This window comes from Manis javanica, chromosome 2 (assembly GCF_040802235.1).
Source record: "Manis javanica isolate MJ-LG chromosome 2, MJ_LKY, whole genome shotgun sequence".
Classification (NCBI taxonomy): domain Eukaryota; kingdom Metazoa; phylum Chordata; class Mammalia; order Pholidota; family Manidae; genus Manis; species Manis javanica.
Window position 1 is genome coordinate 109,825,317 of NC_133157.1, and position 72,089 is coordinate 109,897,405.

The window sequence follows — 72,089 nt, forward strand, 5'->3', positions numbered from 1 at the left end:
ATATATAGTGATTTAATATTTGCCAAATTATTAGATGACATGAAAATCTTTTGGTAGTTGTGTGTGTGTGTGTATTTTAGATTACAGGTTTATCAAGTGCAACATCTTCCTTCTCTCAAAAAGTCAGTATTATTTATGTTCACTGCTGGTTTTCAAAGGCCAGTGTAGAATTGCAAAAATATATTTGGATCTAATTCATAATGGGGTAGCTGGCTTCTGGTATAGAAATTCAACCTGTTACAAAAACATTGGAACAATAATTTTGTTCTTAACCACTGATCTTAACCACTCATGTAAATTCTTTATAATTATACCCATATTTGGGTACTGACACCAAATTATACAGGCTTATCTCAAGTCCTACTTTCTCATGAAACTTTTCTCCAACCTCTCAGTCCACTCTCTCCCTCCCTTTCTTGGTTATATGGCACTGTGGGGTACTGTTTTGAAAGTATACTTCACCATTATTATAAGAATTAGAGTATTATAAATCAATTGTATTTGCATTTATTGAGGAAATAACATTGAAGAAGAGAAGAAAGGAAACTAGTTCTCTGTTTGAAAGAAAGAAAGATCTTAAAGTTGAAAAGGATGACACAATAGTCTGTGGGTTAGTAGACTTCCATTTCCTGAAAGAAATGATACTGTATTTGTGAGGATTGCTAACTTTGTGCATTCAGATTGATGGGGACAGTGTGAAAATCACAAACTCTGAGAAAGGCTAAGAATGTAGGAACTAAAAATGGCCACCCAGTGTAAATTGCTACCTACATGCATTTAAAGTCTGTCTCTGTGGGGATGTTCTGGGAGCTCAGAGAGCTCTCAGTAAAATTCCCTTCTATAGGCTTGAATCTCTCCAACTCTCCTGAGATGATTTATTTCTCTTTCTCAGTGTAAACAAATAGGATTAGCAAATTGTGACTCTGGCCTATCACCTCAACCAAGGTGCAATTTCCTAGAATGCAGTTATATTATGTTTTGCAACTAGTGAAACATGTTGACAAATTTAGAAAATTTTAGCAAGCAATCCTTCTGGCCAGGGTTGTCTGTGTTCCTGTTAGGGAATACAGGGGTTTGGCCCATAGAAAAAATATAGCAGTGATTGAATATCACCCATACCCAACATTCCTGTCTCAGGGAAATTATAAAAGAGGCCTGTTTTTTTGGTAATTTCCTGGCTCTATGCCCACCTTTTGCCTTAGGGATGCAAACAACCCCCAATGGATTTGCTCCCAAGATAACCCAGCTCAAAAATTCTAGTGCCAAGACTTTTGGAATGAAGACACCTTTGACCTTGCCCTGCAAAGCCCTCTGTGTAACATTTATGTGTTTTGTCACATTGCCTTGGGTAAAAGTTGAAGGGAAATGTGGAGTGCCACTTCAACTCTCTGTGTCTTGTAGCTGAAATGACCATCTTAAAACCATACCTAGCTCGGATGAGAGAGTCACCCCTGACTTGGGCAGGAGCTAGAATGTTGGTCTTCTTGGGTAACAAGTGAGTTAGGTAATTCCCTTCCCATTTTCCTTTTTATCATAAGTGTAATAGTAACACACTGGTGAAGTCAACATGTGTGCACACGACACAGCTCTGCCTAGCTCCAAATCTGAGGAAGCTTGTCCAGGAGGCTGTGTTCCCATCCAACAGGCATAGGGATGCCCCAAAACCCCATGGGAGGAAATCACAAATTTTTCTAAGACGCGCCATGAAATCTTAACCTCTTTAACAAGTATCGCCATCACCAATTTAATACTTTAAATATTATTTTGCATTTCTCCTTTTTTTGTTTCAAATGTATTAGGGTGCTTCCTCCCAATCGTTTTTAAGATGATGGGATTATAAAACATTATAACAATTTTTCTAACTGAAACATGTAACAGATTAGTTTTTGGCCCCTTGAACTGTCACCTTGGGAAGTTGTATCCCTATTTTGGTTTTAGCAGCTACAAAAGTTTGAAGATAGCAGAAGAGATGTGACCCAGGCAGGCAGGGTTTGACAGTGGTCATCATGTTATAAGGCTTGTTCCTGAGAGATCTGATTTTATTTTGTATGAAAACATACAAGTTTCTGGTTTTTGTTCAGGCATAAAAGTGAAAGATGGTCCCTATGGAAAATTTGGAAAATCTGAAGATTTTGAAAAGGATAAAAAAAACAAACTTTTATAAAATCAAGCATGGATGCGCTGCCCAGAAACAATCTTCTTACCTCTTCCTGACTCCAGGGTGACTTAATGGAGTGGGTTTCCATGCCATCCACTAGTAGGTAGTATGTGTTATTAAGATGTAGAGGGAGTGGGGGAGCTAAATACCCGTGTGTCCAATTAATAATCAGAAATGACACATTCCAGAGTATTCATTCAACACTAACTGAGTGCTTCCTGTTCCCTAGACACAGTGCTAGCATGGAGGTGCCATGGGAAAAGGGCCAGCCTATATCTCAATGTGCTCATGGTCTGACTGGGGGGTTTGCCACTTACCCCTATAAACCGGTTCCAACAAAGTAGGTGTGACTCAATAGAATATGCAAAATGTTCTAGGAGTTAAAAGACAGCATTTCATAGATGGAGTGACATTTGGGCTGGATCTTGAGAGATCAAAGCAATAAATTATCCCCCTGTCTATCAGCAGTACAAATACCAACTTTAACATAGGGATAAAGATAATGAGATCCTCCCCAATGTCAGAGCCTGAATTATACATATATCCATAAGGGGCCAAACACAGCCTTGTAATGACAGCAATAAAAATTTATGGTCACTCAATTAAAAAAATTAAGTAATAAAGCAAAAGCTCTGGGTCTCATCAAAGACTTCAGTTGGGTGACATTTCTTCGGTAGTAAAACAGCCTAAGATTTCTATAACAGATTCTGCCGAATAGTTCCCTGAATCAATTTACCTAGCATACAGAGGAAAATGAGTTTATAAGAACTGTGAGCACCTCCAACACAGGCACAACTTTGTAGATAAAACCACAAGACTTCTGAATTCTATAATGAGTTATGTGGCTGGCAGGCAGTCAGGAAACAAGATGTACTGCCCCTGTCACTTGCTGCCTGGAGCCGAAGGGAATGGGTATTTCCATTGCACGTCCGGCTCTTCTAGTATATAGAGACCTGGACTCAATTACGGAACTGACATGCCCAGTTTGCCTGAAATCCTTTGAGAACATAAAGAGGAATGAAGGCTGGGTTACCTCTCACTTTTCCCCACTGGAATTCTCCTGCATTCTCGGCTTTCTTCTACACGCTAGCAGTGGGACTTGGGATGATGTTGGAAGAGCATCTGGCATTACTGACTACTCCCAGATTGAAGCCATTACCCTGTATTCTGAATTCTTCTGATCACTCTCTGGGTGACTCATTTAGTTCATGTAATCCTGTGTATGTCTCATTTTTTTTTTTGGTTATTTTAACTCCTAGATTCTAATACTTTAGATTCCTTATATTTATGTCTCATGTAGTTGACGAAATGATGGTCACCTTGACGTCCAAGATCTCAGTCTTCCATTTGTAAAAAATGCTCCCTGCTTGTGGCCTTGCAGTTTTAAACAGATTTGGTGCTATTTTTTTCTACTGGGAGAGTTCTACCTCAGAGGCTTTTAAAAATCATGTTAACAGAAGTCCGAATGCCCTGTACTGTTTGGCCTGCTGGCCTGTGTAGGTTTAAAGGGAGGGAACCCCAGATAGTATGAAAGCAGTAAGCATCTTGGGTGCTATCACTGAAAATAAAGTGGAGGGGCACACATTTCACCCCCTTATTACTGCATCTATGACAAGCGGTGCCCCCTGACTAGGGGTGGGAAACTCTGACGCTACACAGAGGAATTCTCCTGGGGTGAGGGTGGGTGAGCAGAATGCAGGTGCCTTCTGCCATTCTGCGGTGGCAGCACCCCAGGCTGACTGTGACTGGGGTGGGGGTGGTGAGAGCAGGCAGCACCCAGCTGAGATGTGCTGAGGCAGGCTGAGCAGAGCAGGTTTTCAGGTCAGCAGGGTTTGCCAAGCCTATATTGACTCCCAGCTTCATCTCTGACAGGTAAAAAGCTTTCAAATCCTCATTCCCATGATTGCAAGAAATATGCTGGGCAATCTGAAAATCAATGACTTTTCTTGGATTCATTAGAGAACTGAGATTGTAGGGCAAATTACCAACCTGAAATCCAGAGAAACGGCTCACATTTGTAAATCGATGACTTGGAGGTATGCTCTGTTTCCCCTTTCTTTTTCTTTTGTGAGTCCGCTGTATGGTTTTGCTTTGTGGTTACCATGAGGCTTATATAAAGCATCTTACAAACATAGCAGTCTATTTTAAACTGATGATAACTTTACTTCGATGGGATATAAAAACTCTGCCCTTTTTCTCTCCCCACTACTGATTTTATATTTTTGATGTCACAATGTACTTCTTTTACACTGTGTATTGATGACCAAATTATAGTAGCCATAGTTATTTTTAGTATTGTTTCCCTTAACCCTTATGCTATAATTAAGTGGTTGATACACCACCCTATTACAGAATTAGAATTTTTAAAATCTGACTGTATATTTACCTTTGCCAGTGTGTTGTGTGTTTTCATGTCACTGACTAATGTCTTCATATCAGCTTGAAGAATTCCTTTCAGCATTTCTTGCAAGGCAAGTCTAGTGATGATGAACTTCCTCAGCTTTTTTTCTGTCTAGGAAAGTATTTCTCCTTCATATCTGAAGGATAGCTTTGCTGGATAAAGTATTTTTAGATGGCAACTTTTATTCTTTGAACACTTTGAATGTCATCCCACTTTCTTCTGTCCTGGAGAGTTTCTGCTGAGAAATCCACTGGTAGCCTAAAGAAGGTTCCTTTGTAGATTACAGTCCTTTTTCCTTTGGCTGCTTTTAGGATTCTTTCTTTATCTTTGGTTTTTGACAGTTTCATTATAAGGTGTCTTGGAGAAGGTCTTTTTTGCATTGAGATAATAGGGTGGTCTACTAGTTTTATGAACTAGGCTGTCCAAGTGTCTCCCCAGGTTTGGGAAGTTTTCAGCTATTATTTCTTTAAATAAATTTTCTGCTGCCTTCTGTCTCTCTTTTACTTTTGGAATCTCAGTTATTCTAATATTTGTATGTTTAATGGACTCCACAGATCACATAGGTTTTCTTTACTCTTTGTCATTCATTTTTCTTTTTTCTATGATTTGATTATTTCAAAGTTCTGTTCTCTAGATCACTTATTCTACCTTCCATTTGCTCTACTCTGCTGTAGATGCTTTCTCTTGCATTTAAAAATATTTCATTTGCTGGATCCTTCAGCTCTTGAATTTCTGTTTTTATTTTTTTATAATTTCAATCTTGTTTTCAAAATTTCTCATTTTGTTGATGTGTTTTTACCTGATTTATTGATTGTCTCCGTTTTCTTATAGCTCATTGAATTTCCTCAAAACAGCTACTTTGAATTCTTTATCAGCTAGATCATAAAATTTTGTGCTTTTGAGCCCAGCTACTGGACGATGTTTGCTATCTTTAGTTGCTGATGTGTTTCCTTGATTCTTCCTGTTCCTTGAAATATTGCACTGCCACTTTCACATTTCAAGCAGCAGACACCTCCTCAAATCCTTACGAATTGCCTTTAGCTAGGGAATACTGTTAGTTGGTTCTAATGTATCTGGCATTTTGTTTGACCTTGTACGGATACACCTTGTATGCTCCACATCTCTTCCCCTTTTTGGCAGAATTCTTTTTAAGCTTTTATGTCTTCTCTGGTTCCCTACAACTCAACAGGCTGGCTGCCGGTAACCTCTGTTTCTTTCCAGAAGGTGGCGCTATAGCTCAAGCTTGTGTTTTCTCCCTTGCCGATGTATTCTTTTTTTTGATAGCATAGCACTGTGTTTACTGGACTGGGTCTCATTGCTGCACTCCTGAGTGCACAAAGAACCGACTGCAGAGTGGGAGGAGGTATAGGTTTAGCGCTTGAGACTTTGGAGGTGCCTGTCGACTTACTGGGGGTGGGGGAGGGATCTTTGGGTGAGGCTTCCAGAAGTTCATGGGCAAACGGCCTGCTGTTGTTCTGGTCAGTCACCATGAACTGCATTCCTTTAATCCGCTTTACATTCTTACCTGCCTTTTCCTTGATTTCCTCTTTCCCCCTGGTCATGGAGGGCCCACCTTAGTACTATGGGCACTGCTAGAGACAAATGGGTTTCTCTAGCGCGTCCTCACAGATGGTGTACTTGGACACTCACCACTCTCCTTTCCCTCGTAGGAGAGGTCATCTCCAGAGAGTTTGGCCACTCTCTGTGTCATCTTAAGGGAGGGACGCACTGGCAAAGTTCCTTTAACCTTCTCCACCGCTTCAAAATTCGTACATATATTTGCTCCAGTGTCATGCTGGGATCTCCTCTGGGGAGGATGGACTTCAACAAATCCTCTCTCATATCCCAGGGTACCTGCCTATGTCAACACTTCCCAGTTTTCCATCCTACCATGACCTGCAGCAATGGGATCAGGTTCACTGGTTTAAGTTGCTCTGCAGCCTGCCCTGTGGTCTGTCAATTACAGGAAGTACAGGTGGGTGAAATTTCTGCTGGGTCCCTTAGTGTACGGTGCTCTGTGGGAATTCCACAGTTCCCACAGAGGCACGTTAGTTCATGGATGGATGCCTAGTTGGTGCTACAAAAGGGAAACCAAAAGGAGAATATCTTACACCTCCTTGATGCTGGTGTCACTTCTCTGGAGCGCTTTAATTCTTCAGAAACAGTTCATTCTGTAGCTAAATTGTGTTTGTTGAAAAGAGGCACTTAAATACATGTCTTAAAATAGACTTCCAGATATTTCCCTCACTTCACTAATTTTTGGGGAGTCACTGGCTCTTTGAAAATCATATTAAAGCCCAGTAAAACACATAAATATACAGCCTCATAAAATGGTTTATGTGATTTCAAGGGGCTCACACACTTCCTGAATTACATTCATGGATTCTCCAGGGACCCATGAACTCCATGTTAAGAAAACTTGCAACATTTTTGTGCTTTTTAAGTAAAAATGTAAGATATATTTTTTCATTAGAAAAAATCTACATTAGTATCCACAGGAGAAATGAGTGAAAGTATCATGGAAAATGTTTCATTTAATTTCCAAAGAAAGTAGACTGTTATTACAGATTTATTCATGTATTTACTTACATAATTTAGCGAACACATTTGCACTTAGTACATACTAGGCACTATTTTCAGCACTTTACAAGTATTGGCTCATTTTATGCCTTTAATAACCCTATAAAGTAAATAGTAAATACTATTATTATCTTAATAACATATTGGCAATTTAAAATCATGTTCTCAAGTTCACTGAGGTCTTGTTTCTTGGGGCTTGAATATTTGCCTGGTGAAGTAGACATAGAAGTCTAATAGCTGCAGGTTAGTGCACACAGCTCCTGCACAGAGGGGCCATACAGAAACCCGCCACAGGGAAGCCGACCTGCCTGGGGGCTGGCTTATTGCCTACCGGGCTATTTTTACTCTCGCTTCATGGCATGCGATTGGGCACTACAGCCTAGGGACCAAGTCTCATGGAGATCAATGACCTTTGGAGTTGTTTTTTGACAAATATTAAGGCATCAATGGTTATGCCTTCCTGGGAAGGATCTATGCTAATCTTGTTCTTCATTTTGAAGTGTTAAACATTTGTCTTAAAACAAGGAGCACCAACGAGGCTTGACTGTAACTTAACCTTGTTTTGCTTTTATGCAAGAGTCACTGGAAAATCATTTTTTTCTTTCCCCTTTTTTTTTCTTTTGTTCAGAAGGCTTTTCTTTAAAGTAAAAAGATGTCAAAGGAAGAGAAGAGTTATGAAACACAGGTGAACAATTCTCATTTCAAAAACTCCCCCACTGTCGCCTCACTCTTCCTTTATTTACAAAATGCTTCAAAACCTTCATTCTAACTTCAGTTAATAGAATCAGTGGCACTAGAACCCTGGATGTCAGTGGCAGGAGTTTTGCTTCTTTCTGTATCCTGGGAACATTTTTTTTTCCTTTGGCCTCTACTTATTTAGCAAAACCTGCTCTGTTTGTACATTCTAAGTTTTTAACATCACATTTTAAATGGTATGCTGACAGAATTAGCCAACATATCAGAAATCTTTTGTGTTCTTCAGAGGGAATAAATAACTGTCTATTTTCCTTATTTTGTTTTGCTTTCTTTTAAATAGCACATACTTCTTCCTGATACTATATATATATATATGTATATGTATATGTATATATGTATATATATATGTGTATATATGTGTGTGTGTGTATATATATATATATATATATATATATATATATACATGTCTGTCCAAGAGAGCAAGGAGTTTGTCTTGCTCACTGCTGTATCCCTAAAGCCTAAAATGGTGCCTGACACATAACTGCCTTCCATATACAAGAGTGGATGGATTAATAGATTTAGTAACTAGGAAGTGTGTGGATTGCAGACAACATTGTCTTCCCAGATGTACTGTGGAAAGGCAGACCCTTGTCCCCCAGAGGACTTGGCCAAGGTTATACAAGGAAAATGCTTTTGCCTTCGCTGTGATGGATGTGATGGGGACAGGAAATACAAAGAATGGTTATGGTGATTTGTTTTCACTGCAAAAAAAAAAGGTCCACTGAAAAATCTCTCAGGAGAACTTAAGAAAAGGCATAAATAAGCAGTTATTCTGGCCTCTATTAAGCAGCAGTATCAAGATGCTGAGGAGTAAGAACTGAAGAATGAAGCAGCCTAGCTTGATTCAATTTTCAGAAATGAATTTAAAGAAATCACTTGACTGGTTTACATCTAACTGTTTATTAACATTATATATATTTTTAGTCTTTTGTAAAAAGCTGTTGTTTTCAATTTGTATCAAAGTTTCAACTTACAGAGATATTTTCTCTCTGGTATCTTTCAAATAGATCTTTGATTTCTTAAGTGCTTCTTTTGAGCTGTTAATTACATTGATAGAAGACAGGTTGCCTTCATACATTTGCTACATAAATCTCTTTTCTTGAAAGAAGAAAATCTATTCTTTAAAATTTTACAATGAGCCACTGATAAAAAGCCACACTACCATGAGCCGCTGTGTGTTAGGAGGCTGAAGAGAAAGTATTAGTAGCTATGGGACCTCATGAGAAATCAGTACTTCTAATGTTCATTAACACAATTACAAATATAATCCCCTCTTCCATCATATGGAGGCCCTTTCCTTCAGTAGTTCAGCATCTTCAAATTTCTCCCTGATTCTTCTGTCTCCCTCTTCATTTTTAAGAACCTTTGTGCATACACTGAACCCACCAGGATAATCTCCCTATCTCAAGGTCAGCCGATTAACAATCTTAATTCCATCTGCAAACTTGATTCCCCTTTCCCCCTATAACCTATTTACAACCTCAGGGCATTAGGACACAGACTTCTTTGTGGGGGTTGAGGGGAGGGCACAGGTGCGGGGAGGATTGCTTCACCAACCAGATTGTCCAAGCTCCATGTTTTAAGAGTTTTCAACCTGGACTGGGTAGCTGATTTTTTTTTTCCATTTGACTATAAGCTGTGTAAAAGTACCCAAATGGCATATAATTATTTTGAGAATGAGGGCCTAAATGTATAAATGCATCCCATTCAACTTTCTTTCAGGCAAATCACTTCCATCTGCTTTATATCTGTGTGAATCATAAGGACTGCTGGAAGGGCTCAGGAATCTGGTGCAAATGAGAAAACCCCATCCGAGGCAAGTGTGAGCTTTGAAAATAAACCACCATTGTGTTTGGATAATAGCCCATTAACAAGGTTAATTTTACTTAAATCTCAGCACATTTTGATTTTCTAAAATGAACTGAAGCAACTAGAGTCTGTTAGGTAAACTTTCAAAACAAAATCTGAATCTATTGTTCTGAGTAGTGTTAAAAATACTTTTACAAAATTAACATTCATTTTTAAAATTAAAAAAATAAGAAACCCATTTAAGCAAATAAGAAGCAAACTGATGAACTTACACATTTGCCAGAGCAACTCAGAACAGTCATTTTTATCTTATAAACTATTGAATACTAAATGGAGGCCTTTCTAAGCAGAAAGAACTTTCTTTTCCTTCTGTGGGAAATGGAAAGGGTGCTCATTAGGAATATGAAACATGATGGCAGAATGAACCCAATGCATTGCTCCAGATTTGTCCTGAATTTTGTTAGCTCCAGGGCTGTGGTGGGGATTTCATTCTCTATCTTTTGTCCAAGAATCAGCTGCCATCTGCCTCAGGGTAAGTCCACCTCTTCTGGCACTTTTGCCAACGACCTAATTGTTTATTTATTTAACTAATGGAGTTAAATAATTAACTGTCCTCATTAGAGCCTGTTATTATATTAGAGTTGTACTCTGAGTCCAAAAAGGAATATACTGTATTTTAAAGATTTTAAGGCTGTTTGGCCTTTTCAGACTATTGCCGTTCTACATTTGTATAAACAAAATTCAATGAAACTGCACATTGAGAGGTAAAATCCCTGTATAAATCTATCCCATCTTATTCTGATAAGGCAGAATTTTCTGAGATTTGATCTGATGACATTTATGGCATTTTTGGGTTTTTTTTTTTGGTGTTGAGGCCACCAAGAGGTCTTTAATAGATGTGCTGAATGAATTAAAAATGAAATAATAGTGGGGTACAGTGCATCCCAGAACGAAGAGGGACAGCTCTTCCACTGAGAAAGTTCAAATTCCTTCAAGAATAATGCACATCTCCAGCCACTGCCCACTGTGACTCCCCTTGATACTCCCTCCCCGAGAACACCTCACCATTCCCAAAACATATCATGCCCTCGTGGTCTCTTTGCACAATGACCATATGGTTTTGAATATGATTGTACCTCTGTCTGAAGTGGCCTTTCACCTACCCATCCTTCAAGACTTTTCTCCAATGTCAGCTCCCTTGTGAAGCCTCTTCTCTAAGCCAGGATGCATTACTTCTCCTGAGGGCCATTACAACCTCATGTTCTTAGGTCTCGTGCGCACTTAGCAAATCCATGACATCAAAGTGGGTCTGCCTGAATTCCCTTCAGTAGTCTGGAAACAAAACTTGTACCTGCCAATACAGAGCTCTTGGATGGTGCTTGGGACACAGTATGCATCAAGGACTGATTCCTGAACCAGGAGTGAATGAACCATTGAATATTGGTTTTCAAAAGCTTGCTATCTTTTAAAGAAGGATAAAACAGCCTACTGGTTACTCTCCAGAAATAAAGAGGCATTTTTGGAGAAACTGAAATGTCACAGCCTGGAGCAATCAGAATTATGGTCATTAAAAGATTTTGGTGAGCCCTGCTAGAAAACAAACCCATTGCCAGAGGAAAGTGATAGCCCAGCAACTCTAGAAACAGAAATGTGTGACTTACATAATACACAGATTGAACAATTGGAATTTTTATACATATACTCACTAACCCAAAAGATCTGTTAATGTCACCTGGTACCAAGGCAACTTTGACTGAGATGTACTGGCTGTGATCCAAACCATGTCTGTGTGTGCTGAATTAAACACATTGACACTGAAGGCATCTCCTGATAGCTTCTCAAATTTTAGTATTTTGCTTTCACTGATGTGTCAGATACCACTGGGTGCCTATCCAATTGCCATTTCCATTCCCTCTTCCCAGCTAACTGAAAATCGGTTTTGTTTAAATGTTTGACAGTCTCTGTTTCAGAGAGCTGGGCCTCTCTTCAGCCCTAGAGCATGACATTCATCAATCACAGAAAGTCCACTATTCTTCCCAGTGGTTGGTTTATGAAGTCAGACAAAAGAATCTAGCCCATGAGACATGAGTGGAATGTGTTAGGAGCTTCTTGGAAGAGTTTTTCTCATTCTTAACAAGGGATCTGAGAAAGGGGCTTGTTTTCTTATACTCTTTGGATATGTATGAGGATATGATGCCTGGGGCTTTTGCAGCCCTGTTGTGACCAGGAGGCCACAAACCGGAAGAGAAAAGCCAATGCAGTGAGAATGGCAGAAGAGAAGGGTGGGAAAAGCAGGATCCTGGTGGAGGTGTTGAACCACTGAATTAACCAACCCTGCAAGGACCCTAGTGCTACACCTCTTTTTTAATATAATACAATAAATAAAGTTCCTGTCATTATGTAAGCCAGTTGAATTTTATCCTCTCAACCTTCAGCTGAATGCATCCTAAGAGATGCAACTAATTATGAAATTTAAGGACCAGCTTTTCCAGCATTACAGGTTACTTAACTTCATACTTGACTGTGACCTCTCAGGGCACTGCTAAAGAAGGTTCTACATCTGCTACTGGTTTTTTAAACTGAAAAAGCCCAGGCTAATTGGCAGTCATTTCAAGTGCAAATTTCTTTATACAGTATAGGTTTCTTTAAAAAAATAAACTAACTTAAGTGTTTGATCTGGTTAGTGTTATGTCTCCAAAACACCAACCAGCCTTTACAGCCTTCAGCTTCCAGACTCTACCTATACCCACGAGTGATGCAAGAGGATTTCCCTAGCATACTTGCTCTGTGTGAAAACGAGCGGAGGAGACTTCCTCACCAACTTCTGTTTTGAAATATGTTCCAGGAAGAATGTGGCAAGTTTCTTAGGTTATTCTAATTTGCATGTATCGAAGAGCAATTTTAGGAAAGTGTATTTAGTGAATCAACTGAAAACATGATGATAATGAGAATAATTATTTTGATTTTAATAAGCATTTATTGAGGTCTTCTCAGGTACAAGGGATTCTAGGGAAGCAGTATGACATGATGATTAAGAATAAGGGCTTTGATCTCAAGCAGATGTGGATTGTGGCCTTGAAAGTATTTGTGCATTAAGTAGTGACTCTACAGCTTCCTACTAGGCTGATGGACAGTGAGCTGCAATGGGGTGTGGGGGGACTTGGTAATATGATGAATGTAGTAACCACAATGTTGCTCATGTGAAACCTTCATAAGATTGTGTATCAATGATACCTTAATTTAAAAAAAGAAAAAGAAAACATTTGTGCATTTACTTGGGAGGGAAACCTAAATGGGAGTACATGGGAATGCCATTCTGATTCCAAGGTCGACATTGGAGTCCCCAGGAAGAGGGCTGACTGGGACCACCTTTCCTTTCCCTTGAGTCTCTGTGCAGAAGAACTTCTGCCGGTGAAAGCTCCTGGCCCCACAGCCTATTCCTCTTCAGTTGAGTGGTTTGTTTCCCTGACTTTGGGAAATCAGCTAGGTCATGGCTCAGTCAGCCCCTTCCACTCTGCTTTTGTTTGGGGATCTGCTCCACAAGTGTAATCTAGCCCCTGGCTGACCAGCAGGACCTGTCCCTGAGTGGGTATGTCCATAGGATTTAGGCCATCTTTTGTTAGTGGGAAGCTAGCGTTTTGATGTCTGAGTATCTGACTGCTGGGGTGCACTCTCGATTGGACCTGCAAGCTTAGGAGGAGGCTGCTGCTGTCCTCGAGGGCCTGGGAGGCACTGGATTGGGCTGTATTGGGGGCAAACTGCTTTGTTGCACACAGCACGATTTGGTGGAGGGTAGAGGCATATATCCTTGTCATTTGCAAAAATCCCCCCTTGAAACATCACCCTGTGTACAAAATCCCTTGTTTCAGTCTCTTTTAGCCAAAAGTTTCATACAGATTGCTTCCTGGAAGCCCTGCTTTTCTGCTCATAAGACAGGCTCAGAAAGCAGGAATTGCCACTGTTAACTGCAACTTTCCTGAATGGCTGCTAGGTGGGGAGCTTCTCATGGCTGTGTGAGGTGTAGGGACATGTCAGCGCCAGGCTGAGCTCTCCAAGTCCTCCCTGTGTCAGGCGCGGCCAGGCCTGACGGCTTTCCCAAAGCTGCACAGGCCTGGGGGTGTTGTTCCCGGAGCTTTGCTGTGAGTGGCAACGTCAAGACTCTGACCTCAGTAGCTTCAACAACAGGCACATGAACAAGTGGGCAAAGAGAGGGAAAAAGTGCAAAAGGACTTTTGGTGAACATGTGTGAAACACTCCAGTTCCATCCAGAAATACTTGCAGGAGAGATTTCAGGAAGTGAGCTTCTGTGTTAGGCAATTTAAGAGCTAGAATCAGTGCAACTTATATTAATATTAATGTGACCCCAATCTGATTCCTGGGTTGGTGAGGCTAGAGGAAAAATGGATTGCAGTAATGAAATTGGTCATGCTGATGTTTTAATGTCATGGTTCTGTGATTTTGGAATGTTACTAATGAGTTTTTCTGCTTAGATTTGACTGTAACTTTGATTTTCTTCCTGTCTTGTAGTTTACCTTAAATCGTAATGCTGAAGCATATGATTCAAAGTCCCTCTGGCTTGCGGCTGAGTCTTGTCAAAGGGATTGTTTGGATCTTGGCCCTTGAGAATGGCTCTTACCCAGGTCCTAGGGCTCAGACTGCTGTGCTTTTTATAGAAGATGCCTGGCTTCCCAGCTTAATAAACATAAGTGTCATCATATTCACAGCAGACACCCACCAGACCCACCATCAGACAGGCTATTATAATCGCCCTCATGCATCACCATCAGCAGAGGCATGGGGGTTATAAACTAAGACCTGAGAGATTTACGACTTGAGGAGAAGGTGGACTTATAAACCTGCCTATCCAAAAAAGTGTTGTGGCTGTGTATAGTGTTCAAAGAAGAGGGTCAGAAAGGGTAAAGATGTCTCAGAAACGAGAACATGCTGTGGTCCAGGCATAGTTGATAATAGTACCCTTATTCTATTTCAAACTGTGTATATTTGGATGATAAATTGTATGAACACAATAGTCTATGAAAGGGTGATCTTGCCTTCCTGAAATTTGAAAAAAAAAAGACCATCAAGAGCATCTTAGGGGGGAAGCTTACATCATTAATGTAAAAGTGACTATCTGTAAGTTACTGTGACTTATGGACTATATACCTTCAGCACTAAGCACTGATGTGTGTGTGTGTGTGTGTGTGTGTGTGTGTATGAGAGAGAGAAAATTAAATGATTATACAAACTGAAAGAATGTCATTCATACTGAATGAATGCTACGTAACAAAATTACTAAAATAACTAAAATTATTAAATAACTAAAGTAACTTTTCTTTTTAAAAAAGCTTTCTGAATGGCAGTAGCTTTGAGAGGAGGTTTCAGAGAAATGCTTTAAGAGAAAATGAAGTGAATTTTACAAATAACTGTAGGAGACAATTGGCCTTAGAAACATGCTCTGGGTACTCACTGTCCTCATTCACTGCACCATAATGACGGAGGATTCACTAGATGAAAACCTCCAAGAAGTTTCGGGAAAAAGATATGCATAAATATAATGTACATACTCCGGCCTTAGTGCAGAGGGAACCTGAGAAAGTGCAAGACTTATTTGCAGATTGTAGGTGGAGTTGGGAGATTGGCTTAGAGGAAAAAGGAAGCAACTATGTTGTTACATTTATGTGAGTTGATCACTAATAGAAAAAAATCCATGTTCATTGTAGTTTTCAGTTAGCAATAATGACAATTAGTTGGTTCAGACTTCTTTCTCTCTGTCTTCTGGAAGTCTTCCCAGGTAAAGCGATTGGTAACATGAGGCCGTTACCTGAAGCATAGAGTCATCCTCTAGACACATCTCATCCCTTGGGACCGGCCTTAGGCACACGCACGTGAACCATTTATTTTGTGTGGCTTTTAACAGCCCCTGGAGACCACCAGTTCTTCAACCTCCTTCCTCATACTAGGAATTATTCATCAGAGAAGATTTTCCTCTACACAGGAACAGTTGATCAACTTAAAATACAAATAGCTAGTAGGAAAGCTAACATTTTAACTCAAACAATTTCCAGCGACTGTAAGAAAGACACATCCAAACTTAAAAGTGAATAGGTTTTGACTAGTTTAAAGCAGGGGTATGCAAAGGTCCTGAAAAATCTCAGTGAGAGCTGGTTGAGGAAAGGGAAGTATAAGTGTTTTACATTATAATTTGGTTTAGAGCTAGTTCTGTTTGTTGTTTTCTTAAGTATTGCCTACTGCTATACAGGAAAAGATAATTTGGGAAAGACAATCATTCATAAAACTGTTTTACTGAGCAAAAATATTTCTAACTGAAGTATTAATGGGATACTAAAGTATTGCATCTTGAACTTTAATGGAGAGTGTGTGTGCCTTGCCTGAACTGGTATATATAATGTTTCTTTATTTGCTCTAAGGGGCCTCATTATCCTCATGTTATCCTACTACCAACTACAAGAAAGATACTTATTCTCTACTTTTTTCAAGTGCCTAACACTTTTTGATAAAAGGAAATACATGATGACAAATTTTGCATGAAGAAAGTTGCATGGATTTGGGAAAAAAAGGGAATTTTAGAAGTTAAAACCCAAATTTTGTTGAAAAGATTTCTAGCTTTATTAAGGTGCATATTTCATGTATAGAAATAAACTGTAACTAATAAAATATGAATGAATCTTTACCTAAGGAAGCAATGACAATTAAAAAAATTTATTTCGGCAGTTAATTCCTTACCCAAATTATTGTTACACACTTGGTTATAGAGGCCTTGCATTTTGATCAACAAGGATCTAGTTTTCTTCAGAGACTAGCTGACACATTGCACTGCCACAGTATCCTCCCCATGACATTCTCTCACACAAAATACTGTATATGAAAAAGCTCCAACTATCTGAAGCCTATCTGTAACTCATTTAGAATTGAAAATGGGAAGATTAACGTGTTCCTTATTCATGAAACAGGGGAAAAGGCAAACCCATAGAAGGTTCCTTTTATCACTTTTAATTCCTGTTTTTACATACAGAACATGAATAATTTCCTTGCATACGGCTTTTCAAACAATCCACTATAAATATAGGTGGTATGTTTTTCTCAGCTTCTCCTGGTAAGCCTGCACAAAAAAGGTGGGGATGATTCCATACTTGTAAGACAACATAGGGAATATAGTTGAAATGCACCCAGAGATGTTTTACTCTCACTTGCTAGCACAGATGGACCTGTCCCCAGTTGGAGCAGAGACTGGCTTGCTGGTCACCAAATTTCTTTCTTCTTCTTTGGAAAATAAGAACTGGCAATAGCCAAGATGGTGGCCACTACCCACATGTGGCTATTTAAATTTAGATCCCTTGTAATTAAGTAAAATTAAAAATTCAGTTGCTCAGTTACACTAGCCAAATTTCAGGTGCTCCAGAGCCACGTGCGGCAAATGTCTACCGTTTTTACAGTGTGGAAGCAGCATATTTGAATCATTGCGGAAACTACTGAGCAATACCAAGCTAGATTCTGTTTCTCAATCTCTTTTCCAGTTATTGAGTTCTAGCCAATGTCAGGAGTAATGTGTTCCTGGACTTAACCTCCCAATCCTGATTTTGCATGCTCTTTCCCCTTCTATGGAAAATTTGGATGTCATGTGTTGCTGATGGCAGAGGCACAAATTAAGAGCCTTAGTGAGTGACTGAAGCTGCGTAGATGCCACAGGTGAACTTGATTTGGCTTTCAGCAAACATCAGATTAAAGGTTAGACTGAAGATTAAAGGCCATTGCCTTCCCACCTATTATTTCAAGTGACCTCCAAGTAGGTGTCCTTAAGTTGATATAAGTGTGGGTCCAGGGCTCAGAGAAATAATCAGAAACATTACATCCAGGAAGAAATTTGGGAATGTTTCTACTATAAATAAAAAAAGAAAGAAAAAGAAAAAATCTAGTCAATTTTTAGAAAATGTTTGAAAAATGAGAAGTCTCAACTAAAAATTGAGTTTGAAACACCCCTGAAACCCCAAAGTTGCATGACCAGAAAGCTGTGCATTCTCTGCGGAGGAGTGGCCACAATTCATAATTTCAACTGTGGTTGGTGGATAAAGGACTAGGAGGGTCTTCCCAGTGGACAGATGATGGACAACAAGGGATGAGTGAGTTCCTTGCAGAAAAAATGAATGAGAGTCTAATTAAGAAATTTCCCCCGCTGTCCTGGCAGGATCCTCCCACAAGGCCCCCTGGCAAGAATCCCTCTTTGCTGTGGGCCAGTGACGGCTGTGCATCTCCCGTTTTTTCCTTTTGCAAATGCTAGTGTGTCATTGGCATCCTAGCAGAGATGCACTATTGAATTTTGAGCATGTGTTGGGGAACAGGAGGAGGCAGAGGCAGATAACTTGCCATTTAGGTCATATGTCACTGGATAACAGAGTCACTTCCAGAACTGATTGAAAGGGCTAACCATTACCTGGAAATCCTAGACTCTCAGCTGGTTGAGTAATTGGATGGGATTTTGAATTGTCACTTGTCAGAAACCTGGCTCCATTTAGTCTAATGTCCTCATTTGATCAAGGGGTAAAACAGGTCACTTAGAGGATAAAGGTGATGGGTCTAAAATCACATGCCAGAGTCAGAAATAGAGCCCAGGTTTCTGGACATCAGTGGTGTGTATCCACTTACTCTAACCTTACCAACAAAGGAGTCTAGTGTCCATATGACATTGGTACCAAAGAAACTAACTTACAATTTGATCTAATTTTTTCTCGAAGCACTCATTTAAAATAGTAAAATATTTCAACAGTACGATAGATAAGTTTATGACAGGTGGATATTTTAAGCATATGTAGACCATTTGTTGTCATCACAAATTACAATTATTGATCATTTTAAAACTACTTAGAAGTGATTTAAGGAATTTTTAATATCCGCCTTCTATACTCTCATGATAAATTCCTCAAATAGTCCTGTTCCAAGAAATACTTTCCATCTTTTAACTGAATAATCTTAATATTTGTGTTCTATATTTTTTCTCTTCTCTGTCAACTTTTTCTGTGTCCAGTTACGATGTTGAATTGGAGAAACTCTTGGTAAATTAATCAGACTCAATTGCTATCCTGTTTGAGATACAGAAGATAAGAAATCACTCTATCAATTCACGTTTTAGTCAAAGATTGGTAGAGCAGGAAGTCATTCAGGAATCATCCCGTCTCCTCCACTCACTTTACAGATAAAAAATTGGATGGTAGCCGACAGCACCTGCCTACCTGATAAGGGATGAATGAGTGCTGAAAAGAATGAATACAACTTTTCACTCCACATGGTATAACCTGTTAATGAAAATGGTGCAGGAGTCTGATTCCCAAATTGATACTCTTTCTACTATATCATAAACATCCATTTGCTGTATCAATCAGTTAACTATAACAATTTTAAACATATTTTTACTTGGAAAAGATACTGCTGCTGGCCATATCTCAGTTTGGATAATCTCTCTCACATTTTGTTCTGGCTCCTGAAATATATAACTGCAGTTTTGAGTTTTGTCTCCTTTCACTGGAGACTCTCCTGTCTTTTTTGTTGTATATGGGAGCAAATATAATCAAGAACTCATAGTGTAGATAATCAGGATTGGATTTGTTTCTCTCTTAAACAAGTTTTGAATATTTCATCCTCTTCTTTTGTCTTTTTGAGTATTTTCATCCCTACTCTACCCTCCATGGATGGTATCTTTGAACTCAAGCCAGTAAAGGCAGGCACCGCAGACCCTGGGCACCATCACTCTGAGAAATGGGTTTGTGTTTTATTTACTGATGAGTAGATTCTTCTCAGTATGCAGATCCATGTTTCTATTAGCATTTTTGTCATCACACTACTTTATGTCAGCTTTAATAAGTTACCCCTTGAAACCCGTTGTCTGTTTTAATTTGTTATTATGACTTCTCAAATTTCTCCCTCTGGAAGAAAACGAATCTTCCTTATGTTTTGTAATTTACCACGTGCATTTCCAACTAGCCCTTTACTTCCTATTTTCTTCTTGATTAGGGTTTATATTATTCTCTGTCATCTAACTCAATTCGTTTTATTTTATTCTTTATGTCCTGGGTCTTTAGAACCATATAATCGTGGAATTTTGGAGCTCAGAGGGGCCTTGAAGAATTCAGAATCTCAACTTCTCTGCTACTTAGGATTCCTTTTATTATTTCTCTTTCTCCTTTGAGTTCAATGTTTTGAAAGATTTTTGTCTAAAACCAATGCACTTGCTGTCATAATCTTTAAATTGTTTTCCATCTCTTACAACTGGTGACATACATATTGCTATTCAGAACTTCTCATCAGCACAAGACAACCAGCGTCGCTGCACCAAGGTGATAAAATTCTTGCCAATAGGACAAAAAAAGAGAAAACCAACTAAACAGTGGAACTTGTTTCTGTAAGCTCCCACAGTGTTATCTTGAGTGAGTGAAGGTTTTCCATTAGGTTATTTGAAATGCTGAAATAGCTCACCAAATACTCTTTAAAAAAAACCCTTCAAAATCAGGAAACAGGCTGTGGTTCACATATATACCCCAAACCTTTTGTTTCACAAATAAGCAAACTGAGACCCAAGTTGCACTTCTGGTAAGGGATGGGTCATGCCCCAGTTTAATTTGATTTTGAATTCATGTCCTTTCTATTATAATACCCTACCTTTAGGACTGTATTGAATAAATCACCACTCTGCTCAAATGCCCGCCACTATGTCCCTGAAAGTCAGGATTGATGTATGGAAGTTCTGCAAACCCGAGGGTCCCAGATTTCACAGTAGCGTGGGTTAAGAGGGTACCAAGTCAGATCACAGAACTTTTGGTTAGGCAATCTCCAAGCACCAGATGTCTTTGAGACTCTAGAGATATTTTTAGAATGTATGACTACGGCAAATCTGTAGGCTTTACTGGTTTGAAAATTTCCTCAGTCTGACCTCATTCTCACAGCACAGGATAATTCTGAACCTGGGGATTTCACAGTTTCCCCTGGGAGGTCTTTACTTTGGGCTTTGGTTTGTTTTAGTAAATACTTTTAAAGAAATCTGTCACTGTGTCTTATAAACAGTAACTCATTTAATTCTTTCAACACCACGAGGCCAATATGAGTATTATTTCTATTTTACAGATGAGGAAAGTGAATCCTAGAGCAGTTACGAGAGTTGCTGGCAGTCCCACAGCTAGTTGGTAGCAGAATTAGGAATAAACCCAGGCAGTCTGGACAAAGATCGTGCTCTCTGCCAGGACACTGTAGTATCTGGCTTCTTGCAGACTAATTAAACACATATGAGGGTGAGGCAAAAAGGGAGACCCCAGAACTGGCTTTGTCTTTGGGTTCAGGCCTTGGGACCATAAAGTGCTATTGTTTCTTGCTACCTTTTCTTGGGGCCAGTACAATGAGACTGTTATCAGGAGGGTAATTTTGGGATCCTCTACAAGGATCTGAAACCATCAGGGGCACATCAGTCTAGTACATATTCGATGATTACTATGTTATTTTATCATTTTAAGGGATTCTGACGGGTTAAGGGGCTTTGCTCACACCATTTCCCATAGACAAAGAGCACCTTATTCCAGCAAGATGTAATTGCTATTCATTCGTTTTGATCCTTGCTTGCCAATCTCTATTCGGGAAAATAACTTTTAAGTGCTGATTCATTGTTCTGATTTGACATTACGCACTGCAAAGGGTACAAGGAGATATTTTTCCTCTTTCAACAATAAATAACAGAAAAGTAACATTAACATCCAGATCATTCCAGCACCAGAGTGTGCAATCACCAAACTGTGAAAACACAGAATTCATCTTCCACGAACGAGAAGGACTGCTGTGCTCTTGGCGAAATTATCCAGGATTAAAAAGAGGCAAATTCAAGCTGGAATAACCTGCTGAAGATGGAAATGTTGACCCTCACTGTGGATTTTTATTATTTGCAGGGAATTTTTATTTGCTTTGCTTTCCCCAGGCACCTGCATGTTACAGGAAGCAAAATATATTATTGATGCTTTGGTCAAAAAAAATATATTCCTCTAAGAGTGCTCCTTTAAGTTAGAGCTTCTAACAGCCTTCTTCAGCAATCCCCAGGGGCGTAGATGCATTTGCTTGGAGCCTAGTCCAGCTGCCCAATCTTTAATAAAACAACTGGTAGACAATTATTTCATTTACCCCTGACTGCTCAGTGACATTGATTCCTGCGGCTTACAGGCTCAAATGCACTAAATTGGAGGAGATCATGGCAAGTGCATAATGTGGTCAGAAGGAAGTTCATTGTTCTGAAAAGCACGTTGCAGATGACAGCTTCCTTTCATTAGAATGTCTGTTTAGCTGTAGAACTAGTCAGGATAAAGGAGAGGCTAGTTCCCTTGGGCTTGTGTTTCAAGGAAGAAGAAAAAGAAATAATTGAAAAACATTATGTGGAAATGTTTTCTTCTCTCTCTGATGTGTGTCCTTGAGGATCTACTTGTTTGTAAATATCAGTCACCTTCCACAGTATTATGTAGGTGATTTTTTACAGCTGTCAGTTCATTTATTTAAATACCAAGTGCAATGCACTTTAAATTTAGTAACTGTTGTGGGACCTACAAGGAAAATATTCTCTGTTTTTTATCTGTTTAGGATCATCAAAATTCCATCCCAAGTTCAGTCAATTTGGAGGATAAGTTACATCCTGTAAATTCCAAAAGGGCCCAAATGAACCCAACTGGTCATTATCATCTTGCAGCATCTACAAAGAAGCATAACATGTATCTCCAGGGGGAAAACAGAATGTGCAGAGTATAAACTAAGCTACTATTAACTGCCTGAGAAAGGTTTTTCACTTTGGCAATTTGAAGGTTTTTGCATAACAAATGAATAATAATTTTCATAATCAAGTTTTGTTTCTTGGACTAATAGGTCACCAACTTAATTAGTAAAAATTTACTCTCCAGCATGCAAGTCCCTGAACATTTTCATCCATTTTATCATACACACAATTACTTAAGATTGCCTTAATCTTAGTTATTTATTGTCTTGGGAGATACTTAACTCAGAAACTGTTTCCCTGAACAGAAAATACAAGTTCTTCTCATTAAAAGGCAAAATAATTGTGTTTTTCTTTGATAGTATAATTTCATTTTGATGAATGAACACTTTGGTCATTGTCTGGGCCCAGGGTAATATAAGAAAAGATACCATAGGAAATTATATTTTCTGGAACCCTGTTTACCAAGGCTCACTGGCTATTTCCTTTGCTCTGTCTCTAATATGTCAGTTTGGATTTTAATGGAAAATAGAAAATAAAGAGAAGAAAGGAAGGGTTGCCAGATTCTGTAATACAGATTATGACAGTAGGATATGAATTTATTTTTAATTCTCATGGCTTAACAATGGGAATGAATTTATAATCCACTTTGCCAAACTGTGGGCTGAAAAAAAAATTTAGGTGGTTGTGGATTATGTGGCCAAGAAATAGTGAAAGGACAATTAGGAGAATGATTTCGAATACTGTATGTTTGAAATTGCCAGGGGAGTGATTTGAATTGGGATGCTTTCGGTTCATTTTGAGAGGCCTATCCCATAATAACTTGGGCACTTAGGGACACTCTGGTGTCTCAGGGTCCCCAAGGTGTTATGGGCCTTTAGCACATGAAATGGGCAGATCTCTGCATTTCTCTGACTTACTCTCTTTCTTCACATGGTGTCCTCTGCTTCTCAGTTCCTGGGACCCCCCTCATCCCAGATTTCTCAGATCTTTCCCAGTTTTTCCTGTGAGTACCTGATGGGGCTTGTGGCAAAAATGCCTGCAGGAGGGTGTGACTCCCCCTCTACGTGCAGTCCCTGGGGTCACACCCTCTGTTAGAGCACACCCAGCCTGGGTTTGCATGAGAAAACCCAAGGTGTACGGGTATAATCATGTAATAATTGGATTTTGTAATGAATATCAGCTATTCAGTGTTCTAGGTAAGGAAGTATCAGTCCCACATTTGTATGGCTGACAATTTGTTATACTGTGAGAGTTCAAGATAAAAGGGAAATCCATCAAGCAGTCCGAAAGCAGGGATTGCATCTGTCTCATGCATCGATGGGGGCTGCCAGATCCAGCAAATGAGAAGACAGAACACCCAGTTAGGATCACCATTGGAAAAAATTTTTTTGCATAAGTATTTCCATGCAATATTTGAATATTTAGTTGAAATTTAAGTTTAACTGGCTTTCCTGTATTTTTATTTGGCTAGACTAACACTGATGTGTCTGCAGCACAGGGCCTGGTACACAGTAGGTGCTTAAGAACTACATGTGGAAAGGTTAAATTGAAAGACATTTAACTCAAAATTCAATCAATTAGCTCTTTCAATGAAATTAAAGAATCAACATTTAGATGCAGTACCAGTTGAAAGGGCCTGGAGTTTTTAATCCTCAAATATTCTTAGCACCAGCTAGGGGCTCAGATAAACCCATGTCTTCATTCCATGGATTCTAGTGAGATCCTTGTGAATTTTTGCTTTTAGGAGCTGTGGCCTCCTGAACCAATTTTCACCAAGTCTAATGATTCTAGTAACTGCTGATCTCTATAGAATGGATGGCAGATACTGATAAAAATTATGAAAGTGGAAAGAGGTCCAGATAATGAAATAACTTCCTTATAGATAGGCCCTGCTTTCAAGGGGTCTTTAAAGTCTATGTACTTTTATTGTATGCTTCTTTCTACCTACCTCTTCCTCCCTTCCTGCTCTCCTGAAATGATGGGGGCTGACTCTTTTATCTTTGACCTACAGACAACAATAGGGGCAGTTGGTTGCATGTTATCTATTTGTGCCCATTACATGGGATAGGCTCTTAGCACAGGTCATTTCCAGGCCTCCAGTATCTGCTAATATTTAGCCTTCTAACAAAAAGTAATACTGGTGACCCTTCAACAACACAGGTTTGAACTGTAGGTCCACTTATGAGTGGATTTTTTTCAATAAACATATGGGAAAATTTTTTAGAGATTTGTGACAGATTGAAGAAACATTTTCCTTTCTATAGAATACAGCATATATTACACGTAACATACAAAATACGTGTTAATTGACTGCTTATATTATCAATAAGGCTTCTGGTCAACAGTCAGCTATTAGTAGTTATGTTCATGGGGTGTCAAAAATTATATGTGGGTTTTTGACTGCATGTGAGAGTCAGCACCTCTAACTCCTAACACAATGTGTTCGAGGGTCAACCTATAGGTCTCTCAGTCCCTTTTGATACGCTAATGACATCTAGAATGTCATCTAGGTTCTAGAAGAATCTAATGGCAGTAGGCTCTAGTAACTTAAATAGTAGTTCCTGGGTTCAATTTCAGTTTATTTTATGGTAGTACACAAGTCAAAAGTAATGAGGAGACCTAGAAGGGACCTAAATTTCTATTTTTTTAATGAATATCCAGTGTCATTTCTGGTGGCAGGCAAATCAACATAGATTGGGAAATGATTCTTTATTCCAGCAGTAACTACCTGAATGGCTATTTGTAGTTTGCAAATGAAAAATCAAGTTTTCGCTCAGTGTTTTAAGGAGAGTTTTAACTGTACATTTTGGCTGAACCAAGCCCAAGCTTTACATTGAATATAGAAGTCCTTTCAGTTTGCTCCCATACCTACTGGTATCGGCAGGTGGAGCTGCTGGTAAGGTGTTCAGGACATGTTCCGAGGAGTACGGGACCTCATGGAGTTCAGTGTCATTATACTGAAAGACATAGGACCTCATCTTCTAGTCCCAGGCAAATGTAGTATAAACACACAGGAAGTGTTTGGACACAGGTGTTTCAGCCTGCAGCCCTTGTGCCTTGCACCTGGCTGCCATTCTGCCATCAAAGCTAATTGGATAAGATGGGACAGATTTCTTGGGAATGTGGGATAGGAACAGTGAGAGACCAAAAGTGAACTGTAGTATTGAAAAGACAAAGAATTGGGAGACGTGGAATCTGCAGTGGCTGAGAATGAAAGCAATGAGTTAAAGGAGAAAATAGATCTGCCCAGAGAATAGAAGAGACAAAGAAAAAGCAGGAGTGCCTAATGTTCAAGGGCACAAGGAGAAGATATGCCTGATGGCTCAGCTGTATGCTTTTCTTTTCATTCTTTGAGGTTACATACATCTTTACAATAAATACTAATTTTACTTGCATTTGTTAATGCGAGTTTTTGTTCTTTGCAACTGATGATCCCCAATGCTATTGTTATTTTCCCTGGACTCATTTCCATTGAATTTTCCCTAATTATCCCACTTTTGGGAGGTGGGTCCTCCCAAGTTGCCCTGGCTGGACATAACTGAGAGTTAGGTAAGGCTGAAACTTGTGGGAAACTTTGGTATTCTAAGTGATTTAACCCACTCGACTCCAATTACAACCATGAAAATCCTTAAACATAGCACCTGTATTTTATTTTACGCCATTATTAGATTCATAGAAAAACCAGCTGCTCTTTTAATCGAAGAGTCTGTCTGAACAACAGATACTATGCCAGAAAGAAAGCATCAGCAAAGCACATTATTTTTGATGTTTCTATTATACCAAATATGGGGAAAGGTGCAACTATTATATCCTTTGTAAATTATTGTTTTCAAAGATTGCTGCCAGTAATTGGGGCTCACAAAATTAGAACAGACTTATCCAGCTTGTAACTGAAAGTTTCTTTCCCATTCTTTGGGCAAATAGGTACGTGCTTAATTTCAGTGAGACACCAGAGCCCACAGAAATGCATTTTGTAGTAGGATTGCCAGCTAATTCTCATCCCTGAGTGTAGGAAGGTAGGCATTGCCTCACTGGGGTGCTTCCTCTGAAGAAGAAAAAGATAACAGCTGTCCTAACAAAATACCACAGACTGGGCAGCTTAAACATCAGAAATTAATTTTCTCACAGTTCTGAAGTCTGGAGGTCTGACAGGAGGGTGCCAGCAAGACTGAGTCCTGGTAAGATCTCCCTTCCTGGTTCACAGATGCCTGCAGAGGACCCAAAACCTCTGCTAACCTCAATCCACAGGCCCACCTCCAAACACCCTCACGCTGAGGCTCTGATACTGAATTTTTGGAGGACACAGTCTAGTCTATAGTAGGCCCTATGAGAATAATTAGGACTGGGAATCCCTGACCATGATGGGAGAGTTCAAGGACCTAGATTTGTTTCCGCAAGTAGTTTGTTAGAACAATTTCTATTTAGATTTGCAAACATCTCTTCATTCTCTTTTGTCTATTCTAGTCTCTGTCCTGTTATCCTCCCCAAAGCTGGACAACATCTCCATTGGATTGTGATTATTTCTGGTTTTGCTTGGATTGCCTGGTGAGTTAGTGATTATGGCCATTAATACTTTCAGCCTGCTGAAGATAAATATTTACATTTTTTCTTTTGAGGAACAGTATTTTTCTTTGAATGTGTTGAATAAGTCAGTGTTAAGGTCTTAAAGAAGCTACAACCTTAAAAAAGAAAGTCAAGGCTTTCATAGAAGTCTTCAATTTCAGTTCAAAAGTGCTCTGCAGAAACTGAAAAACACGTTCTAGTATTTCATTTATTGTTTGTGGAGGTTTGACCCTGCAGTATCATACCATATCCTTATTGACCACAGTCACCTACAATAGCAGGTTGAGAATTCTCTGCTTTTCCTTCCTTATTTTCTTGGAGAATCACAGACTCCATTTCATGATCATTGCAATTTCTATGCTAGTCCCTTTCCAGGCATCTTACAGTTCCCAAATTTGAACAATTTTTGTCATGCAGATCATTAGGACAATCAGCTTCCCAACTTGTTTCAGGTGTTTCCAAGTTTATTATACTACAGAATGCCAAAGAGTCCAAATTGTCAGATTGCAAGAGCCTGTTGACTTGATGACCATTGATTGATCATGGAGCAGATATTTATTGAGGGCCACCTATATGCCAGCAAGTGTTCAGGTTCTGAGGTTATACCAATGAACAAAACAGAACTTTATTCTACCAGGGGGAGACAGGCATCATACAGATCCACATGGAATCATGTCTTTGGATGAAGTATAGCCAGGTAAGGAAAGAGAAAGTTAGAAACCGGTATTTCATTGGGATCCCAAGTGGAGACAGGAAGTGGGAGCCTATCTGCTAACGGAGCATTCCAAGTGCAAGGAGCTTGAGGTTGGAACGTTCTTAATGTGTCTGCACAATTGTAAGGCAGCCAAAGTGGCCAAATCAGAGAAAGTGAGGGCAGCAGTGGGCAATATGAAGGCAAAGAGGACAGAGGACTGTGTAGGTGTGGCTCCAGCCACATCAGTCTTCTTGCTGATATTCAACCCTTGTTCCCTCCTCTAGGCCCTTGCCCTTGATCTTCCCTGGAAAACTATTCTCCCAGATTTTCATTTCTTCCAGCCCCAATATACTCTCTGGTCACCTTCTTTCCTTCTTTCTGCTTCTAATTATTATTGCCATTATTGGTTAGCATTCATTTATTGCTTATAGTCTGTCTTCTCCATCCAATGAAAGCTCCCACAGGGCAAGAACATCCACTGTTTGGTTGTTTTGCTCATAGCTTTTTCCTTAGTGCCTTGAAAACAGATGGTGTTTCTGCCTATATTTGTTCAACAAATGTTATCATTATGTTTAAAAACCCAGAAAATTGATAAAATGCAGAAATAGTCACCAGAAAGGGATCAAGGTAAAATATTTAAAAGAAAAGTTTTTTGAATTTTGATGTAAGTATAGATAGAAATTAATTGTAAAGGAAAGAGGAAGGCTACAAATTGGGACAGGAGTATAAATGAACTTCAGCTGAAGCCTTGAAAACTGTGTGCTGGTTACACAGGAGGGACCTCCATGAGGAAAGCTGAAGGAGACCTGGGCAGATAGAAAATCAGTCTCTGGAGGTCCTACATTCTACAAGAAATCGAGCTTAGTTACATTCAGCAATAAAGAGACCCTCTGTTTCCAGAGCCAATTACTTAGAAATGAAAATGGCATTTGAAACACATTGACTCTTAGCTATGACATCATATGCTAGGGAACAGAAGCAGGGAGCAAATAAAGGGTGGTGAGCATTTTTGAGAAGCTCTTGCAATGGTTGCAATGAGATCTAATTGCAGAGATTTAAAGCTAGGCAGAACTTGAAGCCTTGTCTAGGCTAAACCTTTCATTTTACAGATGAGGAAGCTGGGCCTGTGAAGTGATCCTCAGATGTTCTAAAGTGGGATGGTAACTGGAGAAATGGGAAGGAAAGGTGTTCAAGGGGAATAAAAACGGCAGTTAGAGCTAGCTGAGAGCATACTCTCTATGCACTAGCTGCCCAGATGTCTGACATTTAAAATAAGTACTTCTCTCAGAAGAGTGATATATATGAGGAATAAAATAATGCTCATTTGGAAGAAGAATTGTTCTTAAGAACACTGTGCTGCAGTCACCCAGAAAATTTGCTTGGTGATTAAGCCATGAAAATAAACCATCTGATCACGAAGGCTAAGTTACTGATTCAGGGCTCTCAGGCATAAAGCATAACATATTGTGATGTACAGAGAGGAATGCACGGGTGCTGTTTGAGTTAGGCTAATAATCATAATCTGGTGGGAGGTGAGTTTAGAATGTTCTAATTCATGATCTCTGGTAGTGCAATTGACATGTTTTTTTTTTTTAACAATGCTTCTTTGAGCACACAGAAAAATTTAAGAGAAGTGTCCTTGACAGCGAGCATTTTCTTGGTAAAAAGTGTAAAAACAAATTCATCCTTGCCCAGCAATACTGTTCCTGATCTTATGGTAACAGATCTTCAAAGTAGACATACTAGTTGCCTATAGAGCACATGCAACAGAGAAATTCATTTTTTAGTGTAATTCATAGAGCTCCTCCCATCTTTTTATTGCTTGTTAGATTTAGTCATAGGTAGGGTGACCGCACATCCTAGTTTCTCTGGGACAGTGCCAATTTATGCCTGTCATCCTGCTATAATAATTAATAGCTCAACTGTTCATGCTCAGGAGTGTTCTAATTCAGATGATGAATTATATGATTTTTGGAGTTACAGAACAAGTTCCAACTGAAACTGTAGTTCACCAGCAGACTCATCCTAACTTTTAATTACAGGCCACTCAGCTCTCCTAGCCCATGGCTTTCACACATAAGAATCTATATAACCTTTAATTAACAAGTCTTTTTCCAATAAAAGAATTTAGAAATGACTCTAATTAATTGAAGGGATATATTTTTTTCTGGCATAAAATTTTGCCCAAGGGTGACTATAAAAGAAAGCAAATGATCTTTATCATTTGTGTACTGGGAATGGGAATTCACTGGACTCAACCAGACTTGAAATAACTATCTCTAAGTTGGTTTTTAACATTTCAGGCTTTCTTTAATAGGTGGGCACCCAGAAGTGTTTAGTCAGTTGTATTTTTCTGGGTCATAATTTAGGATAGCATCAAGAGACACTTAGCTCGAAGAAAGAAAGACAGGATGATATATTAGCAGAGGGCAGGGTGTAAACTCTTTCTCTGGATATTTTAAACTAAAGGGTGAAGAGCTATTTTCAGCAACCTTTTGAACTGTTTGTCTGGGAGGGATAACACAGGCAGATTCTTTGAAGTTTTCTTTTAGCCTTATAATTAGGTGTCACGTATTTCCTATGTGGATGAACGTTAAAAAACTCTCTGACAGTGACTGATGGTTTTCTGCTCAGAGACCTCCTGGACAGAATATGTGGGAGCTTCCACAGAACTCCTGGGTCTTAGTGCCCCTCCAGAACATCTTCCTTTGCTTCATCAGAAAGCTCTCTGTATTGGTCGGTTTCTGTGTTAACAGCCAAGAAGTGGTCATCAAAAACCTTTCATTGTCTTTTTCATTGAAATCCTTTGTATTTTGAGGTCAATTATTATTTGTTCCTTAGCTTTCTGTTCTCTAGGCCAAACTATTCTCCTATCATTTCCCTTGGTAAGATGTGACATCTTTTAGACCCCATTTTCTCCTGCAGAGTCACTCCTTAAGCCAGATCCAGTATTAGATTTACTAATCGAAGATGTTTCCCATGTTTTTAGTTCACTGAGGTCCTCAGTGGCAGCAATTCATTCTTGAATGAATGAATGCTAAGACTTTGTAAGGATCAGACTTAAGGTAACACATTATATGATTATGTACTGTGATTTACATGTTGATACAATTTTGACTTCCCTTTCCTGTTTACCCTAGTGCTGCCTCATACTTAGCTCATGGTTAAATTTGGCCACACAAAACTGTCCCCGTTAATTTTGCACCTTGTAACCAGTAAGTCTTCTTCCTTCCTGAATTTAAAGTTTGCCATTTTCAAGAATAACATAAAATTACTCTGACATCATCACTCTAATTAGTAAATTATGTTTCAATGCACTGAATGTAGTAAGATCTATCTTGGAAGTTTAATAGACCCAACTGACATCATGGCTTTCATTTATTCATTCTACAAATGACTTAAAGGGGAAATATTTGTAGAATCAATAAATGGATGAAGGAAATATCTAACTATATTTGAGGTAGCTCCATGGAGAGAAATGATAAATGGGGTGGAACCAAATAAAAATGCCTTTCTCCAGATTCCACATCCTTTCGGAGGAGGGGCGGCCATACTCTGCAAATGTCAAACTTCAGAAAGGAACAAAGGAGGAGAAAAGGAAGGGAGAATGAATAATAGCTATTATTTTTTTCATGCATGTCATTTATGTAAGTCTCTGAATTCATAGTGACTCCATTATTACTGCTCCCTCTTATAGGTGAGAAAACAAATAGGCTCCAGACATCCTTTGTATGACGCTTAGGATCTCTGGCTGTGCCTTATTACCTCCATAAATTGAGAGAGCCCAAAGTTGTTATAAAAGCAGAAGTACTTCGCTGCACAACTTGGGCAATGATCTAAACTATGGACAAAAGCCACTGGGACCAGTAATGGACCAACACAACGAAGACTAAAGTGGATGCACTGGACATGTTTGAGGAAGGAAGGGCATGAACCAGAGAAGAACTAGAATTTTTTTTCAGTTCACATAGACATTTCTTAGTTTCCCACACAAATGGAAGCCAGCTATGGTACATAAAATCCAAACAATATGCCCTCCTGAGCATAAATAATATGGGTTTAGTTTAGAACTTTTTGATATTATAACTGAGTATAGATTTTTTCCCAGTGTAACAGGAAGTGTCAATACCCCAAACAAGATGATGAAGGCAGCTTAGAAACAAGTAACTCCAAAAAAGCTTCCCAAACAATTCTACCCCCAATCTTTTTTGTAGGTCCAGTGTGTATGGGAGAATACATCAGGCTGGGCGGGTAGAGTAACTAAATTCATGTGTTTTCATCTGCATTTAACTGTGCTGTCCTTGAATTGGCGTAAAGGTAGAAATATTTTTGATGACTTCCTGCCAAATTGCAGAAGTGTGAGGAAGTAAAAATAAACAAAAAGAATTCGTTGGATAAACAGACGATGATCATTGTGTCCATAGAATTTGGGAAAGGAGCTCTGACATGAGGAATTTATTCATCCAGCAAATGCAGTATGTTCTGAGTTAAGAAAAAAAGTACAAACAAAAGCCTTTCCAATAGAGGATTAGTCCTTCAAGAACTTTAGGGAAGAAATACTAAATCACAGATTAAACCAGCCCATAAATAGGTGCTAAAGAGAGGGAGGGAAGACGGCTCGAGAAGATGAATCCAGGAGGCAAACTTGTGGGCAGAGACTCTGGCCGTTGAAGGCGATGCTTGAGTTGGATCTTACTGATTTTCAAGCGCCAGAGTTGTTCAGTAGAGGCTGGGGATTCAATCTAGTCTGCAGGCATGTTTTCTTTGGCTCATCCAAATTTTATATTTTATTTCATTTTACATATTTTCTCTCTTTTTGGCACAGTCAATTTTTAAACATTTTTAACTAGTTGTAAATATTTCAAAATTGGGAAATTTTACACCAAATTCCAGAGTTCCAGCTTCCCTTGAAAAATTGTAAGACCTTATCACCCCCAGTCTGCATTTCCTCATGGCGTGGAGCTGTGGCACTTGAGTTCACATTGGCGTGAAAAAGGGAAGCAGGCAAAATGATAAGCAGAAAGACAATTTGCCAGGGGCCTTCCGACTAATCTTACTAAGACAGAGAGTTTCCAGGGAAAAACTTTGAAAAGACAAGTTGGAAACAAATGTAGGGCATTTTGAAGGTTAGGATAAACAATCTGGATTTTTGTCTGATGGGTTCTTCACATTCCACTCCTAAGGAATATTTTTATTTTGTGACTTGTACTGAGGTGTTCTAAGGTTAAAATCAAATAGTGTCAGACTCTTTCAATCTGTTAAAAATCTAATTAGTGAGTAAAGCTATCCCCACCTGCACCCCCAATTCTGGGCAATTTTTCTATCCACAATATTTTCTTTATATGTTTGGCAACCATTTCTATTGCTCATCTGCTGGCAAATGTTCGTCAATGTCACATATGAAAAATAGCAAAGGATTATTTATCCAAAATGTAGAATTATCTAACTGGGTTGAGTGTAATAGCTCTTTCTTTCTTGAGAACTTGAACTCATAGTTTATATTTTATATTATGTAATCACATAGTCTCCTACAAATATTACTCAAGTTTGAATGATTTAATGTTTCATCGTTTTCTGTAAAAAGCATATTATTTCACTAAAGGAGAGGGAGGGAGTTAAGATATTTGAGCACCCTACCAAGTGCCAGGTGCTGTGCTAAACGCTTTGCATCTAATATCTCATTTTATCCTCTTGATCAAATCAGGGGACAAAGCTCAGAAAGGACATGCATTCTGCCCAAGGGTGTACAATTGCTAAGACAAGCGTCAGAATTTAACCCTGGGTCTATCTGGGGCCAGAATCTTTGGGGGTTTTTTTGTTTATGACATTCCTGAAGCAACATGACTCCCAGTTACTTTTCAACTTGAATACATTTGAGAATCATGACTGTAAGTGGTTGGGACCCACCACTTATTTCATTCATTCGGTTTTACTATTGTTTTTTAATGAGCCAATGTCCTGTTTTAAAAGGGTGGATTTGGTATTGCTGTGTCGGATTGATATTAGAGGAAACCAGCTGCAGCAAGTATCCTGACACGGTGAGGACAGACGGTATGCACAGGTGATGCAGTGCATGGGAGCCCCCTCTCCCTAGCCAGTGCTGACATTTGCCTGGAAATGAATAACACGTAAGCACAGCCTGGGGACACTTTTACACATTCCATGCACAATGAGTATAAAATTAGTAACTCAGTACAAAGTTGGAACAAAAACATCCTCTGGCATCTTTTGGCACTCCCATCAATTGGTGCCAGGGGATATATATATATATATATATATATATATATATATATATATATATATATATATATATATATATACACATATGTATATACACTTCTCAGTACCTCCTTGTCTCACATCTGAACAGGCAGGCCAATTAGGAGGTAATGATAATGTATTAGAAGTACAATATAACGATCTGGTTTAGGACTCCAGCAGTAATTTTTTTTTAAAAAAGGATGGGAGTGTGGTAAGCTAAATAATGGCCCTCCCACTTGCAAATATGTCCACTTCAGAATCCCTGACCCTGTGAACATTAGCTTACATGGCAAAAGGGACTTTAAAGATGTGACTAAGTTAAGGATCTAGAGGTAAAGGAGAGTATCATGGCTAATCCAGGTGGACCCAACATAATCACAGCAGTCCTTATAAGAGGGAGACATGAGGGGTCAGAGAAGGTGACATGATTGTGGAAGCAGAGAATGGAGCGACATGCTTTGAACATCAGGAAGGAGCCACAAGCCAATGAGTACTGGTGGTCACAAGAAGCAGAAAACAGGCAAGGAAATGGGCTCCCTTCAGAGTGTCCAGAAGGAACCAGCCTCATTGACACCTTAACTTTAGCCCAGGGAAACTCATTTCAGATTTCTGAACTGTCAGAATTGTTAGAGAATAACTCTATGTGATTTTAGGCCAACTGCCAACAAACTAAGTTGGCAGTAGTTTGTTGCAGTGGCAACTAATACAGGGAGTGAGATTTTTCAATAAGAAAAATGAGACTTGTGAGTGATCTTTGAGCAGATGGTCAAGGATGATTTGAGTATGTCGGCTCTGAGAAGCATGTCCTACAACCTAGCAACTGTTCTCCAGAGCAGGGACACAGTCAGAGAGGGATATGGGAGGGGTACAAAGAAGCTGGTCTTTGTATAAACTGGGTGGCAGGTACATGAACATTGATTGAAAAAAAAAAAAAATATATATATATATAATATATATATATATATTTTATATATATGTATATGCAATTAAAAAATATCATGTTTGGGTGATTGAGAGAATGTTGTTACCAGTGATAGAAATAGAAATATGGAACTTTCTCTGGGGGAAAAAATCGGGAGACATCTAATAGCTTAAGGCACTTGTTACTCTCTGGGTCTCTGTTTCTTTATCTGAGAAATTGGAATGATAGTAATAGTCGCTCTACCATTATAGTAACTACTAGTTACTATGGTAACTCTATAGAGTGTTTATAAGTAGTAAATGAATAAGTACTAAATGAATTAATTCCAGCAAAGCTCTTACAACACATGTAAAAGTCAGGTAATGGGTAATGATAACCACGATTATTAACAGAAAACCTGAGACTGAGACAACTAACTAAACCAAGGTGATACAGCTTATAAGCAGTAGAAATGAATTCCATCTCAGGCAGGCTGTGTAAGCAGCAGAGGACAGAGCTAGTTCATTTCAGTAAACAGTAAATTCAGTGTGAACAAATCAGCCAAACCAGAAGTTTTAAACCTCCTTTGGAATAAAATTATTTTCCTAGTTTGTTGACATTAAAAATCTTTTTTACCCTACTTAGTTGTGTCTGGTCAGTTTAAAACAATCTTATTCTCCTGGTTCTTTCAGAAGAAAAGAATAATGGTGATCCATAATTTGCTAAAAAATACAAGTAGCTTATTCCATATTTGCTCACTTATTCTATTACATCTTTCAACTGCTGAGAGAAAAATTTGAAGGATTCTTAAATCTCTGAGGGGTAGAAAAAAATGAGCTCATGCTGTTTTCTCCTCCCCTTTTAAAACCACTGATAGTTAACGTTAATGTTGGGACCAATTTATTATTTTTATTAAAAATAATATCTACTGAGATCCATTCGCTTTTTCCATACAGCATGAGAATTAGCCAAGGCCAATACTAGCAGTGAGTGTGGCATGGACAAGGTGATTTTTCAGTCCTAATAAGTTTTTAATAATTAAGACTTACTTTGTGTAGTTTTAACATTTCAAATAACTCTGGGAGTTTTAAATCAAATGAGTTACATTTGAATAAAACTAGCTTTTCTATTTGGAAAAAAGTATGACTAGAATTCCAACTCACAGAGCTCTTTATTACCAGCTACTTTCCAGTTTGTAAAAATGTTCACTTTATTGAAGGAATTCAGATACCATTTTAAACTCATTGCAAATAGCACAAATTAAATTATGTTTTTCTTTAATGGATCCAAAGAGCTTTTCTCCCATCTACTATTCCAAACATACACACAAACATGCATCTCAAACCAAGTGGTTAACTAGTTGTTAGCTGTTGCAGAGACTTTGAAAAATAATACAGAGCCTGTAGATCAAAATGAAAAATCATAGCTCTAAGAGTACTTATTCCATCTGGGTCTTCAAATATAATTTGACCTTTTTCTTGTTATAGTAGTTTTCAAGGCAATATACTATCAGTTCCTTTTTATTCTTCAACGCTCTCTAGATGATTTTTACCACATTAATTTCATGATTGGCAGCTTTAAGAACACCCGAGGATTCAACTTCAATGAGTCAGCCCTCACCTTCCTGCTTCTAGGACATTATGTGAAATTGATTGGGTGGCCTCGTTCATATTCCTGTGCACCTCATTTCCAACAGGTCTGATACTACTACCAGCTCAGGAACCACCTGCCCCGAAGAAGGAGAAGACCAAAATAACAGCTTTTGATTCTGAAGTTTGGAGGATTTTTAGATTTCTTTAAATGTGTGAAAAAATGCCACGGAGTCTTCTTGTACTATTAAGAAGAGAATCATCAGACATCATTGAGAACTAAAATAGCCTAGCAGGAGGGTGGAGGGCAGAGGGAAGGCAAAGGTGCTTTTATTTGGGAGTTTCATCTGGGAGCCAGTGTTTGGAACTTATTGAGGATGCTTATCTGCTCCTGCTCTCCTGACGGTCTCTTCATTAAGAGAAGGCAGTAAAGAGGTTTTATTGCTAAGGGAATGCTTCTTAAATGATAAGCTCTGAATTTTCAGCAGCTGATTAGTGAAAGCAACAATAAGTTGAAGACTTTACTGTTATTATTTATGATTGTAGTAATGGAACCAGTGCTGCAGAAAATACCTCCAATAACTTCCCTCTTTTCCTTGAAACCCTCCTCCCACCCCAAAGTTCTAAAGAACTTTGCTAACAAGTATAAACCACACTAATATTTCAAGTGAAGGGAAACATGTTACTAATATGACTTATGTACTAAGCAGAATAGTTGCTAATAAAGTGGTCATATGACAACCTAAAGAGATGTCCCATATGAAATCTTGTTTTCATTTCTTTTCCCTAATCCATCTGTCTCTCCCTTTCACCTATTTATATCTGCCTGCATTGGAGCGGAGAGGACAATTCTCCACAGTGTTCGCATATCAGTGATAATGCTTGTTCTAAACCCTGTTTGAAGGATGCTTGCATAGCCAACAGCCTTAGAAAGTAGAGATAGTGTCTACCTCTGGGTCAGAGGACAGATTTGTTTCATGAGTAGTATAATAAAGTAATATCTCCCTCTGGGACAAAGGCTTGGAAGCTTTCTTTATAAGATGGAGTTATCCTAATCTTGGAGACCCTCAGCTGTGACGCAGACCCACTGTAGGCACAGCAAGTACCTGAGCCTGTCTCACCATCCCTACAAAACTGGGGGAACAAAAGGAACCAGTATGAATGGGAAGCTTGTGCTGCCAGTATGCTGTGAATCATAAAGACCTTATCTTTGACTTGAGAGTCTCATGTGTTTTGCTGGCATCTATGAAACTGTGGAAGCCCAACTTATTTGCTTGAAAACAGGGTAAAATTTTAGACCCTTTTCTATTTTATTCTCTTTGTTCTCCTTATATGTTATTCCTCCTCCCCTGATTTTAAAGCAGAGGTGTCCAACGCTTTCCTCTGACCCAAGGTATGTTCACAACCCTTTGCTTGTGTTAATTAACTCAACTTTTTACTAAGTATACATGTACCAAATCACCACATTTAAACTTTAAATATCTTACAATTTTGTCCGTTACGCCTCAGTACACCTGAAAATAAGAAATCAAGAACCCTAGCTACTCATGGGTTACTTGGAATGAAGGTTGACTCCTAGAGCAAAGTGGTTGGTATAGCCTGTTAGGGCGAAATGAACCCACCTGGAGTCCTCTCAACAAGCCAGGGCAGTGGGGAGCCCGCCATCCCTGTTACAAAATTTATACTGTTTATCTCTTTTACACAGACTGTCCAAATGCTGCAATACACTAGAAAGAATTTAGTTTAAGTAAAGAAAAAATTTCTTATTCATGGGAGCAAAAACCTAATATTTATTCCTCCTTGGGTTGGAGGCAGGGAGGGGCTGTGATCCTTGCACCATGCTACTGAGCATGTTATTCCTTCATCATCAGCATCACCTAGAAGCTTGTTAGAAATGCAGAACTTCAGCCCCAGCCTAGCATCACTGAATCCCCATCTGCAGTTTCACCTGATGCTCATGTGACTCATGGAAATGAAAGCTCGAGAGGCTCTGTTCTAGAGGAGTTGGTTTGTCTGTACCTTGGCTAACCCGACATCCATTCCCAGTCCTCTTCTGCCTTGCCCATGGTGACCCTAGGCTTGAGTAAATGAGGATTTACTGAGCCCTGAGATTGCACGGCATTTGAGATTACAAAATGACAGGAATCAGGTCCCGGACCCAGGGAACACATCACATACTTCCCCAAAACAGACCAGAAGCAGCAGAAAAACTGTCTGATAGTAAATTGTGACTCTTTGTGGTCTGTGATTCAGTTGTACCTTCTAGACTCAACTGATCTGGAAATTCCACTCAAGTTCAAGCCCAGTTTGGACTCTGAGACAATTTTTGGTTTTGGTTTTTAAAACCTTAGATACCAGTTCTTTTCTCCAAAACCCCATTCCACAGGGCTTAAAGACTCTCTGTTAGATCATATTTTTTCCTGCCTTGCCTGGCAAGAAACTGCTTAACCTTCACCATGTCTCAGAGTCTTCACTGTTCCTCCATCTCCTGCTTATGGTCTAAAGACTGGAATAGCTAAAACACCCACCTTTCCAGCCTCTTTTGAATCTTTGGGAAGACCACAGTACACAGCTCTGACCAAGGAGACACAAGTACAGTCTGCTGGTGCTGTTCTCTTCATGTCCATGTTTCTTTCAGACTAGAATGCATACTCTATGGCTGGGGAATAAGCAACTATCTTGTGACCATGAAGTAATGCTCATGAAATAAATATGAAGAGATTTGAAGAAGCATTTCAAAAAATAGCTTACCTGTGGTTCTTCTGTTATGAGGAAAAGAAAGTCTTCTCTGTTTAACCAAGTTAGCTAAATGAAATAATTATTTGTGGCAATGGCAATTCTCACTGATAAGCCAGTATAACATGTGGATAAGAACACAGGTCCTGCAGTAAGAAAATAATTAGCATTTACCAGCTGTATGATTAAACCTAAATTCTTCACCTGTAAAACTGAAGTAAATGTAGTAGTGTTTCAGAATATCACTGTGAGTTTAAATAAGATACAGTTGTGGGGAAAATGGAAGTTCCTATGGCCAGGATCTTCCCCTGACCCTAAACTACTTGGCAGTATAATTGGCCTACTGCTAGGCTACTGCTCCCACACCCATAGGTCAATGAGCTATTATTGACTGAGTCACTATAAAAAGAGCTCCTCCCAGTGCTCCGAGTGGAGGTAGAGACAGAAGTGGATTACGGTCCTGCAGACTGCTGGATGCAGATGTGATTCTAGTGCTCCACCTACCACCATGAGATTAAAGCTGGGTATAAACCCTTTTACCCCAAGAATGTTCTGTTGTCATTTCTCAGTCTCACCAAATCCACAGTGAACTTGCCTGGGACTGAAACCCTCAGGCAAGATACAATATAAATCCTTACTATTGTGACTGGCACAGAGAACATACCACCAAAATATTATCAGTTTAATATATTATTGAAATTACTTTTGAACTGTTTTGCAAAAATTATTAATACAATATATTAATAGTTATTGCCATCATAATACTTAGTAATATAACTTTTGTTATGGGCCTACTATAAGACACCATTATAAACATTTAAGAGAACTAATCCAAGCCTCATGGGGATGTGTTTACCCATTTTAAATGAATAAATTTGGACTTTCCATTCTGAGTGTGCTAGGCTAGGCATGCACAGGCTAATTTCCCACAACAAGAGTTCAAATAGTCAGGGTCTGGTATTTTATAACTTGCAGAAATATTCAAATATTACCAACACAACCTGTACTCCCAAACGTCTGGTCTACAAGGGTTCCCCTTTATTGAACTAGAACTCTTTCAGGGATCTAGAGCTGATGTATGTGATCATCCTGGGCCCAGGCTGAACTCCTGGGATCAGGTCTGCTTGGCAGAGGGTGCCCCTGGGTGATTTTTTTTCAGAGAGAAAAAGGAAGTCCGGAATTACTTCTGTATCTACTGGACAGAGAAGTTATTCTAGATGAAATCCTTTATTTTCTAATTTCCTCTTTCTCTGTGAGGGAGATGAAGGCTAACTGGTCACTTTCCTTTGTCTATGATTCATGTTTACGGGCCTTGAATCAGCTGTGATTTTTCCCCTGGGTTGATTCCAAAGTCTCCTCTTTCTTCTCCAGCTGGGAGCTCAAAATTGGTCATTTGCTCTTTCCCAAGCCTGGGATTCTCTCCTCCAGGCTCTTCCCAAGACTTATTCTCCTTATTCTCCCACAGGACTGAGCTTAAACCACACTCCCCAGAGAGGCTTTCCCTGCCTCCTGTCTAACCCCGGGTCATGGAGGAGCCACAGGCTCCTCCTCCTCAGATCTGAGAGATGCTGCCACACTCCCCACAGTGCTCACACTGTGTCCTTCAGAATCAAAGAGCCCAGGTCATGCCTGTATCCATCCTGCCAGTGAGGGGATCTGGGAGAATCCATTCATTTCTATGGTGGGAGCAGCATTCATAATGTGGACCACCTTCAATCAGAGACAGGGTATCTAAAAATGTGAAGGAACTACACACATGATACTTGTCTTTTCTAGATGGGCAGGAATCCTAAATCAAAGAAGAAGGATGGTGATTTCAAAGAGAGCAACTAGCATGAATAAAGGTTCAAATGATATACAGCCCAGGTGATTGAGTAGACACTCACCGCCTGAGTCCATGTAGATGAACATAAAGTCATAAAGATAAATCTGGGCCAGATAACAGCAAACCTTGAATGATATTTATAGTAACAGTACTAATAGAACACATGACTTCAAACTTAATTTCTGAGCTTTTTTGGAGGCCTTGCTGATAGATGTTGGGAAAACAGCCCTGGCAAGCCTACCAGGTGTTTCTCCACGCATGAGAGTGGAGACTACAGTCTGCGTGTGGGGCAAACAGACTCCTCCTTGAAGTCTGGAGAGACAGATCGGCTGCATGGCGAGAAGGAGTTCGAGTTTAATCCTGTAGGCGATAGTGACTCTTTGAAAGGATTTCAACAGAAAAATGGCATCATTCACAACACACTCACTAAGATTAAACCAGGGAGATGAAGGCTGGATAAGAGTGAGGAACAGAATCAAGTGATGTAGCAGTGTGACACTCAAAATCTTCATGTTTTCACCTGAAATACCCACAGGTATATGAGAAAAATACCAAAACACAAGTACAGGCAATCTTATCTGGCGATTCCATCTGTTGACAATGCTACTAGTAATGGAATAATTTCATTCATGTTAAAATGAAAGTCACATGATTAACTTAGTGTGAGGGACCTCATCATGGTAGAATCAAAGATAACACTGAATGTGACCCAAGAGCTAAGGTTCATATTTTAGGAAACATAGCACATGAGGAAAACCAGTTAAAAGTTTTTTCCTCTGGTCTAAACTTCCCCTGTTCAGTGCGTCAAGTCATGTTCTGGGAGGATCGACTGGGTTTTCTCCAGACTGCGTCAGCACTTCAGACTTGCCCTCTGGTGTGCCTTGGCTCACTCCCTGTCTCTACTCCATCCAAAGGGAATGAAGACGGGCAAGGGATCCGCAGAATGGAGGGCTAGGTGCCCAGAACTGCCCTCCAATCCTGGCTCCACCTTTGGAAATTTATTTAATCCCTCTGGGCCTCAGTTTCCTCAGTATCATCAATAAAATAATGATAGAAACTTCCTCTTGAAGCTATGCTAGGTTAAGCTCCTCTTGGAGCACATATAAAGTGCCAAGTTCAGGGCCCAGAGCTGATGCTGTTCCAGGATTTTGTTATGGGGCAAAGTGGAAGGAAAGTTCCAACCCAGTTCCTGCTTTCTATTTCCCACCTCAGTGTTTGCCCATGAAAACATTGTTATCCCATATTATGGCTGTCAACTGCTATAATCACACAGCTATATCACCTCCACTGCCAGGAAGGACAGGGACTGTGTTGTTTCATATTTTTACATCCTCTCCTGAAACTGTTTTATAAATGACATATTGTATATCTCTTCAGAGGTCACCCCAAAGGAGATGAGACTGACTCAACAGGGAGTACATCAGCTGTCAATGACTAGTGTTGGCTGTTGGGGCAGTGAGGGGTGGCTGGAGTCAGGAGCAGGACTGGGGCCCCAGTCAACAGCCCCTGGAATTCCTAGGCCAGCACCTAGTCAAAGTCCTGAAAAGTCTTGAGGATCTGTAGGTTCAGAGATGGGTAATTCTCAGCAGGTAGAGTGGACAGGAGGTCCACTCCCCAAAGTACCAATGCAGCTATAGCTCGCAATTCACTCCAGTCAATGCTTGGAAGGCTGGTGAGTGTCACTGCGTTTGAAACGAAGCATCAAGAACAGCAAAACTTTATGGGGAGGTAGGTGCCGAGCAGTTGGCTAAGCTCACCCATGAGCTAGGTGGATGCCTTCTTCAAATTTATGCCTCAGAAATACTCCAATTTTATCTATTTGTTGGCTTTTGAGGTCATGTATCACCTATACTGAAGATGCCAATGAGATAATAGAATGATTATCTAAGAAGAGGCAAGAGCAAAATGGAACAGAAGAGAAGTAGCTAAACTTGGACAAACAAAAAGAGGGTATGGATGATAAATAATAAATGTCCTCAGCCACATCTAGCTAAAATATCCCCCAATTTAGTGGTGAAAAAGAATTGAACATGATTGACAAAATTCCTCTGTTTCTCTTCCTCTCTTTGTGTAAATACACTTCCTCACATGTACACTATATATATATATATATATATTATATAGTGTGTCTATTTATGAATATATATAAATATATTTACATGCTTAAGTTGGCTGCTAATTAAAAGATGTATTGCTCTTACTTCACAGAATATATGTATGTGATCTCAGTTTATTATCTCTGTAAAAACTGAAGCAAAGGGACCCCCATAGGTATTGTTAGCATTACTCAAGCCCAGTCTCCAGGTGGTAATTAGAGCAAAAATTCTGGTTAGTAGGGGTGTTTAGCAGGTTAACACCCCCACTTCCTAGGCCTGTTCCTGTTGAAGATTCTTGAAGTCTGGCTTCAGTAGGTCTTTGCCTTATATGCAGACATTCATCGGCGCAGCAGGAAGCACTCCCAGAGGGCCGCACACACGGCGCGTTGCAGGGAACCTGCGGAATTTCAAGTCTCCATCCTCCAGCAGCCTCCTGGCCATGTATATATACTGTGTACAGACTTCAATCAAATAATCAAGTCATTGCTCATCAAAATAAACGATTTTCTATTAGTGACATGGTAACCTGCCCAGTAGACTTTGCCTATTTCACTAGTGCTAGTGTTCTAGGGTCTATGTTGTTCTGGTCAAAAACAACTGAAGGCAACAAAATTAGAAAAATACCCCAAACTCCAGCAACCAAAAGCCTAACAATATTTCCCTCAAATTTTCATAAGTTGCATATTTTATGAAGTTGCATATTCTGAGTTCTTTTAATTTCGCTGTAATGATGGTGTTTTAGATTGAGTTTCCCAATGAGTAAAATTTGTCCAATTTGAGAGCCTGTTATTTTTTATTTTTATTTTTTGGCACATTTAAGTTTTGTATGGATTAAGCATTGTAGAGTTGTGGGAAGATATTTAAAGGCTGCAGTTACTCAAGTGACTTGTTTGCTGTCAAACGAGTTGTTGAACAAAGTGACTGTGTATGGTAATTTTTTCTAAGAGTCTCATACATTTTTCCATCAGGTACATTCTGGTTCTTTATGTAAAAATTGTCTTCACTAAATATTGAATACATAAAAACACATATTTATAAAACATGTGAAGTGTCTAAAGATTAAGAATGAAGCTGTATGTTTCTCTGCCAGTTTAAGAGATGAAACAAAGGAATCACCGAGAAGGCCCCACATGCTCCTCTCATCCCACCCCACTCCCCACCTCTCCCAAAGGTGACCCAGTCCTGGACTTGGGAGCTCTCATTCCTTTTCTTTCCTTATAGCTTTCTGGTACATGCATCCATCAATCTATGGGCATTTTGGATTTCCCAAAAGAAACAGAAACATCTGTTGTAAATTAACCACTCTTTTTTAACTTGAATGTCAAAAGAGCAAAGCTGGTGGATCTTGTAAGCATCTTACAGAAGCCTCATGAAAAATTTACTATTAATCTGCATCTAAAATGAAACCTGATTAGAGAAACTAACATGAAACTATTTAGAATAAAAACCAGAAGAATATTATAATTAAAGGAGAAAAATTAAAGAAGTTTCAAGGAAAAAAACCCTAAACACACACAGATATGTTTTATATATATATATAAAAACTAAAAGAATATTATAACTAAAGGACAAAAGTATACACACATATATATGTATATTTGCCAAATGTAGAATTTATAATGAAAATGTGTCAAGCTTAATAATTTTGTCATCTTGCACAGTGCTGGAACTATGTGGAAACTTTTAAAAATTAAAGGAGCCACTATGAAGCTGTTCTTAAGGTATTAAGGCAGCTAAATGAAGCACAGACAATGAAATAAAGCATCAGCAATTAATGTTCCAAAAAAGTGAGATCTGTTGTAAGCGAGGAGCAAAAAGCCATTAAAATCCTTTTAATAAGAAAGCATATTTCTTAGAAATGAAATTTAAAAGGAAGTTCTCTTTGAAAATTATTTAGAGTGTTTGCCCAGAACTGAAACCTCCTTGGCTCTTGTCCGCAATAATCTCTAAGTGAACAGAACTACTTTTCTTAACTTGCAATTTGATTCTCAACAAGAGAACTTGAGGTTATTATGGAAATGAAATGCTGTACATTTTTCCAAAAGTGAATATGCATTTATATCATATTCATTTCCCCTTGATAATGTTGCTGTTTTTTCCACAACATGAGATTTTAAGCATTCGAATGTACTAATTTGAATGCAATTGAAAGTTTCATTATGCGGCTGGCAAATGCTAGGCATTCATACTAGTAATGACAGAGGAAGCAGTGCAATCATTTCATGAGTTTTTGTTGATTGTATGTATGATAAGCAGCTGATCAGAAGGCATAGAACTGTATTGGGAGTTATTAATACAAGGTAGCAACTCAGGAATCACTGACTTATTTCATAGTTTATGACAATCAATATTAACTGTTTAGCCTATTTGATATTAATACTGTTATTCAATGTTTGATCTGTCAGAGTAAAGTTGATATGATTTCAATCACTGTTTTTATATTTGCCCATTAATTTAATGTCAAAACAGGATTTTATTTATTTTCTAAATTTGGTGAGAATACACTGATGGGTCTAAGGAAAAGAAGATTGAAAGTAATGAGTAGATAGGGGAGTAAATTCTCAGCTCAAATGATAACCTGCCCATGGGGCTTTGCCTGTTTCTTTCCAGCAGAATGACCCATGCAGCCAGTGGCTCCCTAAATATATTTTGGACTTTCAAGATACTAAATTTGCCTATGAATCTTTTCCTTTGGCACTTCTGTGAGTTCTCTAACTTCAAGCCAAATTGTAAATAATCATTTAGAGTTTTCATAGTAACTACTGTCTTATCTGTGAGACCATTTTCACAAGAGAATTTCCCCAAGATGAGTTTAAAACATGGAAATGTAGTAGCAAATTCATTAACAACATCAGTCTGGTACAGAGACTGAAAGAAAGATGGTGCAGGTGGTTTAGAATTAGATTCCAACAGGATAAATGTGTTTAATTACAATTTATAAAGTCCGGGAATTGCACATCATGAAAGTGTATTGGAAGCAGCTTTCTTAGGAGCATTAATATGTGTACAATAAATTAAAGTGGGAAGGAAATGGTAAGAGAGGTGCTTTACCCTAAATAAATAAAGGTAGATGACACATTAATAAAAACATTCCAGCAAGTGCATCCTCTTAAAATTATTTCATCAGCTAACAAACATTATTCCATCAATAGAAAACATTATGTGATTGTCATTAAATGTTTTTTACAAGTATTCTATTTGGCCAATGCTTACTCCATAAAACTCGAGTATAATATTAAAGTCCACTGGATGCAATTAGCAAACATCCTAAAGTGTATCTCACATTCAATAAATTGATCTAATGCCAAGGATCCTTTCTCAGATATGATTTTCCAAACATTTCTATGTTGGAGTTCAGGATTTATTCTTTTTATAAATGCAGCTTTCTTAAGGAAGCCTTTACTTTACTTATATAGGTGATAAGTAAGCTGAAGTCACTCAACCAGGGACTCAAATGCAGACAGTATGGCTGCAGGGTCTATATTTCAACACTTTGTGGTTCTCCTTATGTGATAATACCTGGGCTTCAAAATTTTAAGTGTGGCATAGTCAAGCTACTACCAGAATGTGTGTATAACTGGATGGAATGAAGGAGGATAAATTCATTTTCATCTGAAGTTGGAATTGCCAACTTTATTTCTATCTGAATTTCTTTTGATCCATGCATTTAAATTTGGGAATAAAGCTTTGTGTGAGCAGGGCACACTGATGCACACCAAAGTGAGGTCTAACACATATTCCATCCCCACCAAGAAGAAATCAAAATGCCCTTTGTGGGTAATTAGTGTCCTCACCTCTTTGCGTGTTTTCAGTAAGTCCAGTTATCCCAGGGCTCAAACTACTTCCAGGAGATAATTAAGGGCTGCTGAAAGCTGCCTTAACTCTGCCAGGCCACAGGGGCATTGTAAATCACTTCTTCTCAAAGAGACTCATCAGCTTTCAGAAAGGCACAACACCTCAACCTAATCCCAAGAAGGACTGAACATGGATTTCTAGGGTTATTACATCTCATTTAGAGGTTTGTAATTTCTTTTTACAGAGACTGACGTCACTTCCATGTCTTAAAGGCAACTTTGGGGACATGAAGAGTTAATGCCACACCTCTGGAGAAGCCTGATTAAAAGATGAGGACATAGTTTAAGGCCTGGGAAAGGCATTCATCAATACTTGATTTATGACTGTTCTCATTAATTTTACAGCTAACTTCCTCTGTGTCTCTCTTTCTCAAATTGTCAAATACTCTATTGGGGCTGAAAGGCTGTTGCTTATAAAATCCCTATAAACTGCCATGCATTTTTCATGTATTACTTCTAATCCTGCAATAACTGTTGTAATAATTATAGTAGCAAACACACAGTGAGGGCTAAGACCATATCAGGCATGATTTTGAGCACATATATTAATTTACTGACTACTCCAGCAGCCTTTGGGGTAGGTACCATCATAATCCTCTTCTTATAGACTGGGCAAGGTCAAGAACAAGGATGGTGAATGCTGTCCCAATGTCACTCAGCTGGCAAGCTGCCACATCCAGGAGTCTGCTCAGAAATTCACACTCTTAACCACTACCTTACATAGCTTTTATCTACATTATTATGATAACTATTCTTATATTTTAGAGCAAAAAATTGAGGGGCAGAGTTTTATTTCTATAATGCAGTGAAAAGGTTTTTTTTTTCTATTTGTCTGTTAGGCACAAAGACCAGGAAGGTAAAACAATCAATTAAAACTTATTTGGGGCACTTACAGGCTTGATTGCCACTGGAATCGTGTTTTTCATAAAAGTTGATATTTTACTGCAGGCCATAGATCAGACTTCAGAGTGGCAGGTCTCCAATCTCTTACTATCCATACCGGTCAGGTTAAGTGATCACTGTCAGAATTCTGCTCACAGGTGGGGTGTGTGATTCAGGTTCTGGCGGAGGGATATGGAAACTGGAATAAATCCTTTATCTTACATGAATTTGATTCATCGAGAACCACGAAAACTAAAGTAAGTAAAAAAATCTCAGGAAATATTGTGTAAATCAACAACCAAGTTAGTGAACCCTTTTTCTGGTATTAGAAGCATATATTTAGTCAAATATTTATGAATATTTATGAATAGATTTCATCCCACGATGGGTAAGATAACTTTCTTTAAATAAAAATGTCTGCTTTCTAAGCTGACTCCTTACTCCACCATTAGAAAGCAGACTTACCACTAAAAAGCAATCCATTTATTTAGATTGCTCTTAGGAAACAACCTTTTCCACTGTCATAATGATGCAAACTCTGTTAGCTGAGTTTAGCACTGTCTTGGGGTTCTAGATCATTTTTATTTTATTCATTGCCCATAGTTGCATTTTCCAAATTTTTCACAAGGGATCTATATACTGTTAAAAGAAAAACAAAAGAATTGGTATTAAGTGGAAGAGGAATGTATTTTCATCATTACATGTGCTTTAAAGCTCCACTAATAACAACAGCATTTATGACAGGATCAAGACCGCTTTGGTCCAAGTCAGAAAAACAATAGGTCATGAATCCCTTACACAGTGTTTCATTTACTGATGAAATTCTCGAGCGCTTCTCATTTCGTGGGTCATTTTGCCCAGGCTGAGCAGCAGTGTGCAGGCTGGCTTATGAACCAGCCCAGGTCTCCCACTTGCTTACTGGGAAGGAAACCTTTTCTTGTTTAACAATCAAATACCTCAGGCAAACCTTTAAGAGGCTAAGGAAGTGGTATTTGCTTCCCGTCTGTGGAGTTTTAAGTGCTTCTTCAGTTTGTATAAAGCCCCATTGCTTGAGAAGCACTCCATTTTCCCAGCTTTCTTTCATCTTTTTTCCCTCTTTGCCTCACAGACCTGAGATTAGCTAGTGGAATATTTTTAATTAGCCATGTAAACAATGGTGACTGCAAGGGAAAATGCATCTGCTTCCACCTTTCATCTAAGATGCCCCCCTTAGGAATGTATGTCTGGAGTTCTACCTCTATTTTTAATTCTTCCAGGAAACATCGTCTGCCCTCACTGTCCTGTCATTTTCTGGTTGTAAGTCTCACACACGCTTGGTCTTCTCTGCAGCTCAGTCACTTGTGATTGACATATTTCAGCAGGTTGTCAGACTTGCCAGACCTCGGGAATAATTAAGCCACCAAAATTAAATTGGATTTTAAAACTTCTGATTGATACTGCGTGTCCCCTAAGACCCTCCTCTCCCCTCCCATATAAACCCTTCTGTCCCCTGGATTAGGGGAACATAAGCATCTCCTATACTGAGTTTACAAAAAAGGAGCCCCCAGGTTGAAAATCATTAGGAGGAAGTCTTATTGGCTAGTTTCCTTTCAGCTCATGTTAGTTTCCTTCAGGCTTCTCTAACAGTCTGCATTTCCTTACAAATAATATACCTGTTGTGAAATACTTTAATACATAGATTGAAAACAGCAGGTTCACAGAAAAGGAGGAACTTTCTAAGATATTGCTCTGCTTGGATTTAATCCCAGTAGGGATTGTTTTACCCTGAAATGTTCTGGGTGGAATTTTCCTAGAAAACTACTGAACATCCTATCAGTTATGTTAGGACCTCCCCTCTTCGCCCACTGAAGAAACTCAGTTTTTCTTACCTGGCCCTAGAATGTGTCTTCAGGGAAGATTTATTGCCTCCTGCCCATGCTGGAGAGTCCTGAAGCCACTCTGACTTCAAAGGTTTGACAAGGATTACAGATGACTAAAAATAATCATAGTTCTTGTAGAGCAAACTGAATGCTGAGGGTGGCTGGAGATGCTGAGTGCTCTGAACAATAGAATCACACACGTCAGTGATGGTGATAACAATACCTAATATTTTCTTTAAGGGCTTAAGAAAACACTAGAACATGTCAATGTTTTCTCTAAGCACTTATATGTTTAATTGCCCTGTCAGGTTGATAGCAGATAGTTGAGTCCCTTGATTTTAAGCATGAGGATAATGAAATCTAAGAAGTTACATAACTTGGCCAAAGCCCATCAGGGACTTAGGGACAGAGGCCAAACTGTACACCATGTTTCCTAAATTTTACTCCAGTGCATTTTCCCTACCTACACCATGCAATGGCCACATTTTGAGTCCCCTGTAATAGGAGAGTCCATGTAAGTGACACTTTTTAGGTGCTTATTTTATTTAGGTGCTTATAATGGATTCTGATGCTTTCTGGAGGCAAGATGTACTCAAACTTAATAATAATAGGGTGAAAAAAGAATATAGTGGACTAGGTAGACCTCATTGGGTTAAAATTTTTGGGTGTTTTCCTCTTCGAGTGTGTACATCCCTCAGCTCCTGCAGGCTGATTCCACTTCTTCATGTTTCCTGGGCATGGTAGCTTGTTAATCAGACCACCCAGAGATTTTGCTTGAACTACATATTGCCTTTTATAAAATCTCAGCTGTGTGGATTTTACAATATAGCGATTTTTTGTTTGTTTTTATTTATCTCAAAAAACTTCTTGAAACTCTTCAGACTATAACCGTACCTTGTAATAAATGTTTAAGGAAGTGGCGCATCCAAGCATATTTATTTTAAGTATGCTGGCACTGCTTTGCATAATGTATTGTTGAAAAGGAAGTAACAGGCTCTTTGGTTCTAGTAGCTAGCATAGCTCAATGTAGCACCATGTATTAAACATTTTATGTATTCATAATTTGAGGCTTACTTATGATTTTAAACCTCCTAAACCAGCATCCAGCAGTCATGTAACTTTTTCATTTGTGTGCAACATAAGATGCCTTTTTGCAGAAAATGTCCAGACCCTACTTGTCAAATACATATTTTACAACTGTCTTTCAAAGTACAGAGGCCTGACTCAGGCTTGCTTATAACTGAATGACTAATGTGGATTGAAACTGGTTTCATAATTACATGACTGGATGACTTGTGGAGCTTTTATTGGGTGGGTTTTGAAAACAATACTAGGAAAAATTAGGTCAAAGTAAAGTTTAAAATTTTTAAATTAAAAATTAAAATTAAAATTATGATTCATAAATATGAAAATGATATAAAAGATATAAGAACTTCCCCTAATAATATTACCAAAATAACTCAACTCCAACTAGATAATACAGAGCTAAAAAGAGTAAATTAATACCATACTAGTATAAAAACAAGAAACAAAATTAACATCCATAATGTAGATATCACAGATGAGTGAGAGGAATGGGTTATGAAACAAACAATGCCTGTGATTAGTTTTATGTTTAGGTCTACTTCTTGGAACATGCCCTAAAATAAACTTCTACATCATGAAAAGTGAAGCATAGTAATAATAATCTATATGTAAAAATCAAGCACAATTTTTCATGAGTGTCTTAGGTCTTAAAGGAGACTAGATGGAGACATCTTAAAGCCAATCACAAAAAATGACAAAGAAAATAACATAGATAATTTGCTTTTCCTACACAGAGAATATAAACCTTCCATATGACAATAATAATGAGCTAATGATTTGAGAGCTTACTGAATGTCAGATGATTTTCTTAATGTATTGCATGAATTAGTTCTTCTATAGAGACCATTACTATCTCACTTCACAGCTCAGCAAATTAAGTCACAGAGAAGTTAAATCACTACCTCAGAGTAACCTGACTAGGTCTTGTGTGGAAGATCTTAGTCTTAATGTATTTAAATTCATCACTCTATTTTTCATGAGTGTTGTATGCCAGCTAATGTTTTTTGGGTCTTGTCTGAAAAATATTTGCCCTCCCTAAAGTCAACAAGGTATTTGTCAATCAAACTCAAAGTTTTAGTTTTTTATTGGCCACTAAATTCCAAATTGATTTGGATTGATTTTTATGTTTGGGAAGACAGAGAATCCTGTTTTATTTTTAAAATACATGTAATCATTTATTTGGCTCCATTCATTTAAGAAGTTCTCTTTTTCCCATTGATCTGGCCTGTATTCCTATCATGAATCAAATTTCTTTGTGTAGGGGTCTATTTCTAGAATTCCTATTACATTGGTAAATTTGTTTATCCCTGCACTCCTCCCACATTGTCTGAATTACATGAGCTTCCAAACAAGTGCTGATACCAAATAAAGAGGGATTCCCCTTTTATACACATTCTAAAGTATTTAGGCCCTTCTCTGCTCTTTACTCTTTTATATACATTTAAGAATAAGTTTCTCAAGTGCCGTGAAAGCCTGTGTTGGAACTTCAAATTGCTTTGAATCTACAGAGTGATTTTCAGAAATCAGGTATCTTTTGGATATATATATTCTTTTCACTCATCAGATTGTTTTACAAAATGAGATGACCCAATCTAGAGGACAGAAAGTGAAATGTTTATACTCATATCCAACTTGAAAGAGTTTAAATTGTGGGTGTGATTTTTTGAAAAGCAATCTGACAAAATGCATGAAGAGTTTTAAAGATCATAACTTTAATCCAGTAATTAAAACTTTGAAAGTCTATATATCATAAAGAAATAATTCAAGAAGACAGTTTTGTACTAAAGATGTTTCCAAAAGTTATTGACAATTGAGAAAATTATAAATAATCTAAATATCTGACAATAAGAATGTGATTAATGAATATGATGCATCCATTTATGTGATGACATGTCTTTTTAAAAAAGGATTTTTTTAATGGTATGGGAAAGCACATGATATAATGTTACATGCAATAAAGCAAGATACAAAGTTGTATATGCTATATGATCTTAACCTTTTAAAAATTCATAGGAAAGAGTCTAGAAGAAATACTTGAATGTCATCAGTGATTTCCTTTGGATAGTAAAATTATGGGTAATCATTTTTCTATTTCTTCTACTTTCCTGTACTTTCAAAGTTACTTTTGGAAAAGTACCACAGATGATTTTTCACTTAAGAAAAGCAAAGGAAAATGTTTCTTGGTGAACACTTTCATTTGTGACAAGATAAAATTCTAAATGAAATTAGAACTTTTTGTTTCTAACAGTACAGTCAATATCTAGTATCAGCCACCCTAAAAAGAGTAATGGTTCAAAGTTGACTGTGTCCAAGAGAGGTGCTTGGCCTTTCCTTTTGATGTGCCTCTGGAATATCTCACAAGGAAACTCATTTCTATGAAGGTACCTTTGTATGCTTCATCAATATTCCACTGCCCCGTTTCTCCAAAGATGAAATCCCTCAGGGTAAAAATATCCAAGGCTTGAATGGCACTAGAGTGTCAGAAAAGATTTCATTTAGAAATAAGACTTGTGGATCTTAGGCTGCCAAAGCTTAGATATCTATACTATGAATTTTTAAGCTATGCAGAGAACTCAAGAGAGCAGGGTGCATCTTTGAAACTTGTATGCCCAAGTGTCAGTGCATGGGTGATCCATAGCGAATGCTCAAGAAGCTCAGCTCATCTAAACTTGCTGTTGCTGAGCAGTCATATTTGTTATCCAGTAAAGTCATTGCTACACGTACACGTTGCCTTCTAACAAAGCCACTCTGTTGAGCTGAACTGATCATGTGGTGAAAACTGGTCAGATAAAAATCCTGAGGAAGTTGCTTTAAAAACAATGGAAGCTCACAGATTAGCATGTATAATGTAGGGGGTGGGAGGGACATGGGGATGGCAGTATAACACAGAGAAGACAAGTAATGATTCTATAGCATCTTACTATGCTGATAGACAGCGACTGTAATGGGGTATGTGGGGGGGACTTGATAATAGGGGGAGTCTAGTAACCATAATATTGTTCATGTAATTGTACATTAATGCTAGCAAAATTTAAAAAATTAAAAAATAAATAAAAAACAATGAAAGCAACACCACTTGCATCCATCAGGCACATAAAACCATTTCAGGGGCCTCAAAGTACAAATGACCCTGCCATGTGCATGTGGGCAGAGTCAAGTAGTGCTGGGTGAGTGTGCTAACCATGAAGGAAGGCCATAGAAATGCAAAACCCTGAAAGATCTGATCTATCTATTGCAAGAATGGTGTGAAAGCAATGATCTCATTGGTTATGCCTCATTTTTAAAATCCTTATTTAGTAAATAGAGGGTGGAATCCTCTTTCTTATTGGCAATGATGATGTGCTCTGTTAGCTTCAGCTCTGCTAATGACAGCAGTGCTGGAACTCCGTACTGACGACTGCAGTGCTTGTAACTCAGTGAGTGGATGCAAGTAACGCGCTTGTGGCACACCCGACCCACAATAACTCACCATTTCTTCTTTTTCATACCTTTCATTATAGGCATTTAAAAGCACAAAGTAAAAGCAAAACAAAGGGACCCTGCACTACACAGAAGGCTTCCTCCCTTTGAAGGAACATGATTTCAAATAATACTCTCACTGGCAAAGCATGTGGAGCTGCGTGGGGGTCTCGTCGTTGCCAGGATCTCCTTCAGCAGTTATGGGGACGCAAACGGGACATCCTATTCCCTTCACGCTGCACCCCTGGTGTTTCCTGCAGAGGCATGATTATAGCCCAGGTTGGATTCTCAAGTGTTTTATTCCTGTGAAGTGACTTCTGGGCTATCTTACCGAATTTGGGTCAAACGTATCTAGTGAGTATCGTGCAACCATCCATCATAACTTGAGTGTTCATTTGATGTGTGATTAGCAGATTATAGTAGAGAACATTCCTTGTGCTAAATTAATATTCAACTTTCTTTTTTATTCTTAACAGAGCCCCTTCCCGGAGATGCTGTGTGCAGTTAGGAGAACAGTAAATATAAGGGCCGAGCAGCTTCCAAATCTTTCTTCATTTCAGAACTATATAACAAATCACACTCCTACTCTTTCTGGGATAGAAGCCTAACAATCTAAGAGGAAATTAGAAAGAAAAATAAGCATGATGAGAAACAGGATTATCCTTATAGTACCTCTTGCACACAGCAGAGGATCATTTTACTGTTTGTTTATGCTCTACCCTATTCCAGAAAGAATTTATGCAGAAGGGCTTTCCTCCACCGTTCTGCTCTGCCACATCAAGTTTCATTTCTGAGTTAAATAATGCTGCTGTCTTCCACCTCTCTAGTCCTGTGACAGCCGGAATCAGAGGCTTTTGTCCCTACGTGATGCAGTGGTTGTTGGGTGGCCTCCTCACCTGTCTGCTGCAGGTGCCCATCACATGAATGCCTGTGGCAGGTCCTAAGCACGGCCCTGTGTGAGAGAACGGTCATTTAGCTCATTCTTCTGCACATATCCATTGGCAAAACCTCTCCAAGATGATTTCTCTCAGTGTAGATGATACCTCCTTGACACTTTTTCCATGGCCACAAAAATGAGGAACTCTCAGAGTTCCCAAAAGTATTTTCTTGATAGGAAATGAGGAGTAATCATTTCAGCAAAGCTCTGAATTTCAGTGTGGCAGGGACTATTTCAAGACCTCTGGAATAATGTACTAGCAGGTCTGAGTGTCAATCCCAGCCTCCCCACACAGAGCTTAGTGATTGCTTATCACTTTGATAGTTCATCGTTGTATTTTATTCTTTCTTACCATTCAGACAAGGTTTCCTAAGTTGACAAAAAAGACATGAAAAACCTTGTAAAGTTAAACTGATTAAAGCAATGCCATGAACACCATCACCATCACCATCACCATCATCTTTTCTGATAGTTTTACTTACAACAGGTACTATTTAAGGGATCTACATATATTAACTCAATCCTTGCAACACCTTATGAGTTGGGTGCTATTAATATCATGGATTGTCTAGAAACCACAGGATAAGGAAGTTTATGAACAAGTTTTAAAATGCATGATTCAAGAAGATAAGAGGACCAAGAGTCAAAACAAAGTAACAGGTAGGAAGCCCAGGTGCTCTTCCAATTCTCTCTCCTTTCTAAAGCAAATTCTACATGTCAGGATGTATTTTGAGTTAACAAGTTATCACTATTAGAACTATGTCAGCTCTGAGCAATATCCCATACATGGAATCAAGTGAAGAGGATTATTTTTCTCCTAACATGAATAAAACTATTTTCTTGAGAACCTTGTTTGTACTCTGACTGTTATATTCCACAGAACACATTTCCTATTTCAGTCGGTCCAGTGGAATTCTTCTGGTGTTCTGTCATTTGGGAAATGTCTTTCGAATGAGATGTTTCTCACATCCGTCCCTGCAGCCGGGCTGGGCTGTTTTCACGTTGGCCTTTGTGGGATCTCAGTGATGAGTCTTGGCCCCAGCTGCTGCTCCGCACAGCACAACAGGGGGAAGAATTTCAAAAAGTCACAGAATCACTGTAACATGTTAGTGAGAACCCAGTGCTTTAGTATGAAAAAATAAATAAATAAAATGAAACAAGCAAACAAAAAACCTTGGACATTCAGGATTAGGGGACATTCCAAGACTTAAAAACCTATAGTTGCTTGCATAAGAAAAGACTATAGGAAATATCGTCATGAAATTTCAGATGACTAGTCATGGGAGAGCGGTCCCACTTAATAGTCATTTTCCTCCTTTCATCTAATAGTCAGATGGCATTGTTCAGTGAAGACTGACGGGAAGAAAGTTCGTGATACTAATGTAGTAATTTTGCTTTTAAGTATATTTACTACCCAGTTTGATAAGTGCAGGTGACATTGTACAAATGATGTACCCCCAATCACCTAATATTTACTTCACAAGATTGTTGCTTAAGTCATGTGTCTAGAAAGAAGCCTTCAAAAATTTGCCTGTGTTCCTGTCTATAAAAAAATAACATATAGACTTATATGTTATATAAGTTAAAGACCTTCAGTTTTGTGTCTTTGTGGAGTATTAATAAATTAGTTGCTGAAGGATATCTGGGGGTCAGTTTTTAATCTGATCCTATGAATTCTCCCCTTCTCATCAAGCTGGAAGTGACGTGGAGTGCTTCATTCAGATTTCCTGTACGCTACGGGACCAGCCTTTTTCAAAGGTAGGGGAAGAAATAATAAGTCAATTTGCTGAAAACAAGTATTATTCTGTCATTTTTCTGCCAAGTTTCCTACTTTTTACTTTTACAGATACAGTATTCTCACGAAGCTGGACAGTCTTCTTTTTGCACAGGTAGAACCCAAGTTCTGATAGATGTATTAGCAGCATAATATGTATGAGGCTATAAAGGCACTCAGGTTATAATTATTGAGATGGAGATTACAAAAATACCCACTATCAAATGGAATTAAATAGAAAGCAGGCTTACACTGGATCTTAGCCATATGACTTTCTAAGTGAAGATGTCAACTAGTCCTCAATATTACAACCTCTCAGAGTATGGTGCTGCATCAATGGAACTAAGCATGCATGGACAGCTAGGTTACAAGGTTCAGTTGCTATATTCTTATCTGGGGTTTTTCAAATGGTGCCACTTTATGTCTTTGCTCTCATTTGGTATTGGTATATCAAGAAAATTGATATTTTAGCAGGCTTCTACAGAGTTGGTGACCTCCATGAATTTCAAAGTATACCTCTTCTGTTTGATCTTACATCTTTACTTTACTGTAGTTATAATCTTCTGTTTCAAAGTATTGAAATAAACTGTCAAATGTTAAATATTAGTGGAATGACAACAATTCCCCTCTATTGGATCTTGTCATCAAAAATCCATGAATTAGTCATATTTAATGCTTGGTCGTTGGCCATGGGCACTTGTGTTCTGACACTGATTATAATTTATGGACCATTCCTGTACAGGTCTGCTATATGTTTTGAAATGCCTAGATGCTTAATTCCTTCTCGGTTTAACATAATGACTTTGTGTCCATTGGGATGACACTGCATCTCACTCAAGTGCATGAGATTGAATAAGGATGTAAATGTCTTAGCGTTATACAATCACATATCCTTGACATTGCCAAATAACTGTTTTCCTCTCCAGGGAAAAAGAAGTCTCAGATAGTCTTAGTCACAGAATGAAGATGCAGGGATTTGTAAACCAGGATCACAAGCACATCTGTGTTTGATAAGTGTCTTTTAAATTTCTCATTCTTAATTACTTAGCTACTACTATCAGCGGTCGTTATTAAAGGTACTAGTAGCTCTGCTTCTGCTTCTGAGTTTTGAAACTCAGAGGAATTTCATTGTAATTCCTGACTCAGTGTTGTTTGAATTTGTGTTATTTGAGCATCCACAGTGGCCCACAGCTAGAGAGAATATATGTGGTGCATTCCATTTCTGTACTTTAATTCAACGATTTTAAAGCAATTGAATGTAGTCAACAAATGTAGCTGCATCTTTGCAACAGAAAGAGAGAAAAGAAAGAGAAAGGAAGGAAGAGAAAAAGACTCTCCATGTGAGGCCAGTATACTTTAAGAAAATATCCCTCATAGTCTCTTTTCAGAATTCACTTCCCAGGAAGTCTTAATCTCACTGCCTGACCTTGACAACAGGAAACTCGAATGCTCCAAACAATAACTTGACAATGAGCTTCCACAGGCATTTTGGTCCCTTTATGCACTGGATTCTTTATCTATTACTGGTGAAATCAGGAATGCAGAGAAACAGGGAAACTTGCTTCTCACTGCAGTTTACAAATGAAGCTGATTGACCTTGAATGCTTGGTCTTGAGGACTGCACTGCAGACATTTTGGTAGTACATGTCTTGGAGGCCACAGAGGATGAACAGAAATGGATAGTATGTGGAAATTTTCTATTAGCAGAATTGCTGCTAATTAGAGTAGCTTCCCAAAATGTGCATTTGTACTGAAAGTTTTTTTTCCAGGGTTGAACAGACATTGGGATGAACAGGTGAGAATGGAAGGGTGGATAGGAAACAGGAGAAATGCTTCCCAGCTGGTCTTTTGCTTCCAAACTGGAAGTGGCACAAACATGGGACACATCTCACTAGGTAGTGCCCAAATGCCATGTTAGGGCTGACGCTTTCTATGAGGTGCATATGGCCTGAACAAGGAATGCAGGCTGATAGGAATCAAAGCAGGAGCTCATTTTTATTCATTGTTCTGAATTTGAGTCAATTTCAGCAGTTTGATGGGTCTTGACTGGCAAAGATTGGACTTTAATGTTACCACCTGGCAATGAATAGTGAAGTATGTTTAATTTTTTGATATTTCTATGCACCTTTGAATTGAAAAATGATGAAATTCTACAAATCTTAGCACATTTATTATCTTTTGTCAACATACACTGTAGTAAAACCTAAGAACAATGACACAATAAAATATGCCAGTTATGCTTATTATTAAGAGTAAAATGTTTTCATCAACAAATCCAAATCCACAAGGTGTTTGCAGATACAGGCCTATGAATAAGTTACAAAAATATTGTAAAACACAATAAAATATACTGTAACATGATTTTAAATCTCTGTAAAATGGCACAGAGCACCATCTGGAAAAGAAGACTTTTCACCCAGAAACCTCAGGTTTTCCAGGCAGACCGTGGGAGGTAGTAGTTTAAATAGGAAGTTGAAGGCTGACTTGGCGCACATGCTGGCTGATGCCCGAGGGTACAGCCTTTGCATGCATTTGGCTTTGTTTCTCTGCCCACATGTAAGTTCCAATATGAATGGCTTCCTCTCCTGCTTTCCTAAGGCTGATGAGAGAGATCCTGGCTGTGTTCCTATCATTCACCCAGAGGCATCTTGTGCTGTCATGTGAGTTTTATGCATGGTCCTTGCAGTGATAACTGTAGCTATGGGTGAACTGGCCAGGTGCCTTTTAAGCAAGGAAAATGGAGTTCTATTACAAAAGTGTGTATTGAGCAAGAGATGGTGCTGGGCATATTTTGTCACCTCATTTCAGTTACTCCTTCTGATGATCCTTGAAATGGATATTGCTCATCTCATTTCCATTATCAAGTCTGGAAAAGTTAAAAGGGATACAAAGGCTTTTTCTTTCCAACTTCTTGTGCTAAATCTCATGCCTCTGAGCGCCTGGAAAAGAACAATGTGTGACTATTCCAGAAGTTAGGGCTGTTTAAAATTGACCAAAATAATTATATACCTTTTGGGGAAAGTGATAATGGAGAAAATGGGTCAAATTTGAATTAAATCTAATCAACAGACTTATTTGGTTATTAATTACACTGTAGCATAAGCCCACTAAATTTCCTTTACTGGAAGGTATTGTACATTTACAATTATTAAATGTATACTATCATAGGGGTAAGTTGTTCAGAAGACATTCTTTCTGTGGTCTTCATAGTTGGATTAAATAAAAATATTCACTCTGTGCAAACTCTATAACACAAAGTTCCTGGCCCATTAAAAGACTTAGTAAATATCAGTTGGCTGAGGAAATAAATGAATGAATGAAAAAAACCATCTACTTAGACTATATGCAGTTTCTCACTTTGCTATTATCTAGATAACTTGGTCCATGTTGGATGTTGTACAGAATAATTTAGGGCCAATCTCCCTTTCATTACTTAAAGAATTATCTTCAGGTGCCCAGGAACTGACCATAACTTTGTAATTCTCTTGGCCACTGTAGACAACCTTGAAATGAATGAACCTGACAGTTGCCTTGGTGGCCCTCCAAGTGTGTGGGAGCTGACACCACTGTCAGTTACACACACAGTGTGAGGCGCTGTGCTTACGGTGACTTCGACATTTATTGTCGAGACCTGGTGTTGCCATATTTGGACTGGATGCCATTTTGCTCTGTGTGGTAGCTGGGTGCAGGAGTAGAAAATAGGCCTTTTGTTGAAGGAAACAGGTAACCAGGGAATTAAGGATAAACACGTTCTGTTCTACACCCAGTCCATACAGATCAAGAAAAACAGACCCTGTTTGTTTCTTCTTTATTACAGTTTCTTTTATTATCATTTTATGGGAATAATTACCATTCTGGCCAACAACTTTGCTTGATTACTTGTATGAATCTGTTTTTCATTTTCCTTGTAGGAAGGCATTATTTTTGGAGGCGGCTAAATCTCTCAATGTTCCTCAAGAGGTTATTCTTTTCTTCAACTATTTTTAAGGCAGAATCCAAACACCTCAGTTTTTTACATGTTTTAAGAATTCATGCATCAAAGACTTTTATTTTCAGGGGTAAACACAGATAGCACCAAAATAGCTTACCATTACTTCTGATGATATCTCTGAAACAGTAATACAATATCCATCAATTTTAAAATAAGAAATATGAAACTTTGTTTAAAGGCATAAGATTTTTTAACATGGATGATTAAAAAAACTTCTTTTAAAAATGTTCTTGAATTCAGTGCATCTTTACTGTTGGTTTATTGCATCTTCTACAAATTCTTTTTTCAATTTCTTTCAGCTTCTCAGATTGTATAGAGAAAGTTGGATTGTGAGGATAGTTGGACAACTCCATACATTTACAAAAATCTTTGAATTGTACATTTCAAAGGAATACATCTTATGATATGCAAATTTACCTCAATAAAGCTGTTAAGAAATATAAAGTGTTTGTGTGCTAGTATTCTTTGCCTATTGGAATTGATAATTGGATTGATAATTAATGCTATTTTGGATTTGCAGTGATTGTTTTGATGCGAAGGCTTCAAAAACACTATTTCTGCCATTACAGTGATTAAAACAGAGGTTCAACTCCACCCTCCCTGCTGCACATGTTCTCATATTCTATAGTCATTCATTAGCAGAACTTTTAGAAGAGGGATCAATGCTGGTGATAGCTGAGTACTCTGGTACCTTTTGTTTCACTGTGTTTTGCTTCATAATACTGCCAGTTGAACACTTGTGAGCATTGCATGCCCTAATGAGATGACTTTGTGTTTCTGCACTCAGGCTTCTTAGCTTTGTAGGCCTCCTCCTTGCTAATGAGGACCATTGCCCTTGGGTAGATAAAAAGACAATCAGATTTGGTGTTATCTTTGCAGGCTTTCAGAGAAAGTTAAAAAGAGTGAGTAGGACCAAACAGGTTTTTCTCATTATGTTTCTTGTTTGTTTGTGAATTACACAAGGAACAAAATCTAAAATATTTCCTGCAGTGTCTAAAAAAAATGTGTTGTAAAGTATGTCAAAGATTGCCATTTACTTATGGTTGTTTGAAAAAAGAAGGAAACAACTCGACTTGTTCTGAACAAAAAGTCAGTCTGGAGAGCAACCTTTCAAGGCAAACATCCTAACATCACTGTCACCTCAATAAATTACGTCAAAGAAAACTCAGCCATGAAATATTTTACAGCTAAGGATTACATATTCTTCGGTACTCAGGCCCTGTTAACATAAAGACTTAGCACATACAACTTTATACACAAGGCTCTTTGGTTAGATAACATAATCCAGACCTAATGATCATGGTCTGGACATCCTGTTGGTATCCTTTGCACATTAGTAAACTTACCATATTTTTTAACAGTTTTATTGAGGTACTATTTACATATCATAAAATGTATTCACTTTAAATGTGTAATTCAATGATTTTTAGTAAATGTATAGACTTACGCAACCACCACCTTAATCTAAGTTAGAATATTTTCATCACCCCAAAAGAAACCATCTACCAATTAGCAGTCACCCCGCATTTGTTCCCTTTCCTCCAGCTTCACTCTTGGGAAACCACTAATCTATTTTCTGTCTATACATTCACCTATTCTGGACATTTCATATAAGTGGGTTCACACAATATGTGGTCTTTTGTGACTGGATTCTTTGACTTAGCTCAATGTTTCAAGGTCTGCCCACGTTGCAGCAAGTTTAGTTACTCGTTCTATTTTAATGATGACTAATATTCCATTGTAAAGATATACAGTGTTATATTTATCCACTTATCAGAAGATAGAAATTTAGGCTGCTTCCCCCTTTGTAACTGTTATGAATAATGCTGTTGTGGACTTTCAAGTACAAGTTTTTGCTTGTGCAAAATGATGGACATATGTTTGCATTTCTCTTGGGTACACAGCTGGGAGTGGAATTGCTGGCTCATAGGGTAAATCTATGTTTAGCATTTTAAGAAACTGCCAAACTGTTTTCAAAACTGACTACTTGTACATTTGCAGTCTCACCTGCAATATATGAAGGTCTAGTTCTCCGTATCCTTCCTGATTCTTTGTTTCTTGAATTATATCCACTCTAGTGGGTGTGAAGTGATACGTCATTTTAATTTGTATTTCCCTATTCATTACTTCAGCATATTTTAAATATTCTTGTATATGTAGGAATGGATATATACAATACCTCCAAAATAATCCAAAAACACTTTTAAAATGAAGGGAGGAATAACATATATACCCCATGGCCCTTCTTGATTAAACCTGGCTTGTCCTTTCTACAGTCATGTACATTTCACCTTTAAAATAAGGAGATCTATTTAAATAATCATCTTTTTCCACTATCAGGGAGGCCAACTCAGGAATAAAACTTACAAGCTGTCACCTAAGTAAAGTCATGTTTAAAGTATATTGAGATGCATTTCAACTGCTGAAATTTGGTGCAATGAAAGCCATAAACAATTGCAGGGTAATAAATTCCAGGATTTAGGTACTATATTTCTTCTTTGCCATTGAGAAGTCAAATAAAAAATCAGAAAATATTAATAAACTTTGTCCTTACTTTCTATAGGCAACGCTATCCCTAGTAGATACACAAAAGAAACAAACTGCGCTGTTTCCTCACTGGCCCATGAGTTTCCCATCACTCATGTATTTCACTGAGGCTTCCACTGAAGCATATTGCTTATCCATTTAGGCAAACTTAGGCTATAGCTATTACTGTCTGATATACAATCAAGAGACCCAGGTATCAGGGACTATAGGAAATGATAAGAATTGGGAGTAAAGACTATGGCTTTCTTAATACATGTATTGCATAATCTCTAAATATGTGAATTTCTATATATTTCCAAATCAGGGATCCCTGAATGACTATATTACTTGACTTTTGTTGGCCTGAGTCACAATGTGAAGTTAGCTAATATTTCTAGTCTGTCTGATATACAGCAACTTGGAAGGCAGTGGGTCAGGGCAGATTGTAGCTATATTCAGATTCTTTTATACATAAGTAATATATGTGTGTGTATATATATATATATATATTATAATTAATTAAGGGTGGATACTATACATTACACTGAACCACTTGCTTTTTAAAGAATTTAATCTGTTAGATAATATTTCATATTGATACATCCTTTTTTAAATAGCTGTACAATATCCATTATTTGAATGTTATAGATTTTTTAAATGGGTTCCTTATTGTGGGACATTTAGAACATATACATATACACACACACATCACCCTTATAGGGTAAAATTATACAAATGTAGTTAAAAGATAAGTGCATTTTTAACTTTAATGCAAAATGTCAAATCACCCTTCTTGAGGCATGCCTTCCCACTTTCTGTGTATGGAGCATGTATTTCTCCATACTTTCATTAATGTGGGCTTTGTCCAACATTTTCTATGCTGATTTAGTGGCATTCTGTGTCTTTATGTAGCATAAAACTCATTTTGCCAATTGGTCAAGAACAAAAGTATTGACCAGAAGTAAGAACAAAAGAAAACAGTCATTAATGTCCCACTGCTCCTAGGCCAGCCACTCTTGCCTGAGTGAGGAACCAGGTTTCCTGTTTTACAGCTGAGGGAGTGTAGACTCATTCAAAGTCCCAGAACACTCAGGAGCCAGTCCAGGGCCAAGGTCACCTTGGCTGCGTTCTGTGATTAGATTCTGTATCATAAACAGCATCTCTCCAGCAGGGAGAAGTGCTTCCTGTTCTGCTCTGGGCTGGTCTGCAGGGCTGGGGACAGCCACTATGTGGGCCTTTTTCCATCTCCCTAGCCGGGGAAAGGTTCTCCACACCCAGCTTTGCTATCTGGCCTGAAGCAGATGTGGCCCTTATTTTAATTGCCTTGGCAGGCAAGACTGTCTTTTCCTTGGTAGTGCGTCCGGAAATACTGGTGGTGTGCTCAGCTTCCCTACCATTAGCTCGTCTTCCCAAAGGTGTGACTGACTGAGATTAAACATGGACACAGGAGGACAAGTACCAGGGAGCAGAGCAGATCAAGATCCTTTTCTCTAAGAATGCTCAGCCTAAGACTGCCACGCCTTGTGTTTGCATGGGACAGTCCTTTAGTCAGTCACTTCCCAATTTTATTTTGTCAAAGGTGGCGTTGGCTTGAATGCGGGGCTTCCTCCATTGCCATTCTCTGTAAAACGGTGAGCTCCCATGACCACTGGACCCTGACTCTTTGGCGATTGACCTGAGCTCAGCGCCACTGGTGCAGATACACTCAGATCTCGGACGTGTGGCTCACTAGCTGTATGACCTTGGGCAAGAATTATACTTTATCAAATAGGCGTGACAAACGTCTCCTCAGAGGACTGTGGGTACTACAAGAGATAAAGTGTGTAATGCACTTGGCCCAGATTATGTCACACATAATAAAAGTGTCACAATTCTCTGCTCTCTGCCCTTCCTGCCTATTGTGGAGGGAACCCCAGGTTCAGGGAAAAATGGAAGCTACTTACGTGGCTCAAGGGAACTGGCAGAGATTTCTAGACTCTGGTTTGAGGAACCACTTGGTGGTAATGGTGATTTGGTTGGTGAAAGTGGAAGTAAAGTGTGTTTGTGTGTGTGTGTGTGTGTGTGTGTGTGTAGGTGACAGATTGCAGATAAAAAAACAGAAGGGAGGAGGATCTCTGAAAACAGAGAACTTCTTTTGTTTTTTGTATTTTTGTTTTTTTTAGTTTGCTTTTAGGAATAGAGGCTTACAGTTTCCAGAAAACATAAACCCAGAATAGATCTCTTATGAGAGAAAGTGCAGCAGATATCCAAGGTCTTAAAGATGATAAAGAAACACTATTCCAGTTTCTGGAAATAGAGCATGGCCTTAAATTCAGGCCAGGTGAGTATCAGCCAGCAATGGGAGCTACAGTCAGAGCAGCTCCACTATTTCACTGCGGCCGTTGTTCTGAAGCATCGTCCCAGCGTCAATCAGCTTTGACGGGGAGGGGCTCACGCTCACCCATCAGGCCCTGACGTGCCATCGTCCCCGGCTGGGTACTAGCAGGCCAGGGCAGGTCACGACTGCACCAGGTGGGCAAGGGAGCTAATGCGATGGGCTCAGATAGCAGAGATGCAGCCAGAGAAGACTAGGATGCCAGGAAGCAAAGAACAAGGAGCAAGGCAGCCTGAACTTAGGCAGAGATTCGGAGTTGTAAGACACCCACGTCTCGATGGGCATGGGCTTTAAGTAGTAAGTCCGGGGCACTGTTTGTTAGAGTGCCGCTTGGTAACACACCAGGGCTTATCCAGGGCATAGCCGGTTCAGAATGCACAGCAAAAAAGCCATCAACATATTAACTAACGAGCTAAACAATGATAAAATTAGCATTCACTCTGATTGTCTCCATACCTAATTCTTAAACATGCACATAGATGGCAAAATTAAATCGAAATTCTTTGTTAAAAACAGAGGATTTATGAATTTGATGAAAAGGGAAGTTGGTGAGCTGCTTCACCTGCATGCCAAACCATTGACAGATAAGAATCTGGCACAACTCACCAATTAAATTGAGGAAAAGAGAAAAAAAATACACAAAGGTGACTACAGGATAGCTATTTCAGTGAGAATAATTTGATTATATAAGGACTAGGCAAAACTCTGGGGAACGCTGATGAAGCCCTCCCATATTTTTGCAAATGTGACCCTCTCTGTAATTATGCTGCAGGAATCAAGCTTGAAGTGAGGGCTCTTATGAAGTAACCATATACATTTTTCTGAGAAATAAATACAAACCAAAATCACCATTACTTGAATTTTCTAGAATCTATACTCTCTAAGAATACAGTTCTAACAACATAGTTACATTTGTAACATAAACTTAGTAATGACAGTATGTAAGATGAAATAAATTTGTTTTACAATTCATATCCTACGTTTAATGATAAAGACTCTACCCAGACTGGATTTAAAAAGAAAAACAATTTACTAATGCAATTTTGGTCTCTATCCAGATACCAACTATTGTCATGTGGTAAAAACCTTCTGTAATATATAATTTTTGTAAAAAGTTATAACAAACAACAAACAGAAAGAGAATGACCACCCAGAAACTCTTTATTAACATTTGGCTTATAAACTCAAATTTTTTCTTCTGTGTAAATATGTACATGTAGTTGTATAGACATCGGTGCTTTTAATCTTTCTAGACCATAGAAGCTATTTTGTTTCCTGAAGTATTTTCCTTGTGGAATATTGTCTTAGTTCTTCATATTTAGGAATAACTGTATCTGTGCTAACTTTTTGATCTTCGCCAAAGAAAGCAGCAGATACAGGAGCCATAAATTTTCTTGTGATCATGTCCCGTGTTTATGAAACAGGAGCATGAAAACCTGCTTGCTACCTTCCAGGGCAATGTTCTTCAATGCTGCTGTTTTCTCTTTCTTTCATTATTGCCCCCCAGAAGGAGACTTTTTTGATATTTTCCTATTTTCCACCCATGACTTTTAATACTACAGATATACTACATATCTGTTTACTGTGGCCTTTGGGACAGTGTATTGACTTCCCATCATTGCTATAACAAATGCCCACAAATGTAGCAGTTTAAGCACACAGATTCATTTTCATACAGTCATGAAGGAACCAACTCAGGTCTCACTGCATTAAGTTGATGGGGCTGGCAGGGCTGCAGGGCTGCATTCCTCTCTAGGAATCTAGGGGAGAAACTGCCAGCTCTCAGAGGCCACCCACAGGCCTCTGCGCCTGGTCCCTCCCTCCACCTTCAAAACAAATGCTGCACCTCTCCACGCCTTTCTTCCCTAGCTGCCTCTTCCTCTTGTACTTTTAAAGACTTGGGATTACATTGGGCCCACCAGACAATCCAGGGTAGTCCCCCCATTCTGAGGTCAGCAAGGGAGCAACCTTAGCTCCATCTGCAACTTTCATTTCCCTTTGCCATGTGACATGATATGTTCACTGGTTCCAGGAATTAGGGCATGGACTTCTTTGATGAGACGGGGCCATGGTTGGCGGGGAGCATTACTCTGTGACAGGGGGTCACAGCTATTGTCATATCTGAAATTTTCTTGCCCTCCCTTGGGGGGCAGTGTCCAATTTTCACCCTTGGGGGGCAGCATCACCCCCTCTGAGAACATGTGCTCTGGGGATCAGCCCTTCCATCATTTCCTTCTCTCTTCATTTTAGCAGATCATAAAAACTTCTCTAGATACACATGTGCATCTTAATGCACAAAGGTTTTCAAAATAAAATTGACAGCGTCCTTATTTTTGTCAATATAGAAAAACTCATCATTGACCTAATACATCATTGCCTCTATAAAGAGCCTTTTGTTTGTTCATTTAGCCTAAGAGGTGTATACTAGTGACTAGTATTTCTCTATGCATCATTAGAAATACTAGACACCAAAAGTTAAAGTGGGAAAAAAAGAGAAACATAGAAGTTTTTCTAGATTGTTCAGTATTTCTGTCTCTTAAACATACTTTTATATTTAAGCTGTATCTGGGCTTCTTCTGAAATACGGAATACAGAAATCACAGTTAAAAATAAGTGGTCTCTAGGGAAATGATCTCCCACATTCTTTCCTTACTTTTGTAGCAGGTGTGGCTGCAGAAGCCACAAGAACGATGGCATAGCAGGCCTGGAGGCTTTTCCCACCGAGATCCTTTCTTTTAAAAGAGGGCCTTGAGCCAAATCCTTGGGTTTCTGCTCTCTCTGTTACATCACTTAATGGCACCTGAAAATCCAAGGCAATTTAATTTTCTTGAAATGGAAAACTAAGGAAAACTCTTTCTTTTTTTCAAAGGAAATCTGCTGGAAAAACTGTCCCCATTATCAAAGGTGATTGCACTCCAGGCTTCAGCATGGCAGAAACAAACTGGTGGCCACAGTGTCTTGAAATGAGTCTGTTTTAGAGCAATTTATATCTATTTAGATAATTTCTTGGAAAGAAAGGCACTGGTTCTATGTATTAAGAATAAAATCACTTGCGATAGTCAAGAGTTCTCTCCATGATAAACCTTCTCCATATTATTCTCAGCCACTTTAAAGTCAAAGGATTTTGTGGTTCTTCACTTCCCACCTCCAAGATGATATTACAGAAAAGTTTATTGAGGAAGAATACAATTCTTAATTAAGTTGTGCAATAGATCAAGAAGGTTTTCAGTAGATTTAGCTGGTCACGTCCCTTAAGCTCAGCTTATGACAATTTAATATGGAGCCCTATCTGGGTTGCAGTGGTGCTGTATCAGGAAATTCCTCCCTCTAGCTTAATTTCATCCACAGACCACCTCAAAAATAAAGAGCATTTTGATCAGAACCTAAAGAATAATCTGTTTTGTAAAGTGATAAGTAGGGAAATTACCCATTAAAGCCTCTTACTGGGTCCAGTAAAAATAGTATCCATACCCAAAATGTTATACCAATTCTCACCACCTCCCTCAGCAGCTCCTACTCCCAGTCAGGTTTCTGGACTTTTCCCAAAGACTTCCAGCTCCAATACTTGCTTCTACCACTCCTGTCCTTTGCAGTTCTCCATGGCAACCAGAGGCATCCTTTGAAGTATACTATGTCCTTCCCTCCAAAGGCTTCTCACCTCACTCAGAATAAAGTCCAAAATTCCCATTTTGCCTACTGAATCTTTCCTGGTATGCCAATAAACCTTCCCTCTGATATCATTTCCAGTCACTCTGGGCTCCCTCCTGGTGCTCCAGCCACTTCCTCTCAAACACTCCAAGCACACTCCTGCCTCTGGGCCTTTGCACTTGTTCTTTCTGCTGCCTGGAATGTGCTTCCTCCAGGTACTTGAGTGGCTCATTCCTTTACTCCACGCAGGCCTCTGCTTAATGCTGCCCTTTCAGAGAAGCTTTCTCTGACAGCCTTATTTATAATAGCATTTCTCCATTGTTCTCTCCCTTTGCCCAGCTTTATTTTTCTTCCAGGTTCTTATCATCCTCTGCTATACAAACATTTGTTCAGAAGCACCGTGTCCCCCTCACTATAACGGAAATTCTATGACATTCGGGTTTTACTTTGTTCACTGTCTCTGTCAGGTGTCAACTAACATGACCTGTGTCTTAGCACATATATCTCAGTACATATTCCTTGTTGTGCAAACATATAATAAGCATTTCCGATGAGGACAATATGAGAATGGCTTTACTAGGAGGCAGCCACTCTGCAAGTAGTGATATTTGAAAGAATGAATGGACAGAGGGGTGGATATAATGGGAAAATGCTGACCAAACAGAAATCTGATAACCTGGGTTCAAGTCCAGTTATACAACTTGGAACTTTATGTAATGGCTTTACTCACAGCCTCAGTAGGCCCACCTGTAAAATGGATTAATAATGTTTGCCACTCCAAATCATCACAAATATGAAATGAGATAATGAACATGAAAGTACTTACCATGGTACCTAGCAAATAGAGGGAGATCAAAATACATTTGCTTAGCAGAGGAACAAATACAGGAACTAGCATGGAGAGATACCAGTTGGAACAGTGGCTTTGCTACAGGCCACTTTTAATGTCCTTTTATTTTAAGGGCATACTTAGAGTTTTCTTACAAGGTAGGCTGTGGAATATACTTGAGGCTAAATTATATTTTCTTTCCCTCAGTTTTTTTTTTCCACTTTAGGGAAATGAAGATCTCACTCATTTTTTGGACTCTGGCTGAATTCTTCAGTTGGAATTCCACTGTAGCACATATAAAAACATAAAAAAAAAAAAAAACTCTGTAAATGAGTAAACAAATTAGCTTTATTTTATTATTGAGGTATAATTGACATATAACATTATATTAGTTTCAGGTGTATAATATAATGATTTGATGCTTTTATATACCATGAAATGAGTCTAGTTTCCCCCATCACATATAGTTATATAATATGCAAAACAATATGATTGACTATAGCCACCATGTTGTACATTACATCCCCTGAATTAGTCTTTATTGACATAAGGGAAACGATCCAAAGATATCTAAAATTTTCACCCTGGGCTCCAGTTCTGCTTGGCAAACCTCAAGTAACAATGAAGATTTGGTCAGATTTAAGAGAATCTGAATTCATACATACAAGTAGATAATTCTCTCTTCTGGGGACACAAATAGATATAAATACAATATCTGTCACTTTGAAGAAGTTAGTACCCAAATCATAAGGATTTGAGAACTGAGAAATGGATTAGTCAGTTTGGGCTGCTTTAACAAAAAAAACCACAGACTAGGTGGTTTCAATGACAAACATTAATTTCTATTTCTGAAGGCTGGAAGTCCAAGATTAGGGCCCCAGCATGGTTGGGTTCTTGAGGAGATCTCTCTTCCTGACACAGGCTTCTCGCCGTGTCTTCATGTGGTAGAGAGAAAGGTCATCCCTCCGTGTTTCTTCTTGTAAGGTCACTGATCCCATTCATGAGGACCCCACCTTCATGGCAAGGCCATGCTCCAGATAGCATTGCACTGGGGATTAAGTCCTTAACATATGAATGCTGGGAGGACACAAACATTGGTCCAAGCAAGTGATTATCAAGATGAGGAGTCCTCACTCCATTCTCAGACTCGGTGGCTTCCTGAGTTGGTAGCCACAATATATTGAATGTGTGGAAGTGTCTGACCACTTAAAACAGATTAGGGAACAACCTTGCTAGTAAAACCTTGAGCTAGCAAGAAATGTCATCATCTGGACTTGAACTCAAGGTTTCTGACTTTAAACCTGGGGCTGTTATGACCCCTCCATGTGGCTTGGGTGAATCAAACCACTAAGTCTGTTGAGAAATGGTTGAGTCCAAAGCACATTTATATTCCATATGGTGATCTCTGTTGTGAGATTGAGTGAGGGTATGGAAGTAGTTGGTTCTTCTCATCCTTCTAAAGTAGTTACCATGTTTGAACAGCAAATCATTTTGCATTAATAGAAGAACAGATGTAAACTACTAAAAACCCATGTGATTCTCAGCAGTGTTCTAGCAACAGCCCATCACCACCACTACCTGCCATAACACTTTATGTCAGCCATGATCATTGATTAAGTGCAAAGTGCACCCACTATATTCCTAATCCCAACAGCTCCATGTCTTCAGAGCTCTACAGTATGAAGTCTATTTTCCCAATCCTTTGTTATCAACTCTCTGTTACCTATTGCAGCTCAGAACATAAAGATTTCAA

At 38.7% G+C, this 72,089-nt stretch overlaps 1 long non-coding RNA gene across 1 annotated transcript; it reads left to right on the forward strand.

The window, feature by feature from the left end:
* Positions 1-4,023: 4,023 nt before the first annotated feature.
* Positions 4,024-37,205, forward strand: LOC108407115 (uncharacterized). The gene is made up of 4 exons (XR_001855649.3): positions 4,024-4,194; positions 6,409-6,534; positions 9,618-9,711; positions 36,568-37,205. It is a non-coding gene; the product is annotated as an uncharacterized lncRNA (long non-coding RNA).
* The last annotated feature ends 34,884 nt before the right edge of the window (positions 37,206-72,089 follow it).